The following is a 72,089-nucleotide window of genomic DNA, read 5'->3' as shown; positions in this document are numbered from 1 at the left end:
AACCGCAGAGCTGGATATTTCCGCCTAGGCGTGTATAAAAGTTGTGATTTTCAAAAATCGTCCTTTAGGACGTAAGCTTAAGTTTTCTGATTGAATTGTTTTCTGTTGCGAACTCGTGGATTCCTAGTAGCGATTTCCGGCACCTATGCTTGGGGGCTTGTTTCCGCGGTTATTGACGGATTGCCATTGCGGTGACCCAGCATACCACTGCATGTTGTAGTATACAAGTCGTTGATATGATCTTTGTGAAGGGGTTTCCTCACAAATTGCCATATCCCTCAGAGTGGTACAACAGAAACATTGCAGGTCATAACACTCCATACTTTATTACAAACATTGTCTTAACAAGTTGGTATTCTCACAGGTCCTATGAGAACACCCTAAGATACTACTTAAGTACGATTACAACTCATAACAAATATAAAGAGCTCAACAACTTATTTAGGTAAGTTCTACGTTGCTCGGCTCTATGATACTAAGGGTATGTCACTACTCCTCCACCTCCGTGTCATCTGGTCCGTAGACTATCCCATAGTCTACGCCTTCCACTCCGCCGGTAAGATCAGGTTCATCGTAGACCAACTCGTAGCCTCCTTCTGGTGCTCCATCGTTGATAGCCTCCACTTCAGGATCACAGTCTAGCAAGGGTGTCGAAAGAAAGTGAGTACAGAGGTACTCAGCAAGTTCTAAAAGAATAAAAGGTGTTTGATGCACTAGCTACGACCATTGATCAGGAAATCGCAGGTCAATGCATGTTTTGAAAACATTTCTTCAAAAGGTTGCTTTTATTATGAAAACTATGCCCGTCAGTCTTCACAGGTTGACTAGAACTTCGTGGAGTTCCTTTCCTGCCGCGTTCGCAGTTCCCTTCCCGGAACAAGGAGTGACAGCCACAATTTGAGACACTCTGCAGAGGTGCGTTACTTTTCCCACAAGAGATCTCACCCTTTTTGCCATCCGCAGGGACTTGCCCCCGTTCACACTTCCTTTGGTGTGAGGCCAGGTATAAAGATCCAAGCCCACACCGCCTTCTCCGCGACTGCAAACCCACCCTTTTGTCCACCCGCACACCTCCAGTAGACTTTCCCCCGATAATACGGCTTTACTCATGGTGTACTTTGGACAATCCTTCATAGATCGGAAGAGATTAACATCACCAATGGATGGGGATTTAAAAGGATTTCCCAACCTATTGTGGCAGTGCCTCCAGACCCCACCGTCTCTCCGATCCGTTGGCGTGCGTAAGGGAAAAGATACAATGGCTTTTCCGTAGCCATTATAGATCTCATGGTCAACGCGGTTTGTACCGCGCTAGAATCACGGGACGGCATTGGTAATTTAATCCTAGGGTGATATAACCCATTGCAATGGAACCTCCACCATATCAACACATACCATGGTTCCATTGCCATCCACATAGTCATATTCATAGTTGGAAAATAACATTTCATTTGCGATGCAGGAATGATAAGTATATAGTTTTGCATTAAAGTAATAGAAAATAATCAAGTTGACATGAGCAAGGGTGAACTTGCCTGTGGACTGCGAGATAGTGCAGTTCAATGCAGTTGATGGAACCTGGACCTCGGGTTCAGAAGAAGCATCATTGTCCTAAGGACAATGTTATAAAACTCCAAATAATGCAATCATGGATGTATTATTTTATGTTGAATCCCTTTACCCCATTGAGTTATTACAAGTTAGGGTTGTATTTAAGATTTATGTCTTTGACGGTAATTTACAATTGATTTAAAAGTGTTAATCATGGTAATTCACACAAAGTACAACAATTTTCAAAGTAAAATGATTTTACTTGATAATTACCTTAGTCATTCCAAAATAATTTGAAATTATAGAGTTACCTCTATAGTTTTTGGAATAAAAAGAAATATAGTAGTTTTCTGGGAAAAATTCCCTTGTTCAAATGAAATGACTTGGAATAATAGAATCTCATTTTGAAATGTTGGAAAATAAGTATTTGAACTTATTTGAGATTTTTCCTTGAATTTTAAATACAAGGAAATAATAATTTAAAATTCCAAGTTATTATTTAAATTCTAAAAATTCATAATTTTGAATTTGTTCCATAATTTCATTTCATATTTTATTCTGGTTAAGATTTATTTTTCATTTATAAATCCAATTTTTATTGGATTTTTAGAGTTGTTTATGATTTATAAAAATTTGGTAAAGTTTTGGTCTTTTATTAATTGTAAAATGACCAAAATACCCCCTGGACCCTTATTGGGCCCAGCCCAATTAAACTAACCCAGGGACGGCCCAAATAGGCTGGCCCCCTTTTGGGTTCGGTGGCGCCGAAGCGGCCCACCTCACTCACTCTCACTCGGCCCTCTCCTCACTCGTCTAACCCTAGCCTCTGGCGATCCCGTGGCGATGGCGTCGCCGCCATGGCCGCCGCTCTGCTCCGGCCATCACCGGCCTCCTCCACCGTAGCCACCTACCGATCTAGAACCGCCTCGAGCAGATCTATCGATCTGTCCGAGCAGTTTTCCTCTCTTCGTCTTCTCCTGGCGGATCGCCTCGATCTGGATCCACTGGAGAATCGCCTCGGGCGATTGTGAAGCTCCGACGAGCTCTCGCCCTCGCCATCGACGTGAGCGCCTCCGAGACCGACCTGGCGCGGTGTCGCTCGCAGCCGCCCGTGCCGTCGTCTCCGTGCTTTGTCTTCTTGTGGTGGTGTTCGTCGAGCGTAACGCCGGCGACTACCCTGGCTTTGCGCTGCTATGGCCGCGCGGGCACCGCTCGCCATGCCATAGCTTCGCCTCCGTGCGCGGGTAAGGTTCTCTCGTTCCTCCTCCTACTCCTCTCGTGCGCCTCCCCTTGTTACCGTGCTTCTTCCTCCTCATGCTATGTCACTCTCTGGTGATCTTGTGATCATCTAGAGTCATGCTATCGCTGCGCAATCTTGCCGTGCTTCGGCCATCGCAAGCTTATGGTCAGATTACCAGTTATTGGTACTGGCACATGTCGATTTGCTTGCTGTTCATGTTATGCTTGCTTCTCTGCTACTCCTAGCTTGCTCTATACTTGCCATGCTATGCTGTGCTTGCTTATGGCTTGATATACCCTGCTGTTCATGCTTATAGGCTTGCTATGCTTACTGGTTTATTCATACTTGCTTGTCTAGGTGCACTTGTGATGCATCTGTGACACTTGTGTGTGTGCCAGAGGTGCCTGTGATATAATTCAGTACTAATTCTGCAAGCCAATGATCCATTGGATCATTTCTTGCTTGTTGGCTAATCCCTCTGTGTAGCTTGGCTTGCTATGATTGATCAATTTGATCAATAGCTTGTCAGTGATTGCTTACTGGCTAATTCTGTGGCTATATGAATCAATTATCTAGTGATGCTGATGCTCAAGCATCACTGTGTGGTTGCTTACTTGTGCTGTTGCTTATCTCTAGCTATCTAGAGTTGCTCTAGTGGCTATGAATTAAGTTGTCTTGCTTAACAGTATGCTGCTGTCATGTTTAGCATGGATCTGTAATAAATTCATGCTTGGATTATTTAATTATGATGAACTGCTTATGCAGTGATGATTTAAATGTCTTGCTTGTATATGAGTTTGCTGTTCATGATTCTTTTACAAGCAGTTAAAAATCTGAATCCATTTCTGGATAGTGATGTGATCTATTTGGCTTTCTTTAATTGGTGCTAAGTGTGATGTGACCTCAGTGGCTTGCTACTGATTGGTTGCTCACATGATTGATTTGATCTTGTTGGCTACTCACTTTGCTTGCATATTTGGGGATCATATTAAGTATGAATGCCAATATGCTTGCCTGTGAAGAAATCTAGGGTTTCTGATGGTTGCTTGCTTAGGATCTTCTGTGTAGTCTTAGCTGCTAATCTATGCTATCTACTGGTGCTATCTGTGCATGTGATCTTGCTAGTGTGCATCTGTTCATGCTTTCTAGCCTCTGTGCACATGATCTGTATCTGGATAGTGTCTATCTTAGTAGCCTTTGACTGGCAGTAATCCTTGGTGAAAACCAAGTGATGATCTACCCATATGAGCATCTGCTCATCCCATGCTTATGCATATGATGGATTAGATCCATTGGATCTCTTCCAGGAACTAGGTATACCTTGTTCCAGCTCCTAGAAAGTAATGCTTTGTTGATGCAGTCTTGTGGTTTGTGCAAAGCCCTTCACCTCCAGATCTTGGATGATCTTCTCAGGTCACCATGATTTCGATGGCCGAGGTTTTGTGTGTTTGTGCTGTTCTTAAGCAAGAACAGGATGAACTATGTGTTGCTCAAACTTCACCCTTACCCGGTGATTCTTATCTCGGTCGATCGTGCAATCGGTTCTAGGGTTTGTGATCCTTTTATACCATCTCTTCTTTTACTCGACCATGACACACAAGGCCTGGTCACTTTGTGACTCATCCCTTGCATTGCCTTGTCATGTTGCTGCTCAAAGACACTTGAGCTGTGTGCTCTCATATGCTGAAACTTGAGCCTCTGCATTTGCTCGCTTTGGTCCTGCTGATCCTATCTTGTGCTGTCCTTGGCTTTGGACAAGCACAAGTGTGCTGTGACTTGGTTCTGTCCAAACTGAATATTGTGTCATTTGCTAACTCTAACATTTTGGCTAGTTTGATTCTTTGTTTTGCAGGTTTATGAAGTTGGACATGGCCAGAAGATATTCTCCAAGTCATATAGTCTAGGTTTTAGATTAGGAATAAACTTGTAATCTTCATTTTCATTTCTGTTTCTTATTTATCAATTTTTGTATCAAGAATATTGTAAAGACTTTGTAATCTGTGTTGTTATCAATAAAGCCCAAGTTTTTGTTTATGAGCTTTTGATTATGTGATATTTATATTCTAGAATAAATATTGTATTTGTGATTCACTTTGAAATTCAAAGTTGTTTGAATTCATAAGTTGTTTGAATTATGAATTCCATTTATATTGTTCATTGTTTATTGTTTAATGTATTGACACTTGTCAAATGAAATCAATTCCCCAAATCAAGCAAGATACAAAAGAGATCATGTCGAAATTTCCCTAACTCACATTGCCTAACCCTAAGTGCAAAATGAGAGAGAACCTCGATCCCTCTTAGGTTTAGTTGCAATAAGGCGCGAAAATTTCCCCCGTTTTGCGATGAAATGCACATCCCATTTCTAAATCTACCCTTTGTTGTTCCTATGTTCTGGGTTATTACAGCCTCTCCCCCTTAACAGAAACTTCGTCCCGAAGTTCAGATTGGTACCTGAACATCTCGGGGTAAGACTTCCTGAGTTCTTCTTCCGTCTCCCAAGTGGCTTCTCGCTCAGGGTGATGTTGCCATTGCACTTTACAATATTTGATTGCCCTGTTTCTTAACTTCTTCCATTGTACTTCTAAGATCTTCTCAGGCCTTTCCACATAGGTTAGATCAGATTGCAATTCAATTTCTTCATATGTGATAGGATCATCCGGTGCCTTCAAACACTTTCTGAGTTGTGATACATGAAATACATTATGAATTTGACTTAGTTGTGCCGGTAATTCCAACTCAAAAGCTGTTCCTCGATTCTGACTGAGTATCTTAAATGGTCCGATATATCGAGGGCTTAACTTTCCTTTCACTCCGAACCTCTTAAGTCCTTTCATTGGGCTAACCTTCAGATAAACCATGTCTCCCACTTTTGGTTCCCAATCTCTTCTTTTTAAGTCGGCGTAACTCTTCTGACGACTCTGAGCTATCTTGAGTCTATCCCGGATCACCTCAATGACGTCTTGTCTCTCCTTGATGTAGTCTGGTGTAAACTCCTTGTTTTCTCCGGTTTCAAACCAACAAATTGGTGATCTACACTTCCTTCCGTACAGTGCTTCGTACGGTGCCATCTGAATGCTACTCTGATAACTATTGTTATATGAGAACTCCGCTAAAGGTAAATGATCTTCCCATGAGCCTCCAAAGTTCAGAGCACAAGCTCTAAGCATGTCCTCAAGTGTCTGATTGGTTCTTTCGGTTTGTCCTCCGGTTTGTGGATGATATGCTGTACTGAAATCCAACTTGGATCCCAAAGATTCTTGTAGTTGTTTCCAGAATGCTGATGTGAAAATCGAACCTCTATCTGAGACTATCTTCTTTGGTACTCCATGCTTACTCACAATTTCCTTCACATATATATCCACAAGCTTTTCTGCATTATCTTTTGTGTTTACGGCTATGAAATGAGCACTCTTGGTGAGTCTATCCACTATTACCCATATCATATCCTTCTTCTTATTAGTCATTGGTAAACCAAAGAACAAAATCCATTCCTATTTCATCCCATTTCCATTCCGGTATCTCTAGTGGTTTGAGTAATCCCGCAGGACTCTGATGCTCTGCCTTCACTCGTTGACATGTATGACATTCCGAGACATATTGTGCTATTTCTCTGTTCATGTTGTTCCACCAGAACATCTCCTTCAAATCCATATACATCTTCGTACTTCCCGGGTGTATGGAATAAGGGGTTTCATGTGCTTCTTTTAATATGATTGACTTCACTTCTTGATCATCAGGTACACAGATCCTTTTCTGGAAGTATAATGAATCAAAATCCCCTAGATGGAATTCCGATGGTCTTCCTTCGCCAATCCTTTTTTTCTCCTCTTGGATGAACAAATCATCCGCTTGCTTTCGGATAATCTCATATTTCAAGTCTGAGTACATCTCATCCATTATCCTCATGGTTGCTAAACTTCCTTTGACATCACCTTGAATAAACAAGATCTGAGCATCTTCTAACTCTTTCCGAAGTTCCTTTGGAATTTCCCATTCCGTAGGTTGATTCTCCGTACTCTTCCTACTTAAAGCATCTGCTACTACATTAGCTTTGCCTGGGGTATAGTTGATCTTAAGGTCGTAATCCTTAATCAACTCCAACCATCTCTTCTGTCTCATGTTTAATTCTTTCTGAGTGAAGAAATATTTCAAACTCTTGTGATCGGTGTATAACTCACACTTGGATCCATATAGAAATTGTCTCCAACTTTTCAATGCATACACAACTGCCGCTAACTCGAGATCATGTACTGGGTAGTTGTGTTCATGTGGTTTCAACTGTCTTGATCCATAGGCTATTACCTTCCGATCTTGCATAAGAACACATCCAAGTCCATTCTTGGAAGCATCACAATACACCGTATAATCCTTTCCGTGTTCAGGAACTGCCAATACCGGTGCCTTGTGGTTAACTTATCTTTGAGTGTTTGGAAGCTGGCTTCACTCTCATCAGTCCACACAAATGGAGCATTTTTCTTGAGTAACTTGGTCATTGGTCCTGCAATCTTCGAAAATCCCTCTATGAATCTTCTATAGTAGCCTGCCATACCAAGAAATCCTCGTATCTCCTTCGCATTTTTAGGTGATTTCCATTCCAATACGGACTGTACCTTATTTGGATTCACCGCTATGCCTTCTTTGGTTATCACATGTCCAAGAAATTCAACACTACCTAACCAAAACTTGCACTTGCTGAACTTCGCATATAGCTGATGTTCCCTCAAAGTTTGCAGAACTATCTTCAAATGTTTGGCATGTTCTTCTTTATCTTTGGAATAGATTAGAATATCATCTATGAACACTATCACAAACTTGTCCAAGTACTTCATGAATATCTTGTTCATCAAATTCATGAAAATTGCTGGTGCATTTGTTAGTCCAAATGGTACAACCAAGTATTCATGGTGTCCATACCTTGATACGAATGCTGTTTTTGGTACATCTTCCTTCTTGATCTTGATTTGATGGTATCCGACCTTAAATCTATCTTTGAGAAGACTCTGCTCCTTGAACTTGATCAAAAAGATCTTGAATTCTAGGTAAAGGATACTTGTTCTTGATAGTTACATTGTTCAAATTTCTGTAATCTCCACACATTCTCTTTCCTCCATCTCTTTTATCCACAAAAATAACTGGTGTACCCCATGGTGACACACTTTCTTGAATAAATCCCTTCTGTTCCAGTTCATCTATCTGAGCTTTTAGTTCCACTAACTCCTTTGGCCCCATCTTATATGGTGGTTGTGCTATTGGTGCTGTGCCTGGAATCAGATCGATTGTGAATTCTATCTCTCTATCGGGTGGCATCCCCGGTAGTTCCTTAGGAAATACATCCTTAAACTTATTTACTACAGGAATATCTTCAATTCTCACTTCCTTCAGGCTGTTGAGTTCCAATCCAATCTCCAACTCACTGTACCTATCGCCTTGGAACACTATTCTACCTCCGATGGAGTTGCGAAGTGACACTGTTTTGTCTCCACAGCTTAATCACCGCTCCATTTTCTCACAACCAATCCATCCCTAAGATGACCGATATGTCCTTCATGGGTATGATGAATAGGTCCGCGAAATACACACAATCACATATGGTTAGGACTTGTGCTTCTTTCACGTGGGTTACTAAGATCGTTCCCCCGCGGATAGGACAGTTATAGGGGTTTCTAACTTAGAACATCTAAGCCCGAATTTTTCCACAAACTCCAATGCAAGAAATGATGTGGTTGCTCCAAAGATCAAATAATACTTTGCCAGGATGAGTAAGAATGCTTAGCGTACCTAAGACTGTTTGATCCGACTCTTCCGCTTGTTCCAAAGATGTGCAATTCAGCTTTCCATAAGGCTTTCCCTTCTTGTTGTTGTAGTTGTAGTTGCGGTTGTTGTTGTTGTTGTTGCGGTTGTTGTTGTTGTTGTTTCCACCTCGTCCTCCGCAGCTCGTCCGCTCCAAGATGACTTGTTTGGACACTCCGCTTGATGTGTCCTTCCTTCCCACAACCATAGCGTATGATTCTGGTTTCGATCCTTCCGCAAATGCCCTCTCGTGCCACAACCGTTGCGTATGATCCGGTTAATTGGGTTCGACTCGACCTCCCGGTTGTATTGATTACCGTAGTAGGTCTGTATCGAGGTTTGAAACTCCGATCGGGTAATGGTTTACCGATTGGGTACTTCCTTGGCTCTATACGAGCTCTCTTCCTCCTGTCCTCCTGGACTTGCCCGTAGTCATCCTCGAAAGTGATTGCCGAGTCAATCGGTTCTCGGAATTCGGCAATCCGTGCCAACCTCGCTTGCATCTTCATGTATGGATTCATGCCTTTCATGAACCGCTTCTTCCGCTTTCTCCTCTCGTATCCCCATCCTCAGGTGCATACCTGGATAACCTATTGAAATCCCGAACATACTGCATGATTGGTGCAGTATTCTGTCTCAGTTCTTCAAATTCCCTCTTCTTCAACTCCACCACGCTGTCCGGAACATGAGCATCCCGAAACTTCTTCTTGAACTCCTCCTGTGTGAATACCTTATCCGGAGGGTGTACTGCTACAAGGTTCTCCCACCATGATGCTCGGGTCCCGACAATGAATACGTGGTGTATCTAATCTTCTCCTCATCGTTGCATCCAACAAGTCTTCAACTTCCGTTCCGTATCCATGAGCCAATCTTCAGCGTCCATTGGTTCTGGAGCTGATGTAAATGGTAATGGTCTTGCATTTTGGAATTCCGATAGTGTTACTCCCTTGCCTTCATTACCCCTATCATTAATGACATGGGTAAATAAATCCTGCATATTCTTGCTCGCTTTCACAGTAACGCCTCCTATCTTCCTCCATTGACCTCATATATTGTTGGAAATCTGGGTGCAACATTGGGTGTGGTGGTGGTGGTGCGTTTTCTGCTCTAGCCGTGCATCTGCTTCCTCTTTCTCTCTCGGCTTCCCGCTCTCTGCGAGCCTCTTCGATTTCTACTAACGCCATTTCCCCCTAGTCCCGTGACAAAGAGCGATTACTCATAATTACACCATGCAAATGCTTTCGAGCTCAACTCAATGCCCGTAACTAGTCACACAATGAAATCAAGAAGCAAATCCAAAACAAACATTTATTATGTATATACACCGTATAATACATAACACACTCACAAACTTATATTACATGTGGTACATATAAACCACTTATTTGGCTCAAAGCCCAAGCCAACGGAAATTTAAAATACGTTCTATTACAATACCACCTAGATTACTTTATTCTTCATTGGAACTCTACTCCTCATCGTCTTCATTCGCCTCCGCGTACATCCCTGGGGTCCATCCGGTACAACGGTCTGTCCTCCGAAGACCGTCCGGAATGAAAGTTCTTCCGTAGGTATGTAGTCCGAATCGGACGAAGTGCCGAGACAGAGATCCGTCATGCCAAAGTAACTAGATAAAGACTCGTACATATCCCAGTGGAATACATCTCCTCTTCCCAGTCATCCATGGAGGATTCCTATTAACTTGACCCCTCATCTTCTTCTTCTTCTTTTTCTTGGTTCCGAACTCTCACCTACAACGATCGGGATGTTTTGGGTAATCCCATCTCCAAATCCAAAGAAATGGAGTTGGTGTCTTTCTCTTTCTGCTCAAAGCTTTGGTTAACATTCGGGTTAACCGCATCACTCTCATCTCCGGTATCACATGGAATTGGCTCCTCCTCATCACCGAAAGGTTCCCCGAAACGCCAACCCGTCGAGTTTTCAATCGGTGACTCCGAGCAATTTATGTTCCATGAGTGGTCTTCCCATATCCGGTATCATATGATGCTGACACGTGTGGATAGTGCGGGACAAAGTTAGGTGTAAGTGGATCTCTTGTAGGTAGATTTCTCTTGAACCACTGGTCACTCAAATCTACATCACTATCTGGGTTAAAGAAGGGTGTAGTATGTTGTGGTTGTGCCCTCAAATCACGCATCCGAGTTTGGACTTTATCAGGGTCCGTGAACTCAGCTAGCATGTGGTCAATCTCACCTCTCATCTTCATGTGTAAAAGGTACATCGTGGTCAATAAAGACTTACAACTATCCATGTGCCGTGTCTTGCAGCTTCAGACTTCGTGTGCTAACACCAAATGATTCGTAGTGGGATCCTCATCTTCCTCGGCATGAGGTATATGAGAAAACTACGAACATAGCAGTTCTACTGACTTGTGCTGCCTTATCTCAAGGATTGCCTTGAATAGACCCATATGGTAGGCTGTGGTGATAGTTTTTGCTTCTCCGTATGGCATTATACGACTCATCAGCAGTTTTTCCGGTAGTTGGACCGATACTCTGCACTTGGCTAGGATTTCCCCATCATAGTAAGTATACTTGATAACAGGTATCCGTGGATCGCAATGAAGTTCCTTCAGCATCCCACACAGGAGAGCTGTTATTGGTCCATCATAATCACCGAGCCAACCCTCAACTTTCCTCAAAGTCCTCTTAGGAAAAGTGTTCGCCATTATGGCTGTATACAAAAGCAGAATATTAGTGATGATAATGCATCATAATAGCTATAATAAAGAATTATCGCACTAAAATATATGGTTTTGCTATTCTCAAGTGAATAATCACCATACTTCTAGAGAATCCTTTACTATTTCTACTAGACTCCTACAGTTCCTTCCCTATACTAGGTTTTTCCAACCTAAGGTCGCAACATTTGCTACGATACCACCTGCGGTGACCCGACATACCACCGCATGTTGTAGTATACAAGTCGTTGATATGATCTTTGTGAAGGGGTTTCCTCACAAATTGCCATATCCCTCGAGTGGTACAACAAACATTGCAGGTCATAACACTCCATACTTTATTACAAACATTGTCTTAACAAGTTGGTATTCTCACGAGGTCCTATGAGAACACCCTAAGATACTACTTAAGTACGATTACAACTCATAACAAATATAAAGAGCTCAACAACTTATTTAGGTAAGTTCTACGTTGCTCGGCTCTATGATACTAAGGGTATGTCACTACTCCTCCACCTCCGTGTCATCTGGTCCGTAGACTATCCCATAGTCTACGCCTTCCACTCCGCCGGTAAGATCAGGTTCATCGTAGACCAACTCGTAGCCTCCTTCTGGTGCTCCATCGTTGATAGCCTCCACTTCAGATCACGATCTAGCAAGGGTGTCGAAAGAAAGTGAGTACAGAGGTACTCAAGAAGTTCTAAAAGAATAAAAGGTGTTTGATGCACTAGCTACGACCATTGATCGAAATCGCAGGTCAATGCATGTTTTGAAAACATTTCTTCAAAAGGTTGCTTTTATTATGAAAACTATGCCCGTCGGTCTTCACGGGTTGACTAGAACTTCGTGGAGTTCCTTTCTGCCGCGTTCATAGCTCCCTTCCCGGAACAAGGAGTGACAGCCACAATTTGATACACTCTGCAGAGGTGCGTTACTTTTCCCACAAGAGATCTCACCCTTTTTGCCATCCGCAGGGACTTGCCCCCGTTCACACTTCCTTTGGTGTGAGGCCAGGTATAAAGATCCAAGCCCACACCGCCTTCTCCGCGACTGCAAACCCACCCTTTTGTCCACCCGCACACCTCCAGTAGACTTTCCCCCGATAATACAGCTTTACTCATGGTGTACTTTGGACAATCCTTCATAGATCGGAAGAGATTAACATCACCAATGGATGGGGATTTAAAAGGATTTCCCAACCTATTGTGGCAGTGCCTCAAGACCCCACCGTCTCTCCGATCCGTTGGCGTGCGAAGGGAAAAGATACGTGGCTTTTCCAGAGCCATTATAGATCTCATGGTCAACGCGGTTTGTACGGCGCTAGAATCACTGGACGGCATTGGTAATTTAATCCTAGGGTGATATAACCCATTGCAATGGAACCTCCACCATATCAACACATACCATGGTTCCATTGCCATCCACATAGTCATATTCATAGTTGGAAAATAACATTTCATTTGCGATGCAGGAATGATAAGTATATAGTTTTAAATTAAAGTAATAGAAAATAATCAAGTTGACATGAGCAAGGGTGAACTTGCCTGTGGACTGCGAGATAGTGCAGTTCAATGCAGTTGATGGAACCTGGACCTCGGGTTCTGTAAGAAGCATCATTGTCCGGTAAGGACAATGTTATAAAACTCCAAATAATGCAATCATGGATGTATTATTTTATGTTGAATCCCTTTACCCCATTGAGTTATTACAAGTTAGGGTTGTATTTAAGATTTATGTCTTTGACGGTAATTTACAATTGATTTAAAAGTGTTAATCATGGTAATTCACACAAAGTACAACAATTTTCAAAGTAAAATGATTTTACTTGATAATTACCTTAGTCATTCCAAAATAATTTGAAATTATAGAGTTACCTCTATAGTTTTTGGAATAAAAAGAAATATAGTAGTTTTCTGGGAAAATTCCCTTGTTCAAATGAAATGACTTGGAATAATAGAATCTCATTTTGAAATGTTGGAAAATAAGTATTTGAACTTATTTGAGATTTTTCCTTGAATTTTAAATACAAGGAAATAATAATTTAAAATTCCAAGTTATTATTTAAATTCTAAAAATTCATAATTTTGAATTTGTTCCATAATTTCATTTCATATTTTATTCTGGTTAAGATTTATTTTTCATTTATAAATCCAATTTTTATTGGATTTTTAGAGTTGTTTATGATTTATAAAAATTTGGTAAAGTTTTGGTCTTTTATTAATTGTAAAATGACCAAAATACCCCCTGGACCCTTATTGGGCCCAGCCCAATTAAACTAACCCAGGGACGGCCCAAATAGGCTGGCCCCCTTTTGGGTTCGGTGGCGCCGAAGCGGCCCACCTCACTCACTTTCACTCGGCCCTCTCCTCACTCGTCTAACCCTAGCCTCTGGCGATCCCGTGGCGATGGCGTCGCCGCCATGGCCGCCGCTCTACTCCGGCCATCACCGGCCTCCTCCGCCGTAGCCACCTACCGATCTAGAACCGCCTCGAGTAGATCTATCGATCTGTCCGAGCAGTTTTCCTCTCTTCGTCTTCTCCTGGCGGATCGCCTCGATCTGGATCCACTGGAGAATCGCCTCGGCGATTGTGAAGCTCCGACGAGCTCTCGCCCTCGCCATCGACGTGAGCGCCTCCGAGACCGACCCGGCGCGGGTCTTTGCTCGCAGCGCCTGTGCCGTCGTCTCCGTCTTTATCTTCTTGTGGTGGTGTTCATCGGCGTAACGCCGGCGACTACCCTGGCTTTGCATTTGCTATGGCCGCGCGGGCACCGCCTCGCCATGCCATAGCTTCGCCTCCAGCGCGCGGGTAAGGTTCTCTGTTCCTCCTCCTACTCCTCTCGTGCGCCTCCCTTGTTACCGTGCTTCTTCCTCCTCATGCTATGTCACTCTCTGGTGATCTTGTGATCATCTAGAGTCATGCTATCTTGCGCAATCTTGTGTGCTTCGGTTTCTTGCAAGCTTATGGTCAGATTACCGGTTATTGGTACCGGCACATGTCGATTTGCTTGCCGTTCATGTTATGCTTGCTTCTCTGCTACTCCTAGCTTGCTCTATACTTGCCATGCTATGTTGTGCTTGCTTATGGCTTGATATACCTCATTTGTTCATGCTTATAGGCTTGCTATGCTTACTTGGTTTATTCATACTTGCTTGTCTAGGTGCACTTGTGATGCATCCGTGACACTTGTGTGTGTGCCAGAGGTGCCTGTGATATAATTCAAGATTAATTATAAGCCAATGATCCATTGGATCATTTCTTGCTTGTTGGCTAATCCTCTCGTGTAGCTTGGCTTGCTATGATTGATCAATTTGATCAATAGCTTGTCGATGATTGCTTATCAAGCTAATTCTGTGGCTATATGAATCAATTATCTAGTGATGTTGATGCTCAAGCATCACCGTGTGGTTGCTTACTTGTGCTGTTGCTTATCTCTAGCTATCTAGAGTTGCTCTAGTGGCTATGAATTAAGTTGTCTTGCTTAACAAGATGTCTTTGTCATGTTTAGCATGGATCTGTAATAAATTCATGCTTGGATTATTTAATTATGATGAACTGCTTATGCAGTGATGATTTAAATGTCTTGCTTGTATATGAGTTTGCTGTTCATGATTCTTTTACAAGCAGTTAAAAATCTGAATCCATTTCTGGATAGTGATGTGATCTATTTGGCTTTCTTTAATTGGTGCTAAGTGTGATGTGACCTCGGTGGCTTGCTACTGATTGGTTGCTCACATGATTGATTTGATCTTGTTGGCTACTCACTTTGCTTGCATATTTGGGGATCATATTAAGTATGAATGCCAATATGCTTGCACGTGAAGAAATCTAGGGTTTCGATGGTTGCTTGCTTAGGATCTTGTGTAGTCTTAGCTGCTAATCTATGCTATCTCTGGTGCTATCTGTGCATGTGATCTTGCTAGTGTGCATCTGTTCATGCTTTCTAGCCTCTGTGCACATGATCTGTATCTGGATAGTGTCTATCTTAGTAGCCTTTGACTGGCAGTAATCCTTGGTGAAAACCAAGTGATGATCTACCCATATGAGCATCTGCTCATCCCATGCTTATGCATATGATGGATTAGATCCATTGGATCTCTTCCATGAACTAGGTATACCTTGTTCCAGCTCCTAGAAAGTAATGCTTTGTTGATGCGATCTTGTGGTTTGTGCAAAGCCCTTCACCTCCAGATCTTGGATGATCTTCTCAGGTCACCATGATTTCGATGGCTGAGGTTTTGTGTGTTTGTGCTTTGTTCTTAAGCAAGAACAGGATGAACTATGTGTTGCTCAAACTTCACCCTTACCTGGTGATTCTTATCTGGTCGGTGCACTTTGGTTCTAGGGTTTGTGATCCTTTTATACCATCTCTTCTTTTACTCGACCATGACACACAAGGCCTGGTCACTTTGTGACTCATCCCTTGCATTGCCTTGTTCATTGTTGACACACTTGAGCTGTGTGCTCTCATATGTGGAAACTTGAGCCTCTGCCTGCTCGGTTTTGGTCACTTTGATCCTATCTTGTCTTGTCCTTGGCTTTGGACAAGCACAAGTGTCTTTGTGACTTGGTTCATTCCAAACTGAATATTGTGTCATTTGCTAACTCTAACATTTTGGCTAGTTTGATTCTTTGTTTTGCAGGTTTATGAAGTTGGACATGGCCAGAAGATATTCTCCAAGTCATATAGTCTAGGTTTTAGATTAGGAATAAACTTGTAATCTTCATTTTCATTTCTGTTTCTTATTTATCAATTTTTGTATCAAGAATATTGTAAAGACTTTGTAATCTGTGTTGTTATCAATAAAGCCCAAGTTTTTGTTTATGAGCTTTTGATTATGTGATATTTATATTCTAGAATAAATATTGTATTTGTGATTCACTTTGAAATTCAAAGTTGTTTGAATTCATAAGTTGTTTGAATTATGAATTCCATTTATATTGTTCATTGTTTATTGTTTAATGTATTGACACTTGTCAAATGAAATCAATTCCCCAAATCAAGCAAGATACAAAAGAGATCATGTCGAAATTTCCCTAACTCACATTGCCTAACCCTAAGTGCAAAATGAGAGAGAACCTCGATCCCTCTTAGGTTTAGTTGCAATAAGGCGCGAAAATTTCCCCCGTTTTGCGATGAAATGCACATCCCATTTCTAAATCTACCCTTTGTTGTTCCTATGTTCTGGGTTATTACAGCCATTGGGCTTCATCGCCGCTGGCGAGTGTTTCCGGCTAAGGTCTTCCGGCTCGCGGAAGGTCAAGCGGGCAAGCCGGAAAACAATGAAGTCAGCACTTGCTTTCCGACACAAAACGAAACATGCACATAATATTAAAGGATAGCAGGATAAGTGTTTCCGCCCCATGCATAGTTGTTTCGTTCCTAGCTACTTAAGAATTTAAGTTATATTACAAACCCACTCCGGGGCCAAAATGATGCAACATTGTTTCATTGTTTAAACAGGAACTCTACTCGGAGTCCTCCTCTTCAGATTCTTGGTAGGCGGAGCCATCGCCATCACTATCGCCGGAGCCAGCCTCGGAGTCGTCGTCGGAGCCTTCTCCGGAACGCTCGATGCTTGACCCGGAGCCTTCCGCGTAGTACTCCGGCTCGCCTTCTTCCTCCTCTGCATCGGAAAACCCCTTGGGCAGATCGTATTTGTGATACCAGAACGAGTGGTTCACTCGCCTGACAAACAGCTGCTCATATCCTTTGGTTTCCGAGAGGATGGCGCCCATGTCGGAACCCTCTGGAGTTCCGCGCGCAACATCCGCAAAGCTGAGTGAAGGGAAGTGAGCCTTGCAGGTGGCTAAGACCAGGGAGGCGACTCCGCGAGCGGAAGACTCCTGCCAATCCTTGATGAATTCCGGCACTTGCTCCATTAGCTTGGTCATCGTGTCGATCACTGAAGTTTTGGCCCTCTTCAAAGACAGGGACTTGGCGATTCCGCGACAGGCTGCAAATAGCGAGTCGATGGAAATCCGCGCTTCGTCATATGCCTCCGTCCTCTTGAGGTTTGACTCTTTCGTCCACTCGAAGCCAAGGCTCGATGTGGAAGAATGGGGTTCAGTTCCCTCGCGGAGAGAATAGCATATGAAGTAGTCGGAGTAACAACAAGGAAAAAGCGCTTACGGAAGATGAGCTTGTCAATGGCCTCCGCCTCCGCTTCTTGAACTTTGTTTTTGGCCACTAAGGAAGTCACCCGACTTTGGCTCTTCTTCAGTTTTTCATTCAGTTCCGCCATGTCGCGGGCATGCTTCTCGGAAAGCTCCTTCCTCGCTTCATTCTCCTTGCCGGAGGATTCTTTGATGAAGGCCTTGAGGGATTCGTTTTCCGCTTCGAGCACCTTGACTTTAGCGGACAGATCGTCGAATGCGGAGTGCTTGGCAGTTTCTTCTGTAGGCGGAAAGTTTCACATATTATGCATCATGAACAGTTATATCAGCATAAAAAATCAAAAACTTTCTCGTACCCCGAAGGCGGGTCTCAAGATGCTGGATAGCCTTTTGGCTATTTTCCGCGTTCTGGCGCAGCCCTTCAATCTCTGTGATCTGCTCCAGCACATGAATGCGCAGATCTTCGTGCAATTTCCGCGTGGTCTGGGAGGCAGAGAGGAGTTAGTCGGATATTTAAAATCTTGGGGGCTGGCGAGGAATTCAAAGTCTTGGATGTATGAAATTTAAAATTTCCGCCTAAGGTACAATTTGGAGAAAAGCATCGGCTAACACATGTTACACGGAAAAAAGTCTGACCCAATGCTTGGGGGCTAGTGTTACCTGGCGCACCTCCTTGTGTTTGGAAAAAAACACCTTCAGACCGTCCTCCAGTTCCGTGAGCTCCTGCATCTCCACGTTCGACTTCCCCCACACCTTGTCCAACATGGCGGAAACTTCCGCGTGGTGTTCTGCAAGGGAACGTTTTTGCAGAGACGGAGCTGGTTGAGGGTTAGCCTGAAGCGCGCTGGAGGTGTGGATGAGCTGCACTTTCTGCTCATACTCTTCCTCCGTAGGCCCCGCAAAGGTGGCGCTTGGTTGATCAGGCGGAGGGGCAGACGAGGAGGCGCCCTTGCCGGAATCGCCGTGGCCGATGGGGTCTTCAGGAAGGTCATCGAGGTTGATGACGTCCTTGGGATCCGGCTTGGAGGCAGATGAGGCCTTGGGCGGGACCTCCACCTCAGGTGTAACAGGGACTGAAGCCGGAGATGGCTTGACCTTCTTCTTCAGGATTCTTGGAGCTTTAGGGGGCTGGCTTCCGGAACTTCAGTAAAAGGAAAAAGCATAGCAACTAAGTAAGGGTTTGCTTGTGAAAACAGAAGAATTTGTATTCCGGAAACCAAGCGCTTACCCGGAAGGCTTGAAGAACTGCTGGATGTCGGGCTGGCCTTTGTTGCTAGTGTCGATAAGCTTGAGCCGCTTTTTCTCCGCCTCCGCTTTCCGAGTAGCCGCAGTGCTGAGCACTTCGCGGGCGCGTTTCGCGGTGGGACTGGAGGGAGCAGGCCTCTTCCTCTTAGAAGGGCGCGGAGCGTCGTGGGCTTCCGCCTCTGATGCAGCTTCCGGATCCGTGTTGCCCATGGTAGGGACTCGGACGAGAGTTCCGAGTTCGCTTTCCTCGAGGGCCTCGAGCTAAGGCACAGAGTTAATACTTAGACAAAAAGTTTGAATGCAAAGGAAACAGTAGACTAAGTCAAGACGACGTACCGCGGTTCCGGAACCATTTATGTGGATATCTTTGTTGCACACGTGAACGTGAAGTTCACGCAGAATCTTAATGAGGAGCCGGATCCTCTCCTTCTTGACGGTAAAGTAATATTGGAACAGGGAGAGCTCGGGATTTACCTGGAGATGGCCCTCGCAGAGGGTGACGTGATTGCTGATCGCAAGCATGCTATTCGGAGAGATGTTATGGGGCTGGAGCCCATAAACCTTCAGGATCTCCAGGAAGAAGTCCGAAGGCGGAAATGAGAAGCCTCGCTCCACTAGTGCTTTCGTCAGCACCATCTCGTTGTCTTGGGGGGCTAGAGCTAAGGCATTCGGCACTGTCCTCCAGCTTCCGGGTTGCAGGAAGCCTTCCCCCTCCAAGTTCTTCAGCTCAGTCTCTGTGGTGGTGCAGGGCCACCATTTCCCTTTGGATTCCGAATCCCGCTGGCGGGCTTTGGATTTCTTGGCAGCGATCTCTTCCGCCTTCTTCTCTGCTTGTTCCGCCTCGGAGGTTTTCTCCGGGATAGCTGAGGTGCCTTCGGTGTCCTTGCCGGAATCCTTGGTGGGATCCAGCTGGACTGGGACAAGGGAGGCGGAGCAGAGGAGAGAGGCGTTGCCATGATCGGCTCAGTGGTTGGAGGCGGAGTCGCGGAAGACATCTGAAGACAGAAAAGATCGCGGAAAAGCAAAACTTAGTCGGATCCACGTCTTCGTCCTAAAGATCATCCCTACCAGCTACGGTGAAGGATCGAAGCTCGGAGAACTTACCGTAATGGGTTCCGCGGTGGTCGGAGTCGCCGGCGACGAGGTTTTCGTACGGTGGCTCGCCGGAGTTAAGAACACGATGAACACCACGGTGGTGAAATCGCTCCGGTGATGCTCCGGCGAGTTTTCCGGCAGGTTCCGGCACGGCGGAGGAGGAGCTCGCGGGTGGCGCTGCGTAGAGAGGTGAGAAAGGGGCTGAATGAGGAATTAGGGTTGACGGTGGATATTTATAGGCCAGAGGGACGAGATTCGTGCTCCGCATCCTGTGGTCGGAATGCAAGCGTCGCACCGTTGGATGCGTGACACGTGTCCCAACCCTAAACGGTAAAAATGGCTAAGGATAAGTTACCGCGCAAATCGCGCGAAAATGGCGCCAGAATTGGCGGAACCGTTTGAGTCTTTTAAGATTCCGGGTATTCGCGTGAAGATAAGCAGTTCTCGTTCGCAAGCAGGGAAGTAACCCGGAGACGTGTTTTGAACCGTCGATGGATGAAGTCCCGCGGGATGGGAACATTTTTCCGACTGAAAGTTGGAAAGGAAGAAAATGTGAAGTTGGAGTTCTTCAAGTTTCTCCGCGTTACCAACATTGCCGGAGACCATGATGGACTAGCAAGGCGGAAACAGCAGGCGAAACTCGAAGAACTCTGGGGGCTACTGTTGTGGGTATACTTCATGGGTGTACCATCGACAGTGCCTAGATCCGGCAAGCCCGGGTGGCCCACAGATGGTGATGAGGCATGTGGCCCATCGGGCGGCCCAGTTGCTGTTGATCCTGACGGAAGAAGTCCGGCCCAGGAGCAGGGAGCCGGATCCGATCGACCTTGAGGAGGAACCCGGATCCACGAAGGCCCATTAAGGAACCCAGATCCGTGACGACATAGATGGGAAGGCGGATCCTTGACGTGCACGGCAAGACACTGTAACGTAGTTAGGCAACCTGTATCCGGGTAGGACTCTCCATGTAAACCCTAGATCCGTGCGCCTTTATAAGCCGGATCCCGGGAGCCCTAGAGGCAGAACCTCAACTCATTGTAACATCGTGAAAGCGTCCAGATAATTCCAGATAAGCAGCAGTAGGCCCTGTCGTCGTGCAGGTGTTCCGAAGCTGGGTAAATCACGTACCACCGTCCCGTGTGCACTCCGCCCTATGGCCCCTACTTCTTCTCCCCCTCGTGAGGATCCCTCCTCCGAGGCACCGTCGATTAGGCAACGACAATATGTGAACGTCGAATTCATATTACTTCACTTATATGGGCTCATAGGGCCGCACTATAGTGTAACAAAGATAGTAGAGAGGGACAGAATGACATAAACCGTGCCTCGAGACTTTGAGTTGCATTAGGGGGTTCTTGACCCGGGACCTTAGAACTTCATGCTGTGATTGGACTTTTATGTCTCAATGAAATTTTTGTTTACGCATGTAAATGTTCTTAGGACCAATCATTCGGGGTGCACTTGTATGTATATGGCTGCACCTATTATAGGCTCCCTCCGATGAGAATAAAACTTGACAAGATACTTACCATGCTGTTTAAAAATCTTTATGCTAAGTAAATTCATGCCGTTTGTCATATGTAATAACACATACTTGAGCTTGTTCTCTTGCTGCATAGAGGATTGTGCTTTCTCTTATTTAGACTTAACTGCAAACTATAAACCCCAAACACAAAACCCTTTCTACTTTTATCGTTATACTTGTGAAATTTGCTAACCAGTACCTTCAACTTCTCGTGGGTTCCATAACATTTTCTTGATTGAAAGGTACTACAATTGATCTCCTGCACTGTGCGAAGTAGAAAGGGCTGGCAGGTGGATGAGAGCTGGGGTCTATGGTGCTATGGCAGGGCATAGCAGATGCCCTTATAAAGGGACGAGAGGTGGCCACTATGAATGTGTTGTAACACCCCAAAATTTCAAAAACAATGAAGAAGACCAATTCCTTTTTTTCCCAAAATTTGGATCCAAGAGAAACTTAAATTGCCTTACCTTATGTGCATAGTGTTCAAGCATGTATGATTGGATTTTTGCCATGATTGTTTGTTTGAAGTGTTGAAAATATTTCTAAACCCTAAACCTTGCCATTTTCAAATTCAAAGAGAAACAAAGAAAAAAAGAAAATAAAATAAAAAGTGAAGCACATATGAGCATATGGCCAATTTGCAAATTCTAGCCTATGCCATATCTACTTTGCTTAGATGGTTTGAAAACATTAAGAAACCCAACATAGTACTCACCAAACCAAAACCAAAGTGAAAAGCAAATCAAATCAAAAGAAAAATGAAAAATGCAAGGCACATGTGATAATGGTCATATGTGACATTTTTAACATGATGCCCATTTTTGAGCCCCTTTGGTCATTATTTTATAAATCAAACCTTCTCATCTTTTTGCACAAATCTATAGTACACATAAAGGTGAACCACTTGGTGTTGACCAACCTTGATGATTCAAATTCAAATGAATTAAAAAAGCAGCCAAAGTGGCAACTTTGAAACAGATTCTAGATCAATTCAAATTTTATTTTCCCCAAACCATCTCCAAATTTCAAACCAAGGCCATCAAGAGGTGCCAAATATTAATTGAATCACACCCATAAATTATTTTGGCAAAATTCAAATTCAAAGTTCTTTCGGCCATTCCATCAAACACATGGTGTGCACAATCTGGTTATGTGCATACACTATTATCCTTTGGATTTTTGCCTAAACCAGAAATCATTTGTGATCATCATTGTCCTTTTACATCCCCTGGATCAAGCCATGCCCTTGCACCACTGTTCCAAGGAGAGAATTGACCAAACATTGCTCTTGTCATGCACTCATGACCTCACCATGCCAACTCCCTCTCCACTCCTCTCTAGTTGACCTCAGCATGTCCTGGAGCCTCCCCTCTCTCTACTGAGCACGCTAGTACCAGCCCTTGGCCAAGGAGAGACCAGCACAGCCCAGGCCAGTACGTGCCCAGGTCACCCTGTGACGCCAGGACCGGCATGGTCGTGACGCACGGGCACGCCAGAGCGCGTCGTCACCCCGTCGCCTCAGTCCTCGCCTTGACCTCAGCGTCTACCCTGAGCCTCGCCACGACACCAGGAACACGCCAAACATGCCCTCTCTCTCCCGTGCCCTGTCGCTGTCGTCCTCGTCACCGACGTCCTCCACGGTACCACCAGACACGTCATGCTCGATCGCGTTCGACCACCATTTTCTGTGCCATCAAGCGCGTGATGATCGCCATGACGCCAGGAACAGAGCAGCGTCCTCGCCTTGCCCCTTTGCAGCCCAGAACGCCACCTCCATGCTCGCCACCATGACCACCCCGCAGTACCTCGTCGACCCTATAAAAGGAGGCCTCCCCTGCTCGATTTCTTCACGCCATTCCTCTTCCCTCTCCTCACTGAGCCTCCTCAAGCAAGCCCCCTGCCCAATTTTAGCCCACCGTGCCTGATACGTCTCCGACGTATCGATAATTTCTTATGTTCCATGCCACATTATTGATGTTATCTACATGTTTTATGCACACTTTATGTCATATTCGTGCATTTTCTGGAACTAACCTATTAACAAGATGCCGAAGTGCCAGTTCTGTTTTTCGCTGTTTTTGGTTTCGAAATCCTAGTAACGAAATATTCTCGGAATCGGACGAAATCAACGCCCAAGTTCCTATTTTCACCGGAAGCATCCGTAACACCGGGAAGGACCGGAGGGGGCACCGGGCCCCCGGACCATAGGCCGGCGCGGCCCAGGCCCTGGCCGCGCCGCCTATGGTGTCGTCGCCCCTTCGACCCTCTGCGCCGCCTCTTCGCCTATATAAAGCCCCTGGATCGAAAACCCGATACGTTCGACGAAACCACGAAACCTTCCGGAGCCGCCGCCATCGCGAGGCCAAGATCTGGGGGACAGGAGTCTCTGTTCCGGCACGCTGCCGGAACAGGGAAGTGCCCCCGGAAGGCTTCTCCATCGACACCGCTGCCATCTCCACCGCCATCTTCATCACCGCTGCTGCTCCCATGAGGAGGGAGTAGTTCTCCATCGAGGCTCGGGGCTGTACCGGTAGCTATGTGGTTCATCTCTCTCCTATGTGCTTCAATACAATAATCTCATGAGCTGCCTTACATGATTGAGATTCATATGATGATGCTTGTAATCTAGATGTCATTATGCTAGTCAAGTGAGTTTTACTTATGTGATCTCCGGAGACTCCTTGTCCCACGTGTGTAAAGGTGACAGTGTGTGCACCGTGTGGGTCTCTTAGGCTATATTTCACAGAATACTTATTCACTGATGAATGGCATAGTGAGGTGCTTATTTATATCTCTTTATGATTGCAATGTGTTTGTATCACAATTTATCTATGTGCTACTCTAGCAATGTTATTAAAGTAGTTCTATTCCTCCTGCATGATGTAATGGTGACAGTGTGTGCATCCGTGTTAGTACTTGGTTTATGCTATGATCATGATCTCTTGTAGATTGCGAAGTTAACTATTGCTATGATAGTATTGATGTGATCTATTCCTCCTACATATGCATGAAGGTGACAGTGTGCATGCTATGTTAGTACTTGGTTTAGTCTTTTGATCTATCTTACACTATAAGGTTACTTAAATATGAACATTTAATTGTGGAGCTTGTTAACTCCGGCATTGAGGGTTCGTGTAATCCTACGCAATGTGTTCATCATCCAACAAGAGTGTAGAGTATGCATTTATCTATTCTGTTATGTGATCAATGTTGAGAGTGTCCACTAGTGAAAGTGTAATCCCTAGGCCTTGTTCCTAAATACTGCTATCGCTGCTTGTTTACTGTTTTACTGCGTTACTACCCAAGCTTTTCTACCACCATCAACTACACGCCAGCAAGCTATTTTCTGGCACCGTTGCTACTGCTCATATATATTCATACCACCTGTATTTCACTATATCTTCGCCGAACTAGTGCACCTATTAGGTGTGTTGGGGACACAAGAGACTTCTTGCTTTGTGGTCGCAGGGTTGCATGAGAGGGATATCTTTGACCTCTTCCTCCCTGAGTTCGATAAACCTTGGGTGATCCACTTAAGGGAAAACTTGCTGCTGTTCTACAAACCTCTACTCTTGGAGGCCCAACACTGTCTACAGGAAAAGGAGGGGGCGTAGACATCAAGATATTTTCTGGCGCCGTTGCCGGGGAGGAAAGGTAAAAGGTACTCACACTCCGGACCTCGGCTACTAAGCTATTTCCCGGCGCCGTAAGTACTCAAAGCTATTTCCTTTAGATCCTGCAATTGCATCTTTTTGTTTCTTGTTTACACTAGTTTGGCATAATGGACAAGAATGAGCTTCTATTTCTGTTTCCTGATTTAAAACATGGATTGTTTGATGCGAAAATTAAAAAACCTATGGAATCTTATTTGCATGCTGGTAGTAATATTAGTATGAACGCTTTGAACACCATTGTTGATAATGATATAGAAAGTTCTAAACTTGGGGAAGCTGGTTTTCATGATCTTTTTAGTCCCCCAAGCATTGAGGAGAAAATTTTCTTTGATGATACTTTGCCTCCCATATATGATGATTATAATGATAGTGGTCTTTTGGTGCCACCTACTATGGAGAGTGAATTTGATTATGATTACAATATGCCTCCTATATATAATGATAGCTACTTTGTTGAATTTGCTCCCGCTACAACTAATAAAATTGATTATGCTTATGTGGGTAGTAATAATTTTATGCATGAGACTCATGATAAGAATGCTTTATGTGATAGTTATATTGTTGAGTTTGCTCATGTTGCTACTGAAAGTTATTATGAGAGCGGAAAATATGGTTGTAGAAATTTTCATGTTACTAAAATGCCTCTCTATGTGCTGAAATTTTTGAAGCTACACTTGTTTTATCTTCCTATGCTTGTTACTTTGCTCTTCATGAACTTGTTTATTTACAAGATTCCTATGCATAGGAAGCATGTTAGACTTAAATGTGTTTTGAATTTTCCTCTGGATGCTCTCTTTCGCTTCAACTACTATTTCTTGCGAGTGCATCATTAAAACTGCTGAGCCATCTTAATGGCTATAAAGAAAAGAACTTCTTGGGAGATAACACATGTGTTATTTTGCTACAGTACTTTGTTTTATATTTGTGTCTTGGAAGTTGTTTACTACTGTAGCAACCTCTCCTTATCTTAGTTTTGTGTTTTGTTGTGCCAAGTGAAGCCTCTAATCGAAGGTTGATACTAGATTTGGATTTCTGCGCAGAAACAGATTTCTATCTATCACGAATCTGGGCTGTTTTCTCTGTAGAAAATTCAGAAAAATATGCCAATTTACGTGCGTGTTCCTCAGATATGTACGCAACTTTCATTAGTTTTGAGTTTTCTGATCTGAGCAACGGAAGTATTTATTAAAAATTCGTCTTTACGGACTATTCTGTTTTGACAGATTCTGCCTTTTATTTCGCATTGCTTCTTTTGCTATGTGGGATGGATTTCTTTGTTCCATTAAACTCCAGTAGCTTTGGGCAATGTCCAGAAGTGTTAAGAATGATTGTGTCACCTCTGAACATGTGAGTTTTTGATTATGTACTAACCCCTCTAATGAAGTTTATGAGAAGTTTGGTGTGAAGGAAGTTTTCAAGGGTCAAGAGAGGAGGATGATATACTATGATCAAGAAGAGTGAAAGCTCTAAGCTTGGGGATGCCCCGGTGGTTCACCCCTGCATATATCAAGAAGACTCAAGCGTCTAAGCTTGGGGATGCCCAAGGCATCCCCTTCTTCATCGACAAATTATCAGGTTCCTTCTCTTGAAACTATATTTTTATTCGGTCACATCTTATGTGCTTTGCTTGGAGCGTCTGTATGTTTCTTATTTTTGTTTGTGTTTGAATAAATTGGATTACATCATGCTTGTGTGGGAGAGAGACACGCTCCGCTGTAGCATATGGACAAGTATGTCCTTAGGCTCTACTCATAGTATTCATGGCGAAGTTTCTTCTTCGTTAAATTGTTATATGGTTGGAATTGGAAAATGATACATGTAGTAATTGCTAAAATGTCTTGGGTAATGTGATACTTGGCAATTGTTGTGCTCATGTTTAAGCTCTTGCATCATATACTTTGCACCCATTAATGAAGAAATACATAGAGCTTGCTAAAATTTGGTTTGCATAATTGGTCTCTCTAAGGTCTAGATAATTTCTAGTATTGAGTTTGAACAACAAGGAAGACGGTGTAGAGTCTTATAATGTTTACAATATGTCTTTTATGTGAGTTTTGCTGCACCGGTTCATCCTTGTGTTTGTTTCAAACAACCTTGCTAGCCTAAGCCTTGTATCGAGAGGGAATACTTCTCATGCATCCAAATACTTGAGCCAACCACTATGCCATTTGTGTCCACCATACCTACCCACTACATGGTATTTCTCCGCCATTCCAAAGTAAATTGCTTGAGTGCTACCTTTAAACAATTCAAAATTTATCACTTCTGATTTGTGTCAATGTTTTATAGCTCATGAGGAAGTATGTGGTGTTTATCTTTCAATCTTGTTGGGCAACTTTCACCAATGGACTAGTGGCTTCATCCGCTTATCCAATAATTTTGCAAAAAGAGCTGGCAATGGGATTCCCAGTCCCAAATTAATTAACAAAAATAGACACTCCTCCATGGTATGTGATTGTTGGACGGCACCCGAAGGATTCGGTTAGCCATGGCTTGTGTAAGCAAAGGTTGGGAGGAGTGTCATCATAATAAAACTAAAATAAAAAGGCACTCCTTCATGGTATGAGATTGTTGGCAGGCACCCGAGGATTCGGTTAGCCATGGTTTGTGAAAGGAAGGTTGGAAGGAGTGCCATCCAAAAATAAAATAAAATGGGAGCCGCTCTTTGAAGGTTTGTCTGGCAAGGGGGTTAGAGTACCCGCTACCATTCGTTGACAACAACATACACCTCTCAAAACTTTATTTTTATGCTCTCTTTATGTTTTCAAAATCAAAGCTCTAGCACAAATATAGCAATCGATGCTTTCCTCTTTGAAGGACCATTCTTTTACTTTTAATGTTGAGTCAGTTCACCTATTTCTCTCCACCTCAAGAAGCAAACACTTGTGTGAACTGTGCATTGATTCCTACATATTTGCATATTGCATTTGTTATATTGCTTTGCATTGACAATTATCCATGAGATATACATGTTATAAGTTGAAAGCAACCGCTGAAACTTCATCTTCCTTTATGTTGCTTCAATACCTCTACTTTGAATTATTGCTTTATGAGTTAACTCTTATGCAAGACTTATTGATGCTTGCCTTGAAGTACTATTCATGAAAAGTCTTTGCTTTATGATTCAGTTGTTTACTCATGTCATATACATTGTTTTGATCGCTGCATTCACTACATATGCTTTACAAATAGTATGATCAAGGTTATGATGGCATGTCACTCCAGAAATTATCTTTGTTTATCGTTTACCTGCTCGGGACGAGCAGAAACTAAGCTTGGGGATGCTGATACGTCTCCGACGTATCGATAATTTCTTATGTTCCATGCCACATTATTGATGTTATCTACATGTTTTATGCACACTTTATGTCATATTCGTGCATTTTCTGGAACTAACCTATTAACAAGATGCCGAAGTGCCGGTTCTGTTTTCGCTGTTTTTGGTTTCAGAAATCCTAGTAACGAAATATTCTCGGAATCGGACGAAATCAACGCCCAAGTTCCTATTTTCACCGGAAGCATCCGAACACCGGGAAGGACCGAGAGGGGGGGCCTTTGGGCCCCCAGGACCATAGGCCGGCGCGGCCCAGGCCGGCCGCGCCGCCTATGGTGTCGTCGCCCCTTCGACCCTCTGCGCCACCTCTTCGCCTATATAAAGCCCCTGGATCGAAAACCACGATACGTTCGACGAAACCACGAAACCTTCCAGAGCCGCCGCCATCGCGAGGCCAAGATCTCGGGGACAGAGTCTCTGTTAGGCACGCTGCCGAACGGGAAGTGCCCCGGAAGGCTTCTCCATCGACACCGCTGCCATCTCCACCGCCATCTTCATCACCGCTGCTGCTCCCATGAGGAGGGAGTAGTTCTCCATCGAGGCTCGGGGGCATGCATTAGCTATGTGGTTCATCTCTCTCCTATGTGCTTCAATACAATAAGCGCATGAGCTACCTTACATGATTGAGATTCATATGATGATGCTTGTAATCTAGATGTCATTATGCTAGTCAAGTGAGTTTTACTTATGTGATCTCCGGAGACTCCTTGTCCCACGTGTGTAAAGGTGACAGTGTGCACCGTGTGGGTCTCTTAGGCTATATTTCACAAATCACTTATTCAGCGATGAATGGCATAGTGAGGTGCTTATTTATATCTCTTTATGATTGCAATGTGTTTGTATCACAATTTATCTATGTGCTACTCTAGCAATGTTATTAAAGTAGTTCTATTCCTCCTGCACGATGTAATGGTGACAGTGTGTGCATCCGTGTTAGTACTTGGTTTATGCTATGATCATGATCTCTTGTAGATTGCGAAGTTAACTATTGCTATGATAGTATTGATGTGATCTATTCCTCCTACATATGCATGAAGGTGACAGTGTGCATGCTATGTTAGTACTTGGTTTAGTCTTTTGATCTATCTTACACTATAAGGTTACTTAAATATGAACATTTAATTGTGGAGCTTGTTAACTCCGGCATTGAGGGTTCGTGTAATCCTACGCAATGTGTTCATCATCCAACAAGAGTGTAGAGTATGCATTTATCTATTCTGTTATGTGATCAATGTTGAGAGTGTCCACTAGTGAAAGTGTAATCCCTAGGCCTTGTTCCTAAATCTATCGCTATCGCCATTGTTTACTGTTTTACTGCGTTACTACCCAAGCTTTTCTACCACCATCAACTACACGCCAGCAAGCTATTTTCTGGCACCGTTGCTACTGCTCATATATATTCATACCACCTGTATTTCACTATCTCTTCACCGAACTAGTGCACCTATTAGGTGTGTTGGGGACACAAGAGACTTCTTGCTTTGTGGTCGCAGGGTTGCATGAGAGGGATATCTTTGACCTCTTCCTCCCTGAGTTCGATAAACCTTGGGTGATCCACTTAAGGGAAAACTTGCTGCTGTTCTACAAACCTCTGCTCTTGGAGGCCCAACACTGTCTACAGGAAAAGGAGGGGGCGTAGACATCAGTGCCCCAATCGATCGCCGGAGTACCGCGGAGCCATCGCAGAAGGAGCTGAAGATTGGAGCCACCCCAGGAGTTGCCGCCGGTACCAGGAGCTTCGCCGTCGTCGACAACGCCGATCTACTTCATCGCCGACGATCGCCGGACCTCCGGTGAGCCTCCGACCCCTAGGTTCGCCGCCAGTAGGGTTTGTGCCCATCGATGATGACGACGAGCCTCAGCCGTCGATCTTCGTTCTAATCCTACAGCCCTCTTTAAATCATACCGATTCGGTGTTTACGAGTCGCTGACATGCGGGACCTGCTGTCAGGCAGCCCATGCGTGCGAGACGCGCTGCTGGGCGGGCCCGTTTCTTTTTCTCTCTGGCCCATTCTCGTTTCCCGCCGAAGCCCACCAATTCAAATCTTGTTTAATTCGTTTTAAATCAAATTCAATACTGGTGCTATGTTTGAAATTGAATAAAAACAAATCTACAAATCCAATTTGGGTGATTCCAATTTTCTGTGAAAGTAGATGAAAAGATCTAGCCAACCCCACTGGTCTCAACCCTTGATTCATTATAGATCACTTGCAATAAAAATAACAATGCAGTACCTTTTCAAAATTCAAACATTTATTAAAAATCAACCATAATGAATTTTGAGGTGATTCCAATTCTCATAATTCACATTTCAAAAACTCTATTTGAATATGCAAAAATATGACATAGTTGTTTCATATGATCATGGGCTAGAATCAAATAATGGCTATGTAGTCATTTCTAGCTCATTTAAATTATCTCAAATTTAGTATTTCAAATCTATGAGATGTAGCATCTCATTTAAATCACTTTCCCAAGAAATTTGATGTGAGGTGATGACCTTAGTTACATGGCCTCATATTTTGTTATTTGAGGGTATTAAATCTTAGTAATTTTAAATGAGAGGAAATTATTTTCCTAAACTAAATAAAGAAAATCCTAGTTTTATGTGGAGTGATGGTTGTGATGATGATAGATCATCTTGTGTGAGCCATTATGGCTAAATAGCCTCCTTAAATATTGTTTGGTGATTGTTACCTCGTATCTGTGTATAGACGCTAGTACCGAATGCTACGAGGAGGAGGAGGTCTTCTACGAAGAAGAGGAGGAACACTTTGATCACTATACCAACCAAGGAAAGCTCTACTAATGCCAAGCTAATAGTGCAAGATACCATGGCACTAGTATTTTTTGTTTAAAGTTTTATTCTTCCAAGTCTAACTCTTTATTTTTGCAAGCTTTTACTTTTGTTACCAAGGCTTACTTGTTGGAGTTAATTCTTGTCTAAGTATAGAGTACCACAAGAGAGTCAAACTTAGCCTAAAGCTAAAATTTAGTTAGCACCCCTCGTGATTAGTTGCTAGTGCTAAATCCAAAATTGAATACTCTAGATGGAACTTGTGAATCAAGTAACTTTGAAAACCTTAGGATGATGAGTCATTCTATTGAAAGTGTTGAAGGTGAATATGAACTTGGAGTGACTTTGTGAATTTGAACAAAACTGATGGTTAGGTTCAGATGCGATACCATTTCAATTTTAGAGTACCCCCACAATACCTGATTATGGGTAAGGTTTTAGCTGGAAATTTATGTACGTTAGTATGGGTTCCCTCTGAACAAGCGTCATAGAGGTTATGCCGAGGCTGCCTCCGTTGAAAGTGAAATGACGTGAAAAAGAGATGAATGTCCTACCCAAACCCTGTGCAATTCCTAGGAGGGCAGATTGCCATCACTAGGAGGCCAAGCTCATAGGGGAGGTGCCTATACTAGGGTATGTAAGTGAAAGGTTAATGGTTGATGATCCACATACTGAGTTATGATGATTCAAGGCTATCCCTGAAGGATGTAATCAAAAGTTGTGGCACAAGAGTACGACCTCTGCAGAGTGTTAAACTATTCGAATAGCCGCGTCCGCGGTCATGGACAGTTGGATGGCCATACTGTTCCGTTGTCAGATGTTTTTCTAAAAATGAATGGTGACCTGAAATGTGACTTTGACTTGAATCACAACAGAGTTGTGGGAATGACACTTCACTTGAGTAAGTCTAGGTAAATAAAGAGTCTTGACTAGTAAGTGCTTATGAAATAAAACTGGCTTTATGCAAATGAACCTAGAGCTTAGAATCCATTAGAGATATTAGTACTTCTATTAGTGTAGTTTGCGAGTATTTTAAAAGTACTCATGGTTTTGTCCCTGGCTATTCAAATGGGCAGACTATGAAGAGGAGAACCAGTACCAAGAAGGTGGACAGCAGGATGTTCACGATAACTAGGATCACCTCCCAACGTCAGGCGTTGCCTGTGGAACAGATGGACCGCCACTACGTTTCTTCCGCTGTGTATTTTGTATTTGATCTTTAGATCAACTATTGTTTTAAATTGGATCACGAGATCCCTTGTTGTAAGACGATTATGGTTTGTAATGAATAATGTTCTATGATATCAACTATTATGTCTCACAGAAACAATATTCCCGGGATTGCGATGTATGGCATAATAGGCATCTGGAATTAAAAATCCGGGTGTTGACATGTGTACGATGGTTTCCAGGCGCGTGCCATTAATGACGCCGCGGAAGCCTAGCCGATGTCCGCTAGTCCTGGCTCTGCCGTAGAAGCTAAAACGTGCCCATTGATGGCGCCGCAACGACCAGGCACACACAGAAGGGAAGCGATGTGGTGACGCAGTGACAAATCGATTCAATTCTCTCGTCCACCACCGGGCATGCCTGAGTTTGGAGGAAACCGACGCTTGATGCATCCACGCTGACCAGTTTGCATTAGGCCGCCGAGCTAGGGTTTACCCAATTTCTAATCGACCATCAGAAATAGACACTTTTGATCAGTTTGCGGCGAACCGCTGGAGATACCGTTACATGCCGGTACATTCAAGATTTTCTTTAGATTGAATATAGGTTCTGGGACTAAATGTGGCTAATGACTACATCATCACGAAGCCAATGGACGCGTACTCGATGGACCGCTAGAGTTGAAATTGGACGAGTTGTAGAAGAAGGCGGACATCAGGGACCCGAGATATGGGGGTAGAGACGTTCTCGCCGATATCAAGATGATGTATATGGTAACTCCATCAATCTCAAAACCCGTCAAAATGGTTTTCCAGACTTACTCTCTCGAGGAGTGTACGTACGTATTTTTATATTTGTATTTGTGAACAATATATGGTGTGTACTGAGTTTGAAATAAAAAATCTTGCTAATAGAGCCGATAACCTCGATGATGGATGGATCCCCTCCGCTTTCCCCGAGAACGCACGCGAAAAACTACATACTCTCTACCCACGGGCAGGAGGCAGGGCGCATAGATTGTGTCAGGGAAGGGCAGTCACCCAGCACAATAGCACATCGCCTTCCCTTAAAAAACCTCCTCCACCTCCGGGCGGAGCTTTCGAAGCTCCCTCCTCCCCCCTACGGCCCCACCCCCCTCGCAACCATCACCACCGCCCACCGTTCCCACCGCCGCCGCCTCCTCTATATCCCACCGCCCACCACCCCCCGCATGCCACACTCGCCCCCGCCGCCGCCGCCTCTACATCCCCGCCCTCCTTCTCCCCGCAGCTGATTGATTGTCTCCTCCTCACTCCTCCCAACTGGGGGCCGCCGCCGCCGCCGCGAGATCTCCGGCTGCCCGCGCCATGGTCGCCGCCTCCGGCATCGCGCCGCCGCGGGCCGCCGCCGCCCTCCCCGCCGCGCGGGCGCGCGCCGCGCACCGGCTCGGCTTCCTCCGATCCCACTCGCAGCTGCCGGCGGCGGTGGCCGCCAAGCTCCGGTGCTGCGCTTCTGCCACTGACGACGGCGTCGTCGAGACGGCTGCCACCAAGCCCCGCCCCCCGAGGTAAACCCCCAACTCACTACCTGCAATGGCGAGGCCCGCGAGATGCGATTGCTTCTGCTTGCTGCCAGAGTTGGGGATCGTTTACTCGCGTCAGAGCTGGGATGTTCAGGCTATCTGTTTACCGAGAATACCCCTCCCCAGTCCCCATTGCCTGATTCTCGGTTCATTTTTGTGTTAATTCCTCCCATGATTTGCCTTGGGTTTTGGTTTAAATCATGTGTTTGCTCATGTAATTTGGGGGTTAAATTCAGTGAAAGGCTTTTCGGTAGTAGGAGATTTACATTTGCCCGCGGCAGTTTCGCATTTATGGGGCTTGGTCGAACGGTTGGCGCTAACTGCGAAAGGTGACTTTACTTTTTGGTACCACTACGGGTTTATTCACGCATCTTAAGATCGAAATGCCGCACTTCTATGTAGTCAGATCAGGCTGTCACCACTGTTCAGAAGCTTCGCTACTACTACACAAGAGTGGCACTGCTTGACAGGATAGGCAGCCCTCGTGCATAGAGCTATGCGGATGCTTGCTCATAAATGAGGTGGCAGATGATGCTATTTCTGTAGCTCACTGTGGTGTAGGCGCTTGTGTTGATCCAACTGTAGTACTGGGGTCGACTCATTGATCTACGATTATTCATTTCGACTTTGAAGGGGATTTGTAGTTACACGAGATGTCCTGACGTTAATTTGAAATCGCAGGGTGGCCGGTATGGGTTCAAAGCTCGTTGGATGCGGCTCGGCCGTTCCATCGCTTACCATCTCGAATGACGACCTCTCAAAAGTGGTTGAAACGTCAGATGAGTGGATCGCAACGCGGACCGGGATTCGGAGCAGGCGAGTTCTTTCAGGTACTTCCGATTCACCTGTCTCCTTCCTCTTTCACTAAGCTGGTTTGGCCGAGTGTTTATTTCCAGTTCTCTTAGCTAGGTTATCACTTATGGATGATATGTGCATCACACATTTCGCTTGAAATAGTTTTAGGCCATACAAATGTTGATTCTGATAGTAATCGTAATAGATGAGCATAAGTTTTGTCATGAAGCACTCTTTTCCATTAAAGCTAAATGAATATTAACATCATGTTACACACTCACAAGCATAAAGATAATAAAGAATCTATCTCGAAAATAAATGTACATGATGCTGGTACTTGATACTTTGCTGGACACTAATTTCGATACATATAGATGCAACACTTTTCACATGTTGGTTCCAAGTCCATGCACATATTTACCTAACTGTATAGGTGTGATGAATGCAATTGTGTCCAAGTATGTACTCCGTACTAGGTCGGTACCCAGATCTTGTTGTCAAAACGTAAGGAGCAGCCACAGTGTTTCCATTTTGCAGACATTCATTTCTCTATGTTTCTGGGGTAATTGTATTTTTTAAATGTGTTAGGAGATGAAACACTGGGAGGGCTTGCAGTTCTAGCAGCACAAAGGGCTCTTGAGATGGCTCAAGTAAGACCTGAAGATGTCGACCTTGTTCTGTTCTGCACATCTACTCCAGATGATCTATTCGGAGCTGCTGGTCAGGTATGGCTATGCAAACCCTGCCTTCTGTCGACAATACAATAGTTCTCATACTTTGGAAACTATTTCTGTTATTTAAAACAGTGATATTTTTGAGCTACTGTGTACTCCTGCATTTAATGCAAGCCAATTCATGTGTGAGAATCTACTTATTTTTGTTTTACTCTGTATCATAAGTTGGATGGAGCGGGTGCAATTTTATTGTTAAATTTATCTGAGGAATTGCTGTTCAAAGTATGTTATACATGACAGCGAATTGATAAGATGGATTTATATTTCATAATAAATCTTGCAATGCCGAATTCGTGATGGCTATCTTGATATACTTTTAAGTTCTAACATACCAAAACAAAAAAATATGTTACTGGCATGCTTTCTGGAACATCCTATTGTTCATGGAAGGAGTTAAATAATATGTTCATTATGTAACGATCTTTGTATTTGTTTTCATTTTTATTTAAGTTTTTTTTTTTATGTTCAGTACTGTTAATGTTGTGTTCTATCTGTTTTGATCATAAATATTACACTGTTCTAGGCTTTTTGAATTTTACTGTGCTTGATTTCGCATAATAACTGGATAAAATGTAAACAGGTGCTGGCGGAGCTGGGGTGCAGCACAAAGACACTTGGCTTTGATATCACCGCTGCCTGTAGCGGATTCATTGTTGGTTTGATTACAGCTACTCAGTTTATCAAAGGTAATTCCATTGTTAAATATTGACAGGAAGTTGGTATTCAGTGCCTTGTTGGATTAATGTAGCTATTATGTTGGGTTGATATATGCTACTATTGTAGGTGGTGGTAATTATCAGAATGTCCTAGTAGTTGGTGCAGATGCTCTTTCACAATATGTGGACTGGACAGACAGAGGTACATGCATCCTCTTTGGTGATGCTGCTGGTGCTGTTTTGGTCCAGGTATTTCTTATTTCTAGCTGAAATGTTGGGTGGCTTTCTGCATAGCCTGTTGGGTAAGACAACACAATTGGCTATATCACAGGCATGAAGTGTTGGGTGGTGTAGCATTCTAGTTTGCAAAATATTTCTTCTTTTGTGTACTTTCTAATCCTCAGTGTTGCAGGCATGCAGTCCTGAAGAAGATGGCTTGCTAGGTTTTTGTGCTCAAAGCGATGGCAACGGGCAAAAGTATGATTTATTTCTATAAAGTTTTGATGAAATCTTTCTTTAAGGTCACTTTCTTATGTTAGCTGGTAAACTTATGCAGGCACTTGCATTGCTCAGGCTCGAACGCTGAGTCAATCTTGTCCAAGACCAATGGCGTCCCTGGTTTCCCACCAAAGAAGGGGACTTTCTCGTGCATTGAAATGAACGGAAAAGAAGTTTTTCGCTTTGCTGTACGTTGTGTGCCACAGTCCATTGAGAAGGCACTAGAAGAGGCTGGCCTACCTGCCTCCAGTATTGATTGGCTGTTGCTTCACCAAGTGAGTATCCTGTCGATGATGAAAAATGTTTGACCCTAAGGATCGATCTAATTGACCACCCCCAACCCCCTCATGTTACAGGCTAACCAGCGGATTATCGATGCTGCTGCTACTCGGTTATCAATCCCATCAGAAAAGGTTATTTCAAATCTTGCTAATTACGGCAACTCCAGTGCGGCATCAATTCCATTAGCATTGGATGAGGCTGTTCGTGGCGGGAAGGTGAAGAAGGGTGATATTATTGCGGCATCGGGTTTTGGTGCTGGACTTACCTGGGGTTCTGCTATTGTCAAATGGGGCTAACTGTTTTTGCGCGACGAACAATCACAACAAATCAAACACCTGTTCCGAAGCTTTTGCCTGTATGGCTCTAGGTTTTAAGCCTTTACAGGGTGATTTACCCTTTCACTGCCTGGTATATTTTCTTTTATACTGTTCTTGCGCATGAACACAGTGGCACTTTGCCTTATTCATCTATTCCTTTGGCAGTTTGGTCCGTTGCACAGCTTGGTTGTCATTGCGGTTATTGGTTAGCTGTGAGTTTGTATAACTACTACTAGTTCTCTGTAGTAGTAGTAGTGGTGTGCGGGAGCATTTTGCATGTTGGATGAGGAATTGAAAGGAGATTATTACATTGTAAAGTGGTAATGGGCCTCCTTAGCAAGGTTTTCTCTGGCATTTCCATTGAACTGTGGTCCATGTTATGGCATTTCATAAATAAACATGTACTACAAGGACTAAGATATACTATGATTTGTTATATGCTGAGCAAAGCTGGTAAAGAGTTCTTTTTGTTTAATTCCGTTACTTCAGAAACTGTTACAAGTTCAAATCTCAATACGAAAAATGCCATTTCCCTCTGAGCAAAGTTAATAACTGGTATGTGCCTTCAAAAGATGCTGCAAGTGAACCAGAAAGGGGCAAGAATCCAAGCTATAATTCGGTTGGCAGTGCATGGACCCAGCTGCCAGCCTGCCACCCCGCTATACCGAGCAACTCTAATGAAGAGTTTATAGGTTCATTTTCGCTAGAAATGAGTGAACAAGAAAAGGGAAAAAGAATCCCTCAGAATAAAAAAGAAAAGGGAAAAGGAATGCGACAATAATTTAGTGAACCGTGAAAATCTGATGAAATTTGAATGCCACCCTGCTATGACGAGCAAAGCTACTAATTGCATCATTTGTTTTAAGAAAACATGGCGAAAGACTGTCCAATTTTATTAGAGAAGAAATTTAAGCGTGTTACAACTTACTAGCCAAAGCGATCGAGGGATTACATACTAAACGCTTTAGCCCCCGCCAAAGTCCACATAGCCGCCTGCTCTCTAATTCTAGCAACAACCATAAAAAAACGGTGGAGGAATAATTTCGAAGTACACGAGCATTTCTCTCCTTCCGAACTTCCCAAGACACAACCTTAGCTAGAGAAGGCATCACCTTTCAAGATTGCTCATTTTTTTGCACAAAATATCTCCACCACTCGTGTACGGTTTGAGCTTCATGCCACACACTAGGGTTGACATCGACGAGGGCAAGCCACTGTTTGAGTTTGTCCAAAGTCTCTTACTAAACCAGCAAGTGAAACGAAGGTGGATGGCAGGTTCTTGGATTTGATTGCAAAGTTTTCAATTGCCACAATTTTGCCACCTTGATCAAGCTTATCCACCGCCCACACTCTATTTTGAAGCACTAACCAAACAAAAAAATGCATTTGAAAGTTGCCCACGATATTCAAAAGCATAAAAGGCATGGTGAAGTTTATGAGGTCCTCAAATTGCATCTTGTGAGCCCAAGACGAGGAATACGGGAATGCAACAACCAACAAGTGTATCAGATAAGGGGAGTAATGCAAAGCATTAATTCAGCTGCCAATGCATTATGCATGGACCCAAGTGTATTACTGTAGTATAAACTTTTAAAAGTCCAATCGAAATAACAGAAAGGTATCGCCATTACAGGGATTTGAACCCAGGTGGTAGTAGAAAATTTAGAAAGTCCAAGCGAAATAACAAAAAGACGAGGAATACGGGAATGCAACAAGTCTATCAGATAAGGAGAGTAATGCAAAGCATTAATTCAGCTGCCAATGCATGGACCCAAAGTGTATTACTGTACTAGAAAATTTTAAAAGTCCAATCGAAATAATAAAAAGGTATCTCCATTACAGAGATTTGAACACGGGTTGTAGTGTAGAAATTTTAAAAAGTCCAAACGAAATAACAAAAAGACGAGGAATACGGGAATGCAGCAAGTCTATCAGATAAGGAGAGTAATGCAAAGCATTAATTCAGCCGCCAATGCATGGACCCAAAGTGTATTACTGTACTAGAAAATTTTAAAAGTCCAATCGAAATAATAAAAAGGTATCTCCATTACAGAGATTTGAACACGGGTGGTTTCAAAAAAAAGATTTGAACACGGGTTGTAGTGTAGAAATTTTAAAAGTTCAAACGATATAAACAAAAAAGTATCTCCATTACCGGGATTTGAACCCGGGTCGCCTGGGTGAAAGCCAGGTATCCTAACCGGGCTGGACGATAATGGATTGCTGTCTGTTAACATGATTGACTGTATTTACCATGGTCCAGCTTATTAGGGAGATGCTTCATTCACTTTACAGCACATAGGACACGAAAATTAAGAGCCGGAAAATGCACGTATGGGTACCACATGGAAGTCCGCTTTCACGGCTAGATCGCGTAATGAGTGATGTCCACAAGGTCCACGGGCTTTAACAGCTGGTAGGCCTTGGTGTACTTCGCCCGCAGCTGCAGGTAGTCGCCATACTTGAACCCACTGTACCGCGGCGCCTCGCCGACGAGCTCAGGCAACGGCTCGACCCACTTGTCGCCGTGGACGTTGAGGAAGAAGACGAGCGAGTACCGGTGCGCCGCCGGGTTCCTCACCACCCGGTGCATGACGCTCCTGAACTTGCCGTTGCTGAGCACCTGCACGACGTCGCCAATGTTGACGACGATGCTGCCCTCGACGGGCTCCACGGGCGCCCAGTCGCCGTCGGGACCGAGGACCTCCAGGCCCCCGACGCCGTCCTGCACGACGAAGGAGACGCAGCTGATGTCCTGGTGTGGGCGGGTGCCCGTGTTCTCCTCCTCCGTCGCCGGGAACGAGTGCCGCGCCGACATGAAGTCGAAGGTGCGGTCGTCGTTGTACTCCCGGAGGAAGCCCGCTGGCAGCCCCATGCACTCGTTCAGAAGCTCCTGGATGAGGAGCGCCAGCTCGGTGAGCTTGGTGTGGCACTCCACTAGCGCCTCCCTGAGGATGAATTAGATGAGTTTTCCTTTCAAACGATCATGGAAATGTTGAGTCAACATTTTATTTTGTTTTCTTTCGAGTGGTGATCTGAAGAAGCTTTTTATGTTTGATGAACTTCATAGAAAAAGAGCGCCATCTAGACGGACATATATACTCCGTCGTGTGTGGGCCCTGCGAGGACGCGTGTCAAGCTAAGGAGCCGGAGGAGGTGATCAGGTGGATCGTTCGGGGGATTAAAAGCGTTTCCCATATTATAAAGGAAAATGCTTTAGATCCTCCGGAGGCTGCGGCTCGAGCAACCTCCGAGCGGAGCATCGTCAGATGGGCGCGGATCGTGTGGACGCGCACGTTCCCTTTGCTGCGTGTGGGGCCCAGCAATCCGGTTATCCTTGACGAATCCAAATCGCACGCCCCAGCGCTGGGAGCCCGTCGGCCGGCCTCGACGGTGCGCCGCCGCCTCCGCCTCCCCCCCCCACCCCCCGAGATGGCCGGCCTCGACGGATGGGTAACCGCGCCGCCGACGTGCTCCACGTAGCGCCGCCGTCGCACGACCTCCTCTTCCACCTCGCGAGAGCGCCGACCTCCGCCTTCACCTCAACGCCGGCCGCCTCTCGCCAGGGGCACCCTCTAGCGCCGGCGACCTCCACTTCCACCTCGCCGGCCGACGCTCGAAATCCACCCGCGCCGGAGACCTCCACTTCCACCTCGCCGGCCGCTCGAAATCCACGCGCGCCGCCCGACATCCGCAATGCTTCACCCCTGGCTGGACGGGTTGCAAGGTGTGTGATGCAAGCCGGCGCCATTGTGCTCCCGGTTGTTGCTAGTTGGCGCCGTCGCGCTGTGAGCTTCGTGCGTGTTGCTGCGAGGCCTGGCCGCCGGTGCGGCGATAGCAGGATGACGTTGCGTCAAGCGCTAGTCGTCGGTGCAACGGCGCGATGGGGAAAGCTGCAAAGGCTGGCCGCCAGAGCTGCAAAGGCCGGTATCAGCTGCTGCAAAGGCCACTCGTGACTGCTGCTGGCGGAGGCGACGATGCTTCCGGTGAAGCGGTGCTGCCATAGGTGGATGACGGTGCTTCTACCGGTACGCGGCGGTGCTACCAGCCATGGCCGACGGTGCTGCCATAGGCGGACGACGACGCATCCACCGGTGAGCGGTGGTGCTACCAGCCATGGCCGGCGGTGCTGCTATGGTCTAGCGGAGATGGTTCCATAGGTGGGTGCCGGTGCTACCATGGGTGTACGATGGTGTTGCTGCAAGGAGCAGGCGGTGGTGATGGTGGTGCGATACTACCAACGACAGGAGTTCTTGCTGCAAAGTACGAAGTAGGCAATAATGTAATTTTGTGGCTTCTATTGTTCTCCGGTTTTGCTAATTTAGTATAATTTGGGCTGCATTACTTCATTTGTTGGGCTGCATCCTTTTTGTGACTGTGCTTCCTTAGTTTTATTTTGTGCTGCATTACTACATTTTTTTAGCTTCATTACTATGAAATTTGGGCTGCATTGCAGCAAGACAATTTTGTATCTCCGGCGAGGTCTCCGGCGAGTAGTGTACGATGCTACAGTAGTATATTTTTTGTGCTGCAAATGTTCTGTTTGTTTTGCTACTTTAGTACAAAATTGTTGCTTCAAACACTCCGGCGAGGTCTCCGGCGAGGTTGGTTAATAGCACAAAGTTTTTGCTCCGGCGAGTCTCCGGCGGGTCTCCGGCGAGGTCTCCGGTGAGGTCTCCGGCGAGTCTCCGGCGGGTCTCCGGCGAGGTCTCCGGTGAGGTCTCCGGCGAGCCCTGTGTCCAACAGGTCATTTTCTTTCTTTTTTTATTCGAACCGTTTTTGTGCTTCAATGAAGCAAAAGTGGAGCTTTTTGTGCTGCGACCAAGCAATATCCGGTTTTGAGGTGAAAATGGACACGTGGCAGCTGGGGAAGCCGGAGGCTGGAATCGTTCCGTGCCTCCGGAGGATTGTCAGCGTCGTCCTATTATAAACTACATTTTACGATGTATCTAATGGGGCTGCCCTAGCTGGCGCTCAATCGCTAGGAGATTAGCGAGCGATTGGTTTCAGACATGATTAGGAGCAAACGTGTTTTACCTTGCCGTACATTTGCATGCATGCAAAAAGGAACAAATTTAAAAGTTTAAAACGTTTTAACTTTCAAACGACAACTCCAAATTAAGATCCGCTTTCACCAATAAATCCGTCTCGACGAGATCTTCAAAACTAGCACCCATGTTAATATGTTTCGACGACTTTTTTTTCGGGCTAAAAGTTATCAACCCTCTCTATTTGAATAATCAACCCCTCCGTACTTGAGTGATCAACGACAAAGGTATAAAATTATCAACCTGGTGCAGGGTATTGAGGGAAAGTTCTGCATGCATGCACAAATAGACGAATCTGCTGATGTCAGCGGAATCTTTTCCAAATTTCAAAATTCAAAATGTTTTAACTTTCAAACGACAACTCCAAATTAAGACCCGCTTTCACCAATAAATCCGTCTCGACGAGATCTTCAAAACTAGCACCCATGTTAATATGTTTCGAGCAACTTTTTTCGGACTAAAAGTTATCAACCCTCTCTATTTGAATAAACAACCCCTCCGTACTTGAGTGATCAACGGTAAATGTATAAAATTATCAACCTGGTGCAGGGTATTGAGAAAAAGTTCTGCATGCATGCACAAATAGACGAATCTGCTGATGTCAGCGGAATCTTTTCCAAATTTGAAAATTCAAAACGTTTTAACTTTCAAACGACAACTCCAAATTAAGATTCGCTTTCACCAATAAATCCGTCTCGACGAGATCTTCAAAACTAGCACTCATGTTGATATGTTTCGAGCAACTTTTTTTCGGACTAAAAGTTATCAACCCTCTCTGTTTGGAATAATCAACCCCTCCGTACTTGAGTGATCAATGGTAAATGTATAAAATTATCAACCCCAAAGTTAATTTTATTTTAAACATTTTAGCGAATCTTTTTTAGTTTAGAAGCTATCAACCCGGTGTCCTGATATTTATCAATAGTAAATATGAATAACTACCAACCCTAGAAATCTAAATTTATTTCAAATATTTTGGCGACTCTTTTTAGTTTACAAGTTATCAACCCGGAGCCTAGTTATTTATCAATGGTAATTATAAATAACTACCAACCCTAAAAAGTATTTCATTTAGAAATATTTTAGCGAACATTTTTTTATTTTACAAGCTATCAACCTTGTGCCTCGTTATTTATCAACTATAAATATAAATAAATAATAACGCTAAAAAGTATTTCATTTAGAATATTTTAGCGACTCTCTTTTAGTTTACAAGCTATCAACCCGGTGATCCGCTATTTATCAATGGTAAATATAAATAAATATCAACCCTAATTTTTTTTATTTAATTTAAAATATGTAGCGACTCTTTTTTTGTTTACAAGTTATCAACCCGGTGCCCCGTTATTTATCAACGGTAAATATAAATACCCAGCAACCCTAAAAAAGTAAATTTCATTTAGAATATTTTAGCAACTTTTGTTAGCTTACAGCTTAAAAATAATACTTAATTTGAGTAGCAAGTGGTAGTTCATTTGAGTTGCAAGTGGATCTTCCCACCCGTTATTCCCCCCCCTTAAAAACCACTGGCCCGAAAAAGGGAATTGCAAAAGGATCCCCTTAAACATGAATTACCGTACGAAAAAAAAACCAAAAGGGAATTGCAAAAAAAGAATTGAGAATCTGCCTCGTGCTGAAGAAAAAAAGTGAGATGCTATGTGTATGCATGCAACAACTTACGAAAGCATGCTGAAAAGTTAGCTCATTAAATGCAAATCAATGAGATGATCTGTGCATGTGCATGCATGCAGTGTGAATGCTCTTTACTGCATGCAACTTGCAAAGTAGTAATACAAACTGTTAGTGTGAACACATGTGAACGTAATTAAACACTAGGTGATAAAAAGGGAATTGACTCGCTGCGCGAGCGCTTCCGCGCCACAGAAAGTGATTGCTCGAGCGCTCGATTGCCAGGGAGGGGATTCGTATCTAATGATATTATTAGTTTGGTGTTATAATAAATATTGCTATCTTGTCTATGGACTCGGTCAAACTCAACTAAAAGTATTGTACACTTATTTGTGGAGATTACAAGTTGAAAATGAACACGACTAGCTATCATCACCATAGATATGGTGACACACTAGCACAAAAGAAAAAAAAACTTATCTCTCGTAATCGGTCTGCACTAACGGGTCTACGTGAGCCCCACAACGGTGCAACACACTGCTAACTGGCTAACCGCTGCCCATCAACGAACAACGGTAGCTCAACATCGTCTTGTTAGCAACCCTAAGCAGCGTGAGAAAAAGAAATCATTTGGTTGTTATACTATTGACAAACACACAACACTTAGGGATGGCCGTGGTTGCCCTTTAGTGAGGCCACACCACCACTGGCGGACCACATCCGTATCCCATTAATAATGAGTGATAGATCATTGGTGGGCTATAACGGCCATCTCTATAGTTGGCTAATAGGTTAGCGCATGTCCATTTAGATCTTTTAGACCAAAAAAGATACTTTTGTTGCACCCTTCCACGCATATGCAAGACAACACGATTCGAACCCAATGTCACCAACCTCCCGCCACTTCTGCCATGCCATCGAGGCATCCTCTCCTTTCCTAGTCAAGTGCCATCATAACCTCCCCTCCCCCGATCTGGTCAGTAGTAGTGATACTTTTGCTACTCACTCTTACCACAAGGGGTAGTTTCAGTAACTAGCAAATCTCCCTCCCTCCCTCCCTCCCTCCCTCCCTCCCTCCCTCCCTCCCTCCCTCCCTCTCTCTCTCTCTCTCTCTCTCTCTCTCTCTCTCTCTCTCTCTCTCTCTCTCTCTCTCTCATGTTGGCCTCTCGCCCTTCTCCTGCCCAACTTGAATTCCTCTTTCTTGGGCTCCCCACTCATTCACTCCTCCCTCCCCCTTCCTCCTTCCATTTTCTTCTGTATCCCTCACTATGTCTACCCCTCTCCCCCTGGTTATGATCCGCAGGTAATTCCGGCGCATTGAGAAAGGGAGGTGGGGGCACATCAAGAAAGGGTGGTGATGGCGCAAAATTAACATCGATAAGGGAATATATCTGCTTGGCGAGGCACAACTCAAAGCCAACACATGAACCCCTCTGGCGCGTGGTGGAGGAAGGCGACGATGCATTAGTTGTCGATGTAGAGCATCCTTTAGGCTTGGAGAAGTGCGAAGCTCCCGAGTTTTCCGACCGGGTTGCCAATGCCATTGAGCTACTCCCTTTGTTTCTCAAAAGAAGGCGTATAAATTTGGTCAAAAGTCAAATTATGTAAGTTTGCAAGTTTACGAAAAACCATCAACATTTATGGTGTCTAATAAATATCATTAGGTAAAATATGAAATATACTTTCATATCGTATCTCTATTATGTTCATTGATTACTTTTTGTTTAACTTAATCAGACTATATGATGTTTGACTCTGCAGAAAATTTATACGTTGTGTTTTGAGAAACAGAGGTAATATAGCCAAGAATCGTCGTTTTTTTGTGATGCCTAGCCGTCTTTGCTAGTCCGTTAGACTTGCTCTAATATATCGAAGAAGTGGGTTTGGACCGAGTGTCCTGTGCACCAGTTGGGTCAACTTGGGTACGCCCGGGATCTACTCGGAGACTGCATGTGCTTCGCACGCCCATGTCGTTAGTAAACAGAACTGAAAATCATACAGAACAACCACGTACGCAGACTATACAAGCTGACCTGAATCCGGCTGGCTCAGCGGGGTACAGGTTGAGCCAGAGCTTCGGAAGGAGCACGAGCAGCAACTCGTTCTTGTCGATGGAGTGCGTGGGCTGCCGCGCGTGCCCTGCCGGGAAGGGCGGGGAGGTCGTCCCCTCGGCGGGCCGCACCTTGGCCTTCTCCTCGTCCGGGAGCGCGAAGAACAATGCTTGAAGCTCCAGCGCGCGCGCCATGAGCTCGCGCGGCACGCCGTGGTTCACCACGCGGAAGAACCCCGACGATTGGCACGCCTCGCGCACCACCTCGGTGGCGCGGGCGACGCCGTCCTCGTCGTCGTCCACGAAGAACGGCGCAAGGTCCACCGTGGGGATCGTGCTGCCGTTGCTTGCCGCCATGCGCTCGATCGGTCTGATAGTGGCGACGTACGTGTTCTGCGTTAATTAATTACCGACGACTTGAGGTTAAAAGAGAGATGTGAGATGGTTAGTATTGGAGCGTTTGAGTATATAAGCAGATGTTTAGTCTCGCCTCGGTCATAAACAAAGCTTGAAGCTCCATCTATCCGCCGTGGCAGACGGGAGAAAAGAGCATACCATGACGTCGGTGAGATGAGATCACGGCTCACGAGGGCGATCTCTTCTCAAGTTCGAGGATGCCGCCACAAGTTAATCATTTATCTTTAGTGTTGCCAATTGTAATTTCTAAAAATTGTGAAAACATTTAGGCGCTTCTCAAGATATGCCGGCTCATTCTCTCGGAGGTGCTCATAAAGATAGCACGTGCGTGTGTACGTTCATATGGGTGAACACATATGCATGGTTTATGGACGTTGGTATTGTATTCTAAAAAAAAGATTGTGGAAAAAAATTCTTCGCTAATCCTAACCTGCCTTACATACTTTTAGAGTAAATCCACATTATTTATTCTTAATTAGACATAAGTTGATTTCTGGAAACATAACTTGATGAAAAACAAGTCTGGCACTAAAATTAACATGCTTGTTGTCAAATTTAGGGTGAACTTAGATATAAGAAAAATCTCAGTCGACTTAGATATAACCCATTCTTGAGCACCCTGGTCCTCCAAAGTAGTGAATCGACGAGATTCTTTTGACGCAAATAAAAAGGATAAATAGAAGGGCTTGAAGCGAAGGAAATTCCGAAGTCAAAGAGGCAGCTAGCTAGGACGGGTCCCGAAACAATTCTAATGTAAAAAAAAGGTGATGGAGAGATAACATATGATGTAAGGGAGAAAAAATGTCTCTTGTTTACTAGCCATTTATCTTCTACGACTTAAAACAACCTCCTGAGATTGGTAACAACTTGCTCTTTGTTTGTCAGTCCTATGATTTGAGTCAAAAGGAAGAATAGTTTTGTACGAGATGTGGATGTTTACATTTTTTGAGGACCCGTGAGTTTTTACTTGACTGGTCAAATTAAGTTCTATCCTATTAGGCCAAGTCATCAGTATAGATGAATTGTCCATTATGGCCTAAAAGAATAAGAAAAATGTGTTCAGACATATATAACTTCAACTATATTTATTTGATAAAAAATAGTAAGTTTTGGTTTCTCAATCCTAATTTAACTTAAATATTCTTATACAAAAGTTGATTACTGGAACATAATTTGAAAACAAGTGCAAGTCCCACACTTTCATAAATCTGATTTTTTTTAGAATGAACTTAGATAAAAGCTTCCTGATCATATGTTAACCTATTTTGGGCATCTGATCCTCAAAGAAGTGAATTAAGAGATACTCTTGTTGGTAAAAAGAAATTTTTCAAAATGAAGGTTTCAGTGCGAAGGAAATTCCGTTGTCAAATAGGCAGCAAGGACATGTCCCTGAACAATTTTACAGTGAAGCATGTTTTTTTTTCGATATGGGAGCATAGCCCCGGCCTCTGCATCAATAGATGCACACAGCCCTGCTTTTTATTAAAAAGGGAGTTCAAAGAGTATACTTATTACAATCATACAGTGAAGCATGTGATGAAGAATTGAAGATATAGCATATGATTGCATTGCATAGAAAATGTCTTTTTCCTGATAGCCATTTGTCTTCCCCGACTTAAGAAAACAAAGACACCAAGGTTGCACCTTTTTTTTGAAAGGAATATGGTAGGCAAAGCCCCTACAGTAATTTTGTTTTTAAATAATAAGAACCCAAATTCGCATCCCTCGGGACTTTAACTTGGGTGGCTGGGTTGTACATCCACTTCCATAACCAAATGAGCGAGACTCACTTCTTTACCAAGGTTGCGTCTGACTAATCAACAACTGCTTGAGATTACTAAAATACTTAGTCATTCTTACTTAGTCTTGCGATTTAGGTAAAATAAGAATAATTTTGTATGGGGCATGAATGTTTACAATATTTTTGAGGAATCCTGGGTTTTTTTTTACTTGATTGGTCAAATTAAGTTATGTCTTTATAGACCAAGTCATAAATCTATATATTAAAAGGGCCCGAATGAGTTGTCTATTGTGGCCCAAGGGATTAAGAAAACTATCTTGGAAAGAAGATATAATTGGCATTATAATTGACGTGATAAAAACTAATTTTTTTTTGCATAATGTATGAGTACTCTCTTGGCCTATCCATCCAAATATACACCCATATATTTATTAGAAAGTCTTAGTTTGATAAGTACTATAAAAAAGAAGAAGATAAAAGCAATATGACATGGATAAAATAAGAACTCAAATATTACAAGGGAATTATTAAGACATAAACTCTTAGTTGGAAGTTGCTTGAGCATGTTGACAAGTTGAAATTGAGGGAGAAAGAAGCACCGCCAAAGAAAGGATCAATGCTACTATGGGATGATGAGAGTGATGAGGAAGTAGGAAGAAACAAGGGGAAGCCGGATGGAAACAAGAAGTCCAAGGGAAAGCCGGATAGAAATAAGAAGGCCAAGGGGAAGCTCAAGCTTGGCGTAGATGCATCGAACTTGGCCGCCAAGATTGATGAGTTTGTGAAGTCAAAGAAAGCAATCACACTCAAGACGTTTATAGGGTCCCATGAAGCCTAGTTCCCACACATACGACTAAAACGAGATACAAAGGTAGGTGTTCTGAAAATGAAACCCAACATAATGAGCAACCAACTAAGAAGAGCGTAATTGCAATTAAGAAGAAGGTACCGAATAGTCTTTTACCTATTGCAGAACGTGCAAAACTTACTACCATTCCACTTACGTTATCTGAATTTCCATTAGTGATAAAAAGACCTCTAAATAGGTACCCTAAGAAAATCTGGTCTTTCAAAGGTGTAATAAGTTTCCTAATGTCCCTGCAGAGGTTATTAGAACCTTATGCATTGAGCTAAGTGCAGGAGTCCTAGTCTGATGGATGTTCCATCTACAAACATCTTTCTCATCATTCAAAGGCGCGATTAATAGGTTGCATCAGTTTTTCCCTCTCTCAGGGTCTACCCCGTTTGGAATTGGCCAGGAAAATGCAAGCAAACAACTATGTTATGTAGTTGTTTGGCCATCTTTACATTTTTCTTGCACCACAGTAGGAATATGAGATTTTTTTTTGCATCCATGAGCTCCCACAATATGTGTTTGATTGTAATGTGAAGTGATGTTGTTCTTGCTTGTTCTTAACATGGTATACTATACTTCTACACCACCATACTTGCAAATAACATGAAACTATTTTGTTTATGCCCCTCGAAACAAAATAAACTTCGACATGAGAGAGTTATGGAGAACAACAATTGGTCAAAGGAAATTTGAAATGATCAACTGGGTGCCATGGATTTGACAAAGTTGGTATAAAATATTCCAGACATGAACACATATTTAAATATTTGCACTAATAAAACTCAAAATCGATTGTCAGAACGGAATCACAACGCTAATGTGCATCTTCTTTTGTGCATAAATCATCATGAAGCGATGCACTGGAAATAGTAGCAACGAAGAGAGAGAGAGAGAGAGGTACACAGAGATACAAAGATCACAAAAAAACTCACAAAAACCCCCCCATAGAAATAGAACTCTTCCCGGATTCCTCTATGTGCCTCGGAATTAGAAACTTACAAAACGAGAGTTGTGGAGAACAACAAAATTAAGACAATTGTACAATCATCCATGTGTGGTGAATTTGAAGAAATTTATCTAAAAAAGGATCTCCAAACATGAACATGAAATTGAAAATTACACTTAGCAAATATCGATATCGATTTTCGGAATGGAATCACATTGTTGATGTGCAACTTTTTGTGTAGAGATTATTTGGAATCGAATCACCTTTCTGTATATTAAAAGAGATGAGGTGAAGGAGATTAAGAAAGGTGAGTTGACCAAATCATGTGCATGCTGACGTGCTAGCTTTGGTCGCTGGAGACACCTATGCGCGCAAAGTTTTCCTTGTTGAAGATATTCCCAAGAGGTAATAATAAAAGTGTTTATTGTTATATCTTAGTGTTCATGATAAATTTTTACACCCCATGCTATAATTTTATTAATCGAAAACATTAATACTTGTTTGTAAACATAAAGGAGTTCCTAGTAAGTCTCTTGTTAAACTAGCTTGTTGATTAATAGATGATCATGGTTTCCTGATCATGAACATTGGATGTTTTTAATAAAAAGATCATATCATTAGGTGAATTATGTGATGTACATACACCCATAGTAAGTGTAGCATATGATCAAGTCATTAAGTTCGTTTTTCTTCAAGCTTTAAGATACATAGTAACCTAATCCTTAGACCATGAGATCATGTTAATCACCTACACCGGATGGATGCTTTGATGACATCAAACACTACTTCGTAATTAAATAGGTAGTTATAAAGGTGACATTAAGTGTTAGAAAAGTATATGTTGAAGCACGTTGATCAATAGTGGGATTTGTCCATCCAAATGACGGATAGATATACTCTGGACCCTCTCGGTGGAATGTCATCCAAGGAAAGCATGTGACTGGCTCACAAGGGATGTCATATCACGGTACGAGTAAAGCATACTTATCGGTAACGAGGTTGAACTAGGTATATAGATAACGACGATCAAACTTCGGATAAGTAAAATATCACGCGACAAAGGGAGTCAGTATCGTATGTAAATTTTTCTTTCGATCATGAAGTCATCGTTGAATATGAGGGAGATATTATGGATCTCTAGGTCCCGCTATTAGTTATTGCTCGGAGAAGAGTCTCGATCATGTCTGCATAGTCCGCGAATCGTAGGGTGACACACTTAAGGTTCAATGTGTTTTAAGTAGATATGGAATATGGAATGGAATTTGAATATTGTTCGGAGTCTCGGATGGGATCCAGTACATCACGAGGAGTTCCGGAATGGTCCGGAGAATAAGATTCATATATAGGAGGTCACATTCCAAGTTTGGGAATGGTCCGGTGTATTTATGGAAGGTTGTAGAAGATTCTAGAATCGTCTGGAATAAATCACTATGGCAGGTAGAGTCCCGGAGGGACTCCACCAGCCCTAGCCAACCCACCAAGTGGGAAGGTGGAGTCCATGGTGGAGTCCAGCTTGTTGGCCGGCCATAGAAGAAGGAAAGGGAGAAATCCTTTTCCATCTAGGTTTCCAACTTTGGTAAGTTTGGGAGTTGGACTCCAAAGTGGTTTTTGGGGGAACCCTAGGTTTTCCACCTATATATAGAGGAGGAGAGGGAGGGGCTGAACACACCAATCCAGCCGCACCACCAAGGGGCTCCCAGGCCGGCGCCCCAAGTGCCCCTCTCTCCCAAACCCTAGCCCTCCTCCTATTTCTCCCGCGGTGCTTACGACGAAGCGTTGCCGGAGATCTCCACCACCACCATCACCATTGCTGGCGGGATTCTGAGGAGGATCTAGTACATCCGCTGTCTGCTGGAACGGGGAGAAGGACGTCATCATCAACACCGTACGTGTGACCGAGTGCGGAGGTGCTTCCAGATTGTGGCACCGTTAAGATCTTCTACGCGCTTTTGAAAGCGGCAAGTGATCGACTACATCCACCACGAGATTTATCTCGTTAACACTTTGCGATCTTCGAGGGTATGTTGATCTTCACCTCGTTGCTACCATGTACTAGATTATATCTTGGCTTGTTATTCGTTCTTGCGGTAGGAATGTTTTTGTTTTCTATGCTACGAATCCGTACAGTGGTATCAGAGCCGTGTCTATGCATAGATTAGTTGCACGAGTGGAACACAATGGTTTTGTGGGCGTTGATGCTTTTGTTGTCTCTTGTTTATCGTGTACTTTGCATCTTGCGGCATGGTGGTATGAAGCGGCCCAGACTTTTCTTACAGGACCGCATTCATGATACTTGCTCCACGCTTGACATGCAACTTGTATTGCATAAGTGGCTTTGAGGGTGTCAGTTTCTCTCAGCATAGTTAAGATCCAATTTAAAATTTTCAATTGACAATACTTGTATCAGCGTTGTGGTTCATGTTCGTAGGTAGATCGGATCTTACTCGAAAAACCCTAAACCATGTAAAATATGCAAACAAAATTAGAGGCCGGCGTCTAACTTGTTTTTGCAGGGTTTGGTGATGTGATATGGCCATGATGTGATTATGAATATATTTGATATATGAGATGATCCTTATTGTATTGTGGCAACCGGCAGGAGCCTTATGGTTGTGTTTATATTTTATGTAGTAAGTTTTATTTCAAAGTAGTTGTAATAGTTGCTACACATAGTGGACAACCATGAAGATGGCGTCATGGACCTTTACACCCCACTGACGATGATGGAGATCATACCCGTGCTTTGGAGATGAAGATCAAAGACACGAAATAAAAGGGCCATATCATATCACATTATGAATTGAATGTGATGTTAATCCTTTTTATGCATCTTGTATTGCTTAGATCGCGACGGTAGCATTGTAAGATAATCCCTCTCACTAAAAATCAAGATAATAAAGTGTTCGTCCTTATTAGTTAGCACCGTTGCTAAGACTCATTGTTTCGAAGCATCACGTGATGATCGGGTGTTATAGACTCAACGTGTGCATACAACGGGTGCAAGCCAGATTTGCACATACGGAAACTAAGGTTTAACTTGACGAGCCTAGCATGTACAGACATGGCCTCGGAACACGGCAAACCGAAAGGTTAAGCATGAATCATATAGATTATATGATGAACATGTCGATGTTCACCATTGAAGCTACATCATCTCTCGTGATGATCGGACTTGGTGTAGTGAATTTGGTTCGTGTAATCACTAAGGCAACAGGAGAGATGTTATTTTGAGTGGGAGTTCACCTAGTTAATTTAAGAATTAATAGTAAACTCAATTTATTCTAAACAAAGTCTAAATTGTATTGGAATTAGATTTTTTAGAATTGGCATCCTTTTTCTACTTTACGCTAGGCTTGTAATTGAGATAGAAACAATGTTAAATCTAAAGAGTAACTTTACGGACTGATACCGTATCATTAAAGAATCAAGAAATGATTAAGTCCTATTACAAACTTTTGGTAATCCTCAAATTACTGATTCGAAAAGCAATGGTTTCAATTAGTATCTAAAAGTATCTTGTCTCCATGAAACTTGATGCTCAAATCCGTTTGAAAAGTAAGGTGCTGAAAAATTTGTTTTCAGAAATAAGCAAGATGTGAGATATATGTGATATCTAATACCTTATTACAAGATAATAGAATATAATTTAGTGAGACTACATAAACTCATAAGTTTTATGGGAATGTACGAAGGTTGAAGATGCTAGACGTCCCGATCCTCTAACTAGTTGGGCACTAACGTTATTCACATATCCATGTAAGCCATAGTAGCTTCATCATGAAGTTGTCATGATTTAATGGATAAAATTATGAGTGAAATTGTTCATCACATTAAAAAGTTAATAATAATGAAATCCGGAACACTTGTCATGTGATGATCAACTTCAAAGTGCGAACCTCAAGGTTATTGGTATTTACCAACAAGCCTAGAAGTTATTGATGTTGAAGTGTTTTCTGAAATATGAGAAAAGTCGAAAGAGAAACTACAAAAAGATTTTGGTAGAAAGAAAGAAAAGAATAGAAAGTCTAGCTGATGTGTATATAGATGATATACATGTTATGAATGTATTATTTGATTGGTAACACAATGAAATTCTTGGGTATTTGTACCATATTGGTTAGTATGAGATGTCATACAACACAATGCAATACAAGAATACAATGGCCAAAGTGACTAAGAAGTAAGATGGTAATAATGCACGTCAGGAACAAAATAAAGTGTTATTGTGTTCGTCGTTGGCATTCTACCTAGCTTTTGAGTTTTATCATAAAGAACTTAATAATTATTATTTTGCTCTGGTCAAATGAAACAATGAGTTGTTCAAGTTATGACCGTACTCCATGTATGATGGATAAGTTATTATAAATCTTAATGGTGAAACACATATGCATAACGCTGACGCTAAAATGCCATAAGGCAAATGATTTGAATTCCACTTATTTGTGGAACCGCCATTTATGTCATGTTAGAAAGGAATGCATGAAAAAACTCCATGCAAATGGACTTTTGGAGTCATTTGATTTTTGAATCGTTTGGCACTTGCAAATCGTTTCTAAAGAAAATGACTAAAATACCGTTCATAGGCCAAGAGTTGAACGGGCAACTAACTTAGTGGAAACATACATGATGATGTATGTGGTTAATTTGGAATATTTGTGTGCGGAATATTCTTTTACTTCATAAAAATTTCCAACAATGAATTGAGTGCATATATATATATATATGGATATATTTATTCGATGAGGAAGAACTAACATTTGAATAGATTCAAATAAGTTTCAGCATGAAGTGAAAATCATCGTAATAAAAAAGTCAAATATCTATGATAGGATCATGGTGGAAATATTTGAATTACGAGTTTTAGCGAACATCTAAGAGAGTTACGAAATTGTTCCATAACTCACGTTTCTTGGAACACCATAGTTATGATGGAGTATTCGAAAGACGTATCCAAACCTTGTTGGATTAATGATGAGATAAAATAAAATAATGCCATTATATTTTGTGGATTATGTTTTCTAGAGACTACCGCTTTTACACTACATAAATCGTCATCATAATCCGTTGAAATGACACCATATTAGTTATGGCATGGGTATAAACCCTAATAGTCCTTTCTTAAAATTTGGTATTGTAAGGGTACATTGCCCCTATGTGTGGTTTTGGTAATTAATGACAACCCCTATGGACTAATGTTTTCATTGAAGTTTATATGAAGGAATATTCCATAGGTACTACTTGTACTCCATGTGTTGGATTCAAGTATGGATGCCATGAAGATAAAGGTATATCTTGTGTATTGGCATCAAGATCATCGGTATGAAGATACATATGTGATATGATCAAGAAGAAGAAATGAAGATGGAGTTCTTATGTGGAACTCAATATTAGCCATGCTCTATCTTATGTGAGTATGAGAAGATACAAGGATTGAGTTGGGCAAGTTCAAGATGAGCATCTCAAGTGGATCACATGCTTGAAGCTTGCCGTCCATTTGGTGATAGTGGACATGTGAAGATGTGCATCAATGGAGCTTTCCCATCATAGTGTATGGGGGAGTATTTGTGAGTCTTCACGAAGCAACATTGATCAAGTGAGGCATTCCGGCTTGTGTAGAGCTTGAAGAGTTATCATCAAGATCAAGCGGGATGCGCAAGGCAAAGGTATGGCCTTGCTAGGTTTTCCTTTTACCGGTCTCAAGGTGGATGTTGGGAGACCGGATTATAGGATAGATAGCCGCACTATTAAGAGGGGCTTTCGGTTGAGTAACTTGATCACATCGTCTTAGGGAGCTCAATCCTTTGCATACTTTGCACATTCTTATTGCTTCTTGGTATTTCTCGGTGTGAGGTTCTTGAGCTTGTTGCTAGCTTTACAACAAGCCCAAGTTCATCGAAAACGGAGTTCACATGCATCTTCTATTGCGTTTTCGAGGTTGGGTGATTTTACCGGTTATTCATGATATAAGGTTCTACCTTTTATATTCATGATAAAATCCCCTCCTACAGATTCTTGTGTTTTCACTTTCTATAAGATAGCATTTGTTGTTATCTTCCAAACAAAATTGGTTTCATTCGAATCGGAGTTCGGGAGCATTAGTTATTAAAGAAAAAGGAAAAGGAGGAAAAAGAAGAAAAAGAAGAAAAAGAAAAAGGGAGGGGGAGCAGCCGACGGCCGGCCGATGACCGCACGCCGGCCCACCCGGCAGATCGGTTGCCGACCGGTCCACCGGGCCGCGCGCCGGCCTGGCACCGGCCACCACCCCGGCCGACCGGATCTCCTGCTGGGCCGCGCCCTTCGCCCGATTGGGCCGCCTCCCCCGCGCGCCCCTGGGCCTTATCCGCCGCCCTGCGCGTGCGCGCGCCCGCCCGGTCTGCTCCGGCTGGGCAGCCGGTCGGTCTGTCCGGCTGCTGGTCCGGTCAGCCCGGTGGACCGCCCGGTGGGGCGATTTTTAGCCCGTTTTTCCTTTGTTTTTTTCCTGTTTTCCCCCCCAACGGTTCTATTTCCCTCTTAGCTATAAATAGGCTTCTTCCACCTTGAGCTTGAGTAGTTCTTCACTCTCTCTCACCTCCATTGTTGCTATTTGAAGAACTTGCTCTTCCTCTTGATTCCTCCAATCAATCTTGCCCATATTTGAGGATTTGAGAGAGGAGATCTAGATCTACACTTCCACCAAACTGTTTCTTCTCTAAGTGAGGGAATCTCTTGGGATCTAGATCTTGGAGTCTTTGGTTGACTTTCCCCCTTGTTCATCCTCTCCAATCTCATCCTAGCATTCGTTGCTTTGGTGGGATTTGAGTGTGAAGGACTTGAACACCTCCGGTGTTCTTACTTTGCATCATTGCATAGTGTTGAGCTCTCCACCACGATTTGTTCGAGTGAGAGACCGTGAGCTTGTTACTCTTGGAGGGTGACCTCCTAGTTGGCTTGGTGATTGGTGCTCCGGTGATCTCTTCAAGAAGATTGTGAAGAGGCCCGGGCTTCTCCTTCGTGGAGCTTGTGAAGTGGTTGTGGAGCTTGCCATCTCCGGAGCGGAGGAAAAGCTAACCATAAGGAAAGGGCCATTATCCTTCGTGGGTGTGGTTCGGAGAATAGGGTGAGCCTTCGTGGCGCGGGGAATCCTTCGTGGGACCTCCACTCCTCCAAACGTGACGTACCTTGTTGCAAAGCAAGGGAACACGGGAATACATCCTCGTCTCCGCGTGTCTCGGTTATCTCTATACCCGAGCTCTCTTTCCTTGTGATAGCCATCGTGCTTGAAGTATATATATATATATATCTTGCTATCACTTGTGCTACATATATCTTATGCCTATCTTGCTTAGCCTTGTGCTACATATATCTTGTGCCTATCTTGCTTAGCTCTAGTTGCCATTGTTATACTTAGTTGAGCTTAGCATATTTAGGGTTTGTGCTTGTAAACTAAACGTTAGTTTAATTCCGCATTCTTACAAGACAAATCCGCAAGAGTTTGTAATTGCCTATTCACCCCCCCCCCTCTAGGCGACATCTCGATCTTTCAATTGGTATCAGAGCAAGGTCTCTCCTTGTTTAAGGCTTCACCGCCTTGAGAGTAAAGATGTCGGCTAGTATAGTGCACAATGACACAATTGTATTTAATGGCACAAATTATCTTTTGTGGCGAAATTGCTTGCTTTGTAATCTTCGGACCTTGTGTCCACATATAGAGCAATTTCTAGATGTTGGTTTTTCTCCTCCGATGGATTCTCAAAATCTATCTTTAGAGGATGAGAAAAACTTACATCTTGAAGCTCAAGTATCTAATGAGCTTTTATTCTCCTTGAGACCCGATTTTCGTAGGTTCTTGATATATATAAAGAGAAAATCGTCTCATGAGATGTGGATCAAGCTTAAGGAAATGTTTGGTGGATCCACTTCTAAATTGGTCGGTGGTGACTCCGAGGAGCTCTCTTCCCCTTCACATCATGAAGAGCTCCAAGTTGCTTCCACCTCCTTCGTGATGATATATCATCTTCTTCCACTTCACCAACGTGTTGCAAGACACAAGGTAATGATATGGTGAGTGGTGAGGGAAATTGCAATGTTGATATTGTGCTCAATAGTGATGACTCTTCATCTCTATCTCATTGCAATGTTTCCTCTTTGGACTTAAACACATCTTGCATTGAAAATAATCTACATGCTTGTGTTGATAGTCCTTGCATATCATGTGTAAATTGCTTACATAGATCTCATGAGGATATGCTTGCCTTGTCTTGCTCCCATAATCAAAATGTTTCTATTTCCTCTAGTTGCTTGTTGACTAACATTGTAGAGGAAACCGAACACTCTATGGATCAAGACATGATTTCAAATGAGGATTCAAGAATATCTTCATCTTCATTCTCCGATATGCACATGTGCCTTATGGCAAATGGATCAAAGGTATCCCCTACTTTGACTCCTAACACTTCCTCTAATGATGAGAGTGATGATGATGATAATGATGAAGAATATAATACCTTGGTGCATAATATGGCAATGATATATGCTTCTCTTCATGGTAATAAAGAAGCTCGTGCTAATCTCGAATACTCTATGGATATCTTGAATAAATATAAGGAAACCATAGTGAAGTTGGAATCCCATGTTGAAAAAGAGGAAATGAGATTCACTCTCCTCAAGCATGAGCTAAAAGATGAGAAGCATGCTAATTTCATGCTTACACAAAAAGTTGAATCCTATATGCATGAAAATGAGAAAACTATTGTTGATGCTTGTGCTACTAACTCTAATTCTTGTGAAGCATCGACCTTAACGGAGAATGTTGAGCTAAGGGCTCAATTTGAGTTGCTAACTAGCAATTATAGGGAATTGGAAGAAAGTCATAAAAAGCTCTCAAGCTCTCATGATGAACTTCTAATTTCCTATGATGGGCTAAAGTTAGCTCATGAGGCTAGTATCACTAAGGTAACATCTTGTGAGCCTCATGTGGACATTAGCACAATCTCTACTACAAATGCTATATCTTCATGTGCTAGTCCTTGTAATCCATCTAGTCCAACTAGTGATACACCTTGTGTTGGATTACTCACTTTGCCTTGTTGCTCTAACAATGAAGCCTCTACTTCCTCTAGTACTTGTATTTCTACTAACCATGTAGAGGAAATAAAAGAGCTCGAGGCCCAAGTCCTTTCTTTGAAGAAAGACTTGGAAAAGCGTCATGAAGGGAAATCCGCACTTGACAAGATGCTAAGTGTGCAACAATCCCCCAATGACAAGAGTGGACTTGGATTCAACTCCAATAACAAGAACAAGTCCAAGAGCAAGAGCAACAAGAAGAAGGGCCAAGACAAAGTCAAGGATCCGGCCAAGTTGGTTTGTTTCAAGTGCAAGGTTGAAGGGCATCATGTTAGATCATGCCCATTGAAGAAGAAGAAGAAGCACTTGAGTGAGAAACGACAAGGGAAACGGCCACAAGGTAAAGGTCAAGCTCATGCTCGACCTCAAGTTGAAGATAGGCCACTTCCCAAGAAGAATCAAGATATTGTTCCCCAAGATAAGAAATCAATAAAGAAGAGAAAGGGGAACACTTGCTACTTATGCCGTGAGAAGGGGCACTTTGCTTCTTCTTGCTTAGGTGGTACCTTATCTAACCCTATAATTGTTGATAATGATTATTCTCTAGGGAAGGATAAGGATGGCAATGTGTTTGCCAAGTTTGTTGGAACTCAAAGTGGTTTCAAGAAAAGAACCATTTGGGTTGCCAAGCCTATTGTGACTAACCTCCTAGGACCCAACTTGGTTGGGGACCAACAATCTCAAACTTGATCAATAGGTACATGAGGAGGTCATTGGAGACTTGGCTACTTCATGAAGAATTAAGGGATCTTCATATATTATATTTTGACCAAGCCAAGTCATATGGATTATCATCTATATCTTATATCCAATGTTCCTCTTTGCGGTAACTTATACTTCAACTCATCATATTTATTGTAAGTTACTTGCCCCTTTGCATGTTTGGTTTTGTACCAAATATGTGTATGTATGTGTTGTGTCTTACTTGCTTATTTGTGTATTCAAGTATGTTTGTTTGACTCACCATATACTTGTGTATTGCCTTGAGCCTAATGCATCTTGATGATATCTTATTTGGCTCTCTTGAAGTGATTAATGGAACATCCCATTTTGGGGGAGTGATATGCTTTGTGCATCTCTCTTTCTTTAAAATGTGTGTACATGGGTACCACCACTTAGTATTGATATTGCAAGATTATCTAGTCACTATGTGGTGTTCCATACTCATGAGAAATTCAAATTCTAAATATCCATTAATCATCTCTAGTTGAATTTTAGTTGCCTCTTATTTAGAAGAAATGTTTTATCACATTATGGGGGAGTAATATGTTTTGTACATATCACAAGCCTAGAAAATGTGAACATATGAGGTTATGCCACTTAGAGTTGATGCTCTTAATTATCTTGTTCCTAGGTGGCATGTTTGCTCAAACAAGCTCCATTCATAATAAAAATATTTTATTACTCATCTTGTGGGCTCTTGTTTGAATATGAAATTCTTGGTGCGGTTTTTCCTCAAATACATATCTCTATATCTTATTTGAGACACCGTTTGCTTCAAGTTATTCTAATCATTGCCGTGCGTGATTGTGTGACTAGTTGAAGTTATCAAGAATGTTCATCCGTGCATAGTTCTTAATTCTATATACTTATCCTATGCCTTTTATTGTGAAGATTGATCCTTACTATCTTTGTCAATTCACCACCGGAAATTATTTCCAATATACTCATTGTCTTGACAATTGATAACCTTATATGTGGTTGAACTTATGGATCATCTTCACCTTGGATTGTTTCTTATTGCCTTATTTTATTTCCAACAAATCTTTGTTGCTCCCATGTGCCTTCCTTGTCCCTTTGAAAAATCTTTTGATAAATTCTCTTGATTCATATCAAGTGTTTGTTTTGGAAGACAAATCTTTTCCTTACGGTACATTGTGCCATTGTGAAAAGTGTATAGGGTTTGGTTTATTTTGTTTGAACCTTGCTCTTTGGGGGAGTTTGCTATCTCATTCCTTCTTACATTATTTATTTGCTTGAATGAGATAGATCTTTGAGCGTGTTTGCTTTATTTCATCATTTATGCTCAATGGTCTCTTCTTAGTTCATTTGTTGAACTTTGTTGAACAAATCTTTTGTGATTTGCTTCTTAGATATATTTTGGACAACAAATTTGTTTTGTGACACCTCTATGCCTTATTTAATTCCTTTGGTGTTTTGTACAAAGTATATCTTTCTTGGATCTTTAAAAGTTTTGGTGCATGCTTATATGTAATTTGTTTATCTTGTAGCATGCTTGCCTTCTTTCGATCCATTATGTAGGATATACTCCATCAAATCCTAAATGGCTAAGATGTGCATGAAATTCAAACTTCATCTAAATATGCACATGTTTATATGGAGTGTGTCCTATATATTGTGGTTAGTCTAACCATGTTGGACCCAATAAGTTTGGGGACCAAGATGTACTTGAATATTGTTTTAGGTACATTGGAGATGCAATGGAGGCTTGTCTCATCTATAAGGAAGGTGTGATCACCATATGAGAATTGGAGTCAAGCTAGGATGATCAATGAACTCTTATCTACTATATCAAGTCATTGCTATCTCGGTAACAAGTATCTTATTCATGCACTCTCATATAGCATCCAACCTCTTGTAGGTTGTATCTTGGCATGAAATTATTTATTTCGAAAAAAAAATTGCGGTTCTTGAAAAACCCTTTTAAAGTAAAACTTCTTATTGAACATTTGAGTAATTTGAGAAGATGCATATGATAGGTTATATATATATATCATATTTTATGATTCACCTATCACAAATATGCCCTCTAGCAATTTATTGCATATCAATTCCTCAAAGAGCTCTTGTGTGCAATATTGATGAATTTGTGAAATAAATCCATTTTTGTGATACTTGTTGCCTTTCTCAAAACACTCCAACTAGCTCTACTTCCCTTATTGTTAGTTGTGTTGTTTTTTGAGGTTTAACTTGGTTGAAGTTCATTCATATACCATAAGTGAAAATTGGAGCCATAGGCTATATATGCTTCTTAAGCAAACATCCTTTGGTATACCTTATGACTTCATCTTGGATATCTTGTCTTATCTATTTTGTTAACCTCTTGTGTGTGCATGTTTCTTTATGGATCATTTGTCCACTTTAGAAACTTATATACATAAGAGCGTTAATCCATCACCTTGATATCTTTGTTCTTTGCCGACCATCTTTTATCCTTTTTGTTTCTTAGTGGTGTTGGTAAAGGAGATTTATGAGTGCTTGGTTTATTTGTTTTCCTTCTTGCATTCATATCTCGTAATTGTTGGACTAAAGTTGTTCTTGATAAGCATATTCTCTTTATCTTAGTTGTGTTCTAAATGATATATAGGGAGTGAGGATTCCATGTTTGTGCATATTATATTCAAAATACAAACATTATAAATTGTGCACGAACCTTGGGGAGCTTTCTTATTTTTAGAAGCAATATATCTCTCTTATCATGATATCTTTATTTGTCCAAATTGGATCTTTGATTGCTTGCTTTATTTGTTGAAGTTCACCTCACCATGTTATCTTTATGCAATCTTTGATCCTCAATATAGTTTGATTTCCTTCAAGTATTCATCATTGGATATGTGCACTTGATTCCACTCAAATTATGAGAAGTGCACACTTTGGGGAGGAACTCACATTATATTGGCCTTCTAAATTTTTCACCCATTTTGACAATCGATGCCAATGGGGGAGAAGTTTAGAGGGTTTAAGGGTTTAAGGGAATGGTTTTATATTTAAGCTTGGTTTGTGCTTAAGTGTTTTGCCTCTCATGCATTCCATATTTATATGTCTTGCATGGTTGTATATATATAGTGGAAACTATCCCAAAGGTTAATCTTGACAATGTATGCAATGAATTCATGTTCATCACACGTGCATACATTGTGGGGGAGTTTTCACTATATATATTGGTTCTACTCACATCTCTTGCATTTGTTGTAGTTGTGTGAGTAGAGCCGGTTTTGATATGGGCTAGTAGCTTTGTGTTACTTGACCATATCAAATACAACCTCTTGTATACAACTTATTCTCGGATAAGTTGCGTACTTGTTTCTAATATTCATTATATAAACCCTCTTACTGTGGTTGTCATCAATTACCAAAATGGGGGAGATTGTAAGGGTACATTGCCCCTATGTGTGGTTTTGGTAATTAATGACAACCCCTATGGACTAATGTTTTCATTGAAGTTTATATGAAGGAATATTCCATAGGTACTACTTGTACTCCATGTGTTGGATTCAAGTATGGATGCCATGAAGATAAAGGTATATCTTGTGTATTGGCATCAAGATCATCGGTATGAAGATACATATGTGATATGATCAAGAAGAAGAAATGAAGATGGAGTTCTTATGTGGAACTCAATATTAGCCATGCTCTATCTTATGTGAGTATGAGAAGATACAAGGATTGAGTTGGGCAAGTTCAAGATGAGCATCTCAAGTGGATCACATGCTTGAAGCTTGCCGTCCATTTGGTGATAGTGGACATGTGAAGATGTGCATCAATGGAGCTTTCCCATCATAGTGTATGGGGGAGTATTTGTGAGTCTTCACGAAGCAACATTGATCAAGTGAGGCATTCCGGCTTGTGTAGAGCTTGAAGAGTTATCATCAAGATCAAGCGGGATGCGCAAGGCAAAGGTATGGCCTTGCTAGGTTTTCCTTTTACCGGTCTCAAGGTGGATGTTGGGAGACCGGATTATAGGATAGATAGCCGCACTATTAAGAGGGGCTTTCGGTTGAGTAACTTGATCACATCGTCTTAGGGAGCTCAATCCTTTGCATACTTTGCACATTCTTATTGCTTCTTGGTATTTCTCGGTGTGAGGTTCTTGAGCTTGTTGCTAGCTTTACAACAAGCCCAAGTTCATCGAAAACGGAGTTCACATGCATCTTCTATTGCGTTTTCGAGGTTGGGTGATTTTACCGGTTATTCATGATATAAGGTTCTACCTTTTATATTCATGATAAAATCCCCTCCTACAGATTCTTGTGTTTTCACTTTCTATAAGATAGCATTTGTTGTTATCTTCCAAACAAAATTGGTTTCATTCGAATCGGAGTTCGGGAGCATTAGTTATTAAAGAAAAAGGAAAAGGAGGAAAAAGAAGAAAAAGAAGAAAAAGAAAAAAGGGGAGGGGCAGCCGGCCGGCCGGCCGACCGGCCGCACGCCGGCCCACCCGGGGCAGTCGGTTGCCGACCGGTCCACCGGGCCGCGCGCCGGCCTGGCCCGGCCACCACCCCGGCCTCGACCGGATCTCCTGCTGGGCCGCGCCCTTCGCCCGCGATTGGGCCGCCTCCCCCAGCGCCTCGGGCCTTATCCGCCGCCATGCGCGCGCCCCGCCCGGTCTCTGCTCCGGCTGGGCCGGCCTGCAGACCGGTCTGTCCGGCTGCTGGTCCGGTCAGCCGGCTGGGCCGCCGGCTGGGGCGATTTTTAGCCCGTTTTTCCTTTGTTTTTTTCCTGTTTTCCCCCCCAACGGTTCTATTTCCCTCTTAGCTATAAATAGGCTTCTTCCACCTTGAGCTTGAGTAGTTCTTCACTCTCTCTCACCTCCATTGTTGCTATTTGAAGAACTTGCTCTTCCTCTTGATTCCTCCAATCAATCTTGCCCATATTTGAGGATTTGAGAGAGGAGATCTAGATCTACACTTCCACCAAACTGTTTCTTCTCTAAGTGAGGGAATCTCTTGGGATCTAGATCTTGGAGTCTTTGGTTGACTTTCCCCCTTGTTCATCCTCTCCAATCTCATCCTAGCATTCGTTGCTTTGGTGGGATTTGAGTGTGAAGGACTTGAACACCTCCGGTGTTCTTACTTTGCATCATTGCATAGTGTTGAGCTCTCCACCACGATTTGTTCGAGTGAGAGACCGTGAGCTTGTTACTCTTGGAGGGTGACCTCCTAGTTGGCTTGGTGATTGGTGCTCCGGTGATCTCTTCAAGAAGATTGTGAAGAGGCCCGGGCTTCTCCTTCGTGGAGCTTGTGAAGTGGTTGTGGAGCTTGCCATCTCCGGAGCGGAGGAAAAGCTAACCATAAGGAAAGGGCCATTATCCTTCGTGGGTGTGGTTCGGAGAATAGGGTGAGCCTTCGTGGCGCGGGGAATCCTTCGTGGGACCTCCACTCCTCCAAACGTGACGTACCTTGTTGCAAAGCAAGGGAACACGGGAATACATCCTCGTCTCCGCGTGTCTCGGTTATCTCTATACCCGAGCTCTCTTTCCTTGTGATAGCCATCGTGCTTGAAGTATATATATATATATATCTTGCTATCACTTGTGCTACATATATCTTATGCCTATCTTGCTTAGCCTTGTGCTACATATATCTTGTGCCTATCTTGCTTAGCTCTAGTTGCCATTGTTATACTTAGTTGAGCTTAGCATATTTAGGGTTTGTGCTTGTAAACTAAACGTTAGTTTAATTCCGCATTCTTACAAGACAAATCCGCAAGAGTTTGTAATTGCCTATTCACCCCCCCCCCTCTAGGCGACATCTCGATCTTTCAGGTATGCATAGCATAAGTAAATGAGTTTACAATCAAAATCGAATGAATATCTTTGTTGGTTATCCCAGAGAACAAATTGGGAATTCTTTCCACTATGAAGTCAAAGACAAAAGTGTTTGTCGATGTTTCTTGCTTATTTCCAAGAAATTGTTTCTAGCAAAGTATTTGAGTGGGAGGACAATGAAACTTTATAAGGTTGATGAACCTGAGCATGATGATCAGAGTAGCGCAGCATCGGAAATGGTTCCCGAAGCGGCCACGACAATCATGGCTCCCATGTCTACAAAATGTTATAGTCATGGAGATCTAAGTACCTATTGAACCTTGTAGGTATGGTTTACTTTGTGATCAAATAAATGATTTGTGGACAAAGGATTGATTTTGAACAATGATAAACCAACTACATACAAATAAGCTATGATGGGCCCTAACTCCGTTAAAAAGGCTAAGAGCCATGAAATCCAAGATAGTATATATAATCAAACTTGAAGCTTGGTAAACCTTTTGATGGAATAAATACTTTTTGAAAGTAAATGGATCTATAAAATTAATAGACTTGGATATAATATCCTTGAAGAAGCTCGACTTGTCAAAAGATTGTTTACGACAAAGTTCAAAGAGTTGACTGCGATAAGATTAGATCTTCAGCAGCGATGCTTATAGTCTATGCGGATTATTCTAGTAATCGCCACATATTTCTTTTATGAAATATGTCAGTAGGATGGCAAAATACATTCCTTCACAGAAGTGTGTATTAAAGGTGTATAAAAGATACAACTGAGAGTTTTGCTAGTCTGTAAAATATTAGATAGGTATACAAACTTCACTGGATGAAGTGAGTATCACGGAGTTGGAATCTTCACCGGATGAAATAATCAAAGAGTTTTGATTTCATCAGAAACGATGAAGATGCTTGCAGTTGCAAGAAATTAAGTGGGAGCACTGAGACATATTTATAATACTTTATGTAGATGACATATCGTTGATTATAAATAATGTAATCATGTACTTGATGTGATTAAAAGGTTTCAGTGAAAATTAGCTTCAATGAAAGGATATAAAAACCTATTTAGCGTCAAGATCTATGAAGATAGATTGAAGCGCATAATAAGTTTAAGTCAAAGTACATAGAATGAATATTGAAGTAGTTCAATATGAAAACATCAAAAAGGTGTTCTTTTCCATGCGGAGGTTTAAACAAGACTTGAGTGTATTTGACACTCAATTAGTAAACACACATGAGTGATTTCAGATCACGAATAATATGTACACAATCAGATGTCCTATGCTCTAAGGTGTTACGAGCATATATCATAATGATTCATATGATGATCATTGGACAACAGAAAGAATATCCCCGAGTGCTTTGTCAGAGCCGAGGATATAAATATGTAGTTTTATATGGGGTAATGACAAACAAATTATTGTAAGGTGTTACACCGATATTAGTTTGGTCACATATAAAAATAAATTTCAATCTCAACTTGACTAATGTGTTCATGAAAAGGTAGTAAAATGGGCTAGAATAAATCTCTGCTAGATTTAGATAAGTTCTAAATATTGTGACATATTCTACAAATGAAGGCAGAGTATCTCATTGTTTTGAGAATGACCGATGTTGTTTGAGTCGAGGAGTTCTTTGAGAACTTTGTGTAGTTCCGGTAGTGTCAGAACTATGAAACTATATTGTATGTGACAATATTGGTACTCCCTCCGATTCATATTAATTGACTTCAATATGGATGTATCTAGAACTAAAATGTGTCTAGATACATCCATATTAGAGTCATAGTGAAAAACTGAGTGATGCGTAGAGACGCAAATGAATTGCAAAATACATACGTTTTTGAGAATGTCGGATTCGTTGACCGAAACCTCTCCCATAAGCAAACATGATAAGAACCAGAAGGCCAAGGTGTTATATATTTACAAATGTAAACTAGATTATTGACTCTAGTGCAAGTGGGAGACTGTTGGAGATATGCCTAAGAGGCAATAATAAAAATGTTTATTGTTACATCTTAGTGTTTATGATACATGTTTACATCCCATGCTATAATTGTATTAACCGGAAACATTAATACTTGTGTGTTTTGTAAACATAAAGGAGTCCCTAGTAAGCCTCTTGTTAAACTATCTTGTCGATTAATAAATGATCATGGTTTCCTGATCATGAACATTGGATGTTATTAATAACAAGACCATATCATTAGGTGAATGATGTGATGGACATACATCCATAGTAAGCGTAGCATATGATCAAGTCGTTAAGTTCGTTTTGCTTCAAGCTTTAAGATACATAGTAACCTAATCCTTAGACCATGAGATCATGTTAATCACCTACACCGGATGGATGCTTTGATGATATCAAACACTACTTCGTAAATGGGTAGTTATAAAGGTGGCATTAAGTGTTCGGAAAGTATATGTTGAAGCATGTGGATCAATAGTGGGATTTGTCCATCCAAATGACGGATAGATATACTCTGGGCCCTCTCGGTGGAATGTCATCCAATTAGCTTGCAAGCATGTGACTGGCTCACAAGGGATGTCATATCATGGTACGAGTAAAGAGTACTTATCGATAACGAGGTTGAACTAGGTATATAGATACCGATGATCAAACTTCGGATAAGTAAAATATCGGCGCGACAAAGGGAATCAGTATCGTATGTAAATGGTTCTTTGAATTACGAAGTCATCGTTGAATATGTGGAAGCTATTATGGATCTCCAGGTTCCCCTATTAGTTATTGCTCGGAGAAGAGTATCGATCATGTCTGCATAGTTCGCGAACCGTAGTGTGACACCCTTAAGGTTCAATATCATTTTAAGTAGATATAAAATATTAAATGGAGTTTGAATATTGTTCGGAGTCTCGGTTGGGATCCAGGACATCACGAGGAGTTTCAGAATGGTCCGGAGAATAAGATTCATATATAGAAAGTCACATTCCAAGTTTGGGAATGGTCTGGTGCATTTATGGAAGGTTGTAGAAGATTCTAGAATCGTCCGGAGTAAATCACTATGGCAGGTAGAGTCCCGCCCGCCCTAGCCAACCCACCAAGTGGGAAGGTGGATTCCATGGTGGAATCCACCTTGTTGGCCGGCCATAGAAGAAGGAAAGGGAGAAATCCCTTTCCATCTAGGTTTCCAACTTTGGTAAGTTTGGGAGTTGGAATCAAAAGTGGTTTTTGGGGGAACCCTAGGTTTTCCACCTATACATAGAGGAGGAGAGGGAGGGGGCTGAACACACCAATCCAGCCGCACCACCAAGGGGCTCCCAGGCCGGCACCCCAAGTTCCCCCTCTCTCCCAAACCCTAGCTAATCCCTCCTCCTATTTCTCCCGTGGTGCTTACGACGAAGCGCCGCCGGAGATCTCCACCACCACCGTCGCCACGCCGTCGTGCTGGCGGGATTGCGAGGAGGATCTACTACATCCGCTGCCCGCTGGAACGGGGAGAAGAACGTCTTCATCAACACCGTACGTGTGACCGAGTGCGGACGTGCTACCCGATTGTGGCACCATCAAGATCTTCTACGCGCTTTTGAAAGCGACAAGTGATCGACTACATCCACCACGAGATTTATCTCGTTAATGCTTAGCGATCTTCGAACATATGTTGATCTTCACCTCGTTGCTACCATCTACTAGATTAGATCTTGTCTTGTTATTTATTCGTGCGGTAGGAAATTTTTTGTTTTCTATGCTACGAATCCCTACACTCTCCGCTAGTGCCTGTCGTGCCTAGTTCCACAGAAACACCAATCCTAGTGTTTTTAACAGGTCTGCGCGAAGGTGCTTTTCTCGTTCGCACTAGTCTGGCCCGATATCACATGCAAGTGACTAATCAACCAAAATTTACAGCCCGAGACATGGTTAACCTCCACGTGAGCTACTAATTGGACCTTAATTGAATTGTAGCCAAACGAGTAGACAATGGTCTACTGAGTTATATCCTAGCCAACTAAGATCAGTGAAATGAACAAATAGGGTTTCCATCGCCCAACAACTCTGTAACATGCATGTGCTTATGCCATCGATGTTGAAATTATGTGGAAACTTTAGTTATTGATGCCCTAACAATTTTTTCTCTCCAAATTGAACATCTGCTTACTACAGACCACAAACGAGCTAATTTGATATAGTAATGAATTTACCTTCATGAGGCCGACAATTTTTTTTGCGAAACTCCAGCCTTCCAAGAGATCCAAGAAAAGGTTTGCCGCTCAAATTATTATTCCTAACTAATTCATGCCAAACCACCTCCTCACCGAGTAACCTAAAAAGTCATTCTCTCATTCTTAATACTTAAATCCCGTGACCTACTCATCCTTGTTCTTTTTTTCTTTGAATAAATCCTTGTTCTTTTGGACTGCACAACATACTCCATCTAGTTACAAGGTCGTTATGTTTTAAGTTGTCATGTTGTCAAAAAAATAAAACTAAAAATTGTACAATTATGTAAAAAAAACTAGCCCGATACAATCTAGTCTCCTACACCTACTAGCACCTGAAAAAGAATAACAAAAATGTGTGCATGAAATTCCCTCGTGAAGAGAGGTTTTGGCCTTTCCAACATCTTGCCTTCTTCTCTATTCTATTCACCAGCCCATTCCAACTATAGTTTCACAATTTTTGATATTGAATATGAATACCAAGGTATGCAAATGGAAAACGAACACCAGCATCACAATCACAAAGTTGTGCATATTGATCTTCCACCTCCTAAGCATCTCCAAAACATACATCATTTCCTCTGTTCAAAATCACAAATAATCAATTTTAAGTTCCTAGAGCACTCGAGATCATGCTTCAAAAAGAGCACTATAATGTTTGAGGACTTTTACAGTACCCCAAAGTTGATATAAGCCATCCATTTTGACCGATCGACCGGTTCATGAGCGCTCTTACTCCAATAGCAGTCCAAGGAGTACCAACTCAAAATCAGCGGAAAACTAGCCGAGTACCTTGACAGAGGGGTAGAAAGTAATTACTCCTCATTATCTGCTCCCAGGTAGGGGTATTTTGGTGCATGCATACTCTTTTGGATGATCTGATGTTCCAATTTATTTATTATAATATGTGAATCATTCAGTGTTCAAATTTATTTATCATAAATGCACTTATTAGTGAGTTTTAGCCTCGCTGCCATGATTTTTTATGAGGCTGATCAGTGGGTTTCCCACTGTGTATATTTATTAAATTTCAAAGTTTAAAAATAGTACAAAAAATAGTTGCTAAATATTAGCAACATAAAACTATTTATAGGGCTATAGGCCCAAAAAAGAGAGAAAATAAAGAAATACAGTCTAGCTAAGTGATTCTCTAAATCCAGTTTTGGAGGCCACCATAAGACTTCCTAGATGCCTTATGCAAAAGAAGAGCTAGCTCATCCTTGAACTTTTTCTTGCATCTATAGAGACTAGGGGGGATACCCATGAAGATGAAGTCATTGCTGGTATTCCAGATGGACCAGGCAGTTAGCATGATCAACTCCATGAAAAGGCTCCTTCAAAGCAAATTTAAGACTAGCCAGTATGCTCCAAATATCAGTTTGAAGTGGAGGTGTCCAAGAGGGACAGAGATATTGCCAACACATGTGAGCAAAAGGGCAGAAGAAGAACAAATTATTTCTAGTTTGAAACTCATATTCACCACATGTCGTTGCCTAATCGACGGTACCTCGGAGGAGGGATCCTCACGAGGGGGAGAAGAAGAAGGGGCCATAGGGCGAAGTGCACACGGGATGGTGGTACGCGATTTACCCAGCTTCGGAACACCTGCACGATGACAGGGCCTACTGCTGCTTGTCTGGAATTATCTGGGCGCTTTCGCGATGTTACAATGGGTTGTGGTTGTGCCTCTAGGGCTCCCGGGATCCGGCTTATAAAGGCGCACGGATCTAGGGTTTACATGGAGAGTCCTAGCCGGATACATGTTTGCCTAACTACGGTACAATGTCTTGCCGTGCACGTCAAGGATCCGCCTTCCTCTGTACGTCGTACCGGATCCGGGTTCCTTAATGGGCCTTCATGGATCCGGGTTCCTCCTGAGGTCGGTCGGATCCGGCTCCCTTCTCCTGGGCCGGACTTCATCCTTCAGGATCAACAGCAACTGGGCCGCCCGATGGGTCACATGCCACATCACCATCTGTGGGCCTCTAGGCACTGTCGATGGTACACCCATGAAGTATACCCACAACAGTAGCCCCCAGAGTTCTCCGAGTTTCACCTCTTGTTTCCGCCTTGTTGACGCCTTATGGTCTCCGGCAATGTTGGTAACGCGAGGAAACTTGAAGAACTCCAACTTCACATTTTCTTCTTTCTCAACCTTTAGTCGGAAAATATTTTCATCCTGCGGGACTTCATCCATCGACAGTTCAAGACATGTTTCCGGGTTACTCCCCTGCTTGCGAACGAGAACTGCTTATCTTCGTGCGATTACCCGGAATCTTTAAAAGACTCAAACGGTTCCGCCAATTCTGGCGCCATTTTCGCGCGATTCGCGCGGTAACTTATCCTTAGCCATTTTTACCGTTTAGGGTTTGGACACGTGTCACGCATCCAACGGCGCGACGCTTGCGTTCCGACCACAGGATGCGGAGCACGAATCTCCTCCCTGTGGCCTATAAATATCCACCGTCAACCCTAAACAGCACATTCACCCCCTCTTTCACCTCTCTGCGAAGCGCCGCCCTCGGGCTCCTC

General features: G+C 42.7%; 2 protein-coding genes and 1 non-coding gene across 3 annotated transcripts; 1 reads left to right on the top strand and 2 right to left on the bottom strand.

Annotated features, from left to right (window-relative positions):
* Positions 1–33,282: 33,282 nt before the first annotated feature.
* LOC127336943 (beta-ketoacyl-[acyl-carrier-protein] synthase III, chloroplastic) lies at positions 33,283–37,560 on the top strand. The gene is made up of 8 exons (XM_051363811.2): positions 33,283–33,788; positions 34,485–34,633; positions 35,187–35,323; positions 35,913–36,018; positions 36,116–36,237; positions 36,401–36,465; positions 36,545–36,761; positions 36,843–37,560. The coding sequence occupies exons 1-8, from the start codon at positions 33,589–33,591 to the stop codon at positions 37,062–37,064; spliced, it is 1,218 nt and encodes a 405-aa protein (XP_051219771.1). The 5' UTR covers positions 33,283–33,588; the 3' UTR covers positions 37,065–37,560.
* A 1,665-nt stretch (positions 37,561–39,225) lies between these two features.
* Positions 39,226–46,210, bottom strand: LOC127330827 (gibberellin 20 oxidase 2). The gene is made up of 2 exons (XM_051356908.2): positions 45,796–46,210; positions 39,226–40,033 (listed from the first exon to the last, which is right to left on the bottom strand). Exons 1-2 carry the CDS (start codon positions 46,167–46,169, stop codon positions 39,451–39,453), a joined length of 957 nt encoding a protein of 318 aa, XP_051212868.1. The 5' UTR covers positions 46,170–46,210; the 3' UTR covers positions 39,226–39,450.
* Positions 39,232–39,305, bottom strand: TRNAE-UUC (transfer RNA glutamic acid (anticodon UUC)). Its single transcript has one exon. It is a non-coding gene; the product is annotated as a tRNA-Glu (tRNA).
* Positions 46,211–72,089: the final 25,879 nt, after the last annotated feature.

The sequence above is a fragment of the Lolium perenne genome, chromosome 2 (assembly GCF_019359855.2).
Source record: "Lolium perenne isolate Kyuss_39 chromosome 2, Kyuss_2.0, whole genome shotgun sequence".
NCBI lineage: Eukaryota > Viridiplantae > Streptophyta > Magnoliopsida > Poales > Poaceae > Lolium > Lolium perenne.
The sequence above is the reverse complement of the archived record's forward strand: the minus strand, read 5'-3'. Positions and strand labels throughout refer to the sequence as shown.

Coding starts and splice junctions, on each gene's coding strand:
- LOC127330827 (XM_051356908.2), bottom strand. CDS start 46,169: ATGGCGGCAAGCAACGGCAGCACGATCCCCACGGTGGACCTTGCGCCG. Junction 40,034..45,795: donor GCTGAGCCAGCCGGATTCAG/GTCAGCTTGTAT, acceptor ATTCATCCTCAG/GGAGGCGCTAGTGGAGTGCC.
- LOC127336943 (XM_051363811.2), top strand. CDS start 33,589: ATGGTCGCCGCCTCCGGCATCGCGCCGCCGCGGGCCGCCGCCGCCCTC. Junction 36,466..36,544: donor AGCGATGGCAACGGGCAAAA/GTATGATTTATT, acceptor AAACTTATGCAG/GCACTTGCATTGCTCAGGCT. Junction 36,762..36,842: donor ATTGGCTGTTGCTTCACCAA/GTGAGTATCCTG, acceptor CTCATGTTACAG/GCTAACCAGCGGATTATCGA.